The 72,089-nt window shown below is 36.4% G+C and overlaps 4 protein-coding genes, 1 long non-coding RNA gene and 1 pseudogene across 8 annotated transcripts in view; 2 read left to right on the top strand and 4 right to left on the bottom strand.

The window, feature by feature from the left end:
- Positions 1–28,308: 28,308 nt before the first annotated feature.
- Positions 28,309–30,291, bottom strand: LOC139853265 (uncharacterized). The gene is made up of 2 exons (XM_071842638.1): positions 30,231–30,291; positions 28,309–29,627 (listed from the first exon to the last, which is right to left on the bottom strand). Exons 1-2 carry the CDS (start codon positions 30,289–30,291, stop codon positions 28,309–28,311), a joined length of 1,380 nt encoding a protein of 459 aa, XP_071698739.1.
- An 8,288-nt stretch (positions 30,292–38,579) lies between these two features.
- Positions 38,580–41,240, bottom strand: LOC139853246 (transmembrane 9 superfamily member 12-like; annotated as a pseudogene).
- Positions 41,241–41,474: 234 nt separating this feature from the next.
- Positions 41,475–45,273, top strand: LOC139886135 (uncharacterized). Of its 2 annotated transcripts, XR_011772287.1 has the most exons (4): positions 41,475–41,613; positions 41,931–42,230; positions 42,605–44,404; positions 44,711–45,273. It is a non-coding gene; the product is annotated as an uncharacterized lncRNA (long non-coding RNA). The 2 variants fall into 2 exon arrangements; XR_011772286.1 differs by having other exon boundaries at positions 42,605–45,273.
- Positions 45,274–46,843: 1,570 nt separating this feature from the next.
- On the bottom strand, positions 46,844–67,470 carry LOC139886134 (replication protein A 70 kDa DNA-binding subunit A-like). Of its 3 annotated transcripts, none has more exons than XM_071869877.1 (7): positions 67,335–67,470; positions 56,960–57,122; positions 56,616–56,883; positions 56,416–56,509; positions 56,178–56,314; positions 55,908–56,072; positions 46,844–47,196 (listed from the first exon to the last, which is right to left on the bottom strand). In XM_071869877.1, exons 2-6 carry the CDS (start codon positions 57,107–57,109, stop codon positions 55,921–55,923), a joined length of 801 nt encoding a protein of 266 aa, XP_071725978.1. In that variant the 5' UTR covers positions 57,110–57,122; positions 67,335–67,470; the 3' UTR covers positions 46,844–47,196; positions 55,908–55,920. The 3 variants fall into 3 exon arrangements, with proteins under 3 accessions (XP_071725978.1, XP_071725979.1, XP_071725977.1); XM_071869878.1 differs by lacking the exon at positions 67,335–67,470 and adding an exon at positions 57,310–57,397; XM_071869876.1 differs by lacking the exon at positions 67,335–67,470 and having other exon boundaries at positions 56,960–57,244.
- Positions 48,919–53,884, top strand: LOC139853235 (uncharacterized). Its single transcript, XM_071842614.1, has 2 exons — positions 48,919–49,659; positions 53,234–53,884. Exons 1-2 carry the CDS (start codon positions 48,919–48,921, stop codon positions 53,882–53,884), a joined length of 1,392 nt encoding a protein of 463 aa, XP_071698715.1.
- A 2,571-nt stretch (positions 67,471–70,041) lies between the features above and the next one.
- Positions 70,042–72,089, bottom strand: part of LOC139886133 (transmembrane 9 superfamily member 12-like) — a 2,870-nt gene continuing 822 nt past the window's right edge. The window contains exon 2 of the mRNA XM_071869875.1: positions 70,042–72,089. This exon is cut by the window's right edge and continues 203 nt beyond it. Within this exon, the coding sequence (XP_071725976.1) occupies positions 70,231–72,089 (1,859 nt within the window). The 3' untranslated portion in view covers positions 70,042–70,230.

The following is a 72,089-nucleotide window of genomic DNA, read 5'->3' as shown; positions in this document are numbered from 1 at the left end:
CACTTCTTTTTGGAACGACCATTGGAACGGTGACAACTGTTTCAAGACGCTATTTTCGAGATTATATTGTCTAGAATCAAGGGTTGAAGCTTCTGTTAAGGATCGAATGTTTGGTATTGCTGCTGCTATCTCAGATTCTGCTGCTGCTACTATTTCAAACTTTTCATGAGAATGGTCTGGCTTCCTACAAGCCGCACACTTGCTGAATTGCAGGCTTTAAAAAATTTGTTGCAATCGAATTGTTTGGTTCAAGGGAAGGTTGATTCGTGGAGTTGGAGATCGTCTTCAAGTGGGAGGTTTACAGTCGGAAAGTTAACAAAATTAATTGAGGAAAAGGTGGTCGCAGACGACATTATTGGGAGAGAAGAAACATTGCACAACTCGCTTATCCCAAAAAAGATTCAAATATTCGTGTTGCGGGCTTTACATAAGAGACTACCGGTTTGGATCGAGTTAGATAAAAGAGGTATAGATTTACATAGAATTTGGTGCCCTCTATGGGATGATGACATCGAAACGGTGGATCATACTCTCATTTTTGGCTCTCGCGCTCAAGAATCATGGTCGCATATTGTGACGACCCGGAAATTTCCGACCAAATTTAAACTTAATCTTTATATGATTTCGACAAGATAAGCAAAGTCTGTAATATTGATTTTCAAAATTTTTCAACTAATGTTATATATTCAGTTAACCTTTGACTATTGACCGACGATTCACGAACATCTATTTGTATGTATATATATATATATATATATATATATATATATATATATATATATATATATATATATATATATATATATATATATATATATATATATATATATATATAATAAGTTGGAATATTAATTATTAAAATTAATTATAAATAACTTGCAATGTGTATTTTAAAAACTGATTTATGTATAAAGATATATACATATATATAATTTCAAGTTATTTAGTAAACGATAGTAACATTCATTTATTGATTCAATTGATATTTTGATAAGTTAACTAAAAGGTTTAAGATGAACAAGTAAAACACTAATTTGCTACATTATTTTCGAATTGCTACAGTACCCGAAAAGCTACAGTGTTTTTAAAAACCACTATTTGCTACAGTAAAAATCATTTTGCTACAGTAAAACACTATTTCAAAATGAAAATGTATGTATATTTTACAAATGTTATAAAATATAATATTAACTTCGATATAAAACGTTTTGATTTAAAATAATATTATTATATATTAAGACGTTAATTTATAGACGCAAATGACCAAAACACTCGAACGTACAAGATACACTTCGGGTAATATAGTTATTGGTAATGTAAGTCTATATTTTGACAAAGGTACACGTTGGGAAATGTAAAGTACAAGTTATTAAAGCATACGAAGTAACGTTCGAAAATCCAAAACCGGGATATAAGTCAAGTGACAACGTACAAGTAATCGGAACTAAAATTACAAGTCACCTATACACGAGAATATAATATAATATCTATATAATTAATATAAATTATATAAATTATATATATATTTATTTAAATATTATGTCGACAAACAAAAAGACAAGGCAAAATGAGCTGGATCAGCACACCATGCGATCGCATGGGATTTGGGCATCACAGCCATGTTATCGCATGGCCACCAGGAACCACAAATCTTCTATAAATTGGCCAGTTTGCTCGACACACACTGCACGCACATATATATCTCAATCTCTGCTCTCTATATTTATTATTATTATTATTATTATTATTATTATTATTATTATTATTATAAATCTTATTATTATTATTAGTATATAGTATTGTTGGTATTATTATTAGTATTATTATACATAAAATACTACGACGAGGTCTTGAGCAAGTTATTTTCAAAACAAGCTTTTCAAGCGGGATAGCGCTAAGAAAATTATGAGTTATAACTATGGAGGTTATGGGGTATTGCTTGGGGGTTATGATCATGAGTCAAAGGTCAATCCAGCGTTTATCATTTTCGTTGTGTCTACATACTTTTCCTGCAATATTGAATCACAATATTGATACGTGAGCATTCATATCTTATCTTTTATATATTGATAGTGTATCCATGTCTAGTGCTCGAGTATATATGTTTATGCATGCTTGTATGCTTTAATTTTGTCGTTAGATAGTTTATGATGAATCACGAATTTGATACATATGCTATTAATATAAGGTATATGATATGCATATCGTTGGAAAGCTGTCGAAAAATTAATAACTTTTCATTTAGGAATCGTGTGTTTTCGAGGAACGGATTAAAAGATATGGCCAACTGAATTATGTTTGATGTTAATTGAAATTGTGTTTGAAACTTTAAATTAATATTTAAACAACTTGTCTATGAGATTGATAAATTGGATTTTTAGATATTACTAATCGAGTAAATGAATTCTTATATAAGACATGTCTCGTTTTGTTAAACAATTGTCAAAGTTGACTTTTTGAGATGACTTTTGTTAACTTTTACATGTCGGTCTCGAGCATTAGGATTGTGATACAGTATGACCCGACCTCGCTTGTTAGACATGTATTAACCAACATATGTTCTCTAGGTTGAGATCTACGGTAATTATGCATTTCGAGTTTCGGTTACATTTCTGTGAATGACCTTATGTGCTGCTAAGGTGAGTTTATAGATCCCTTTTTAATTGCTTTTGAAATCTATATTTTTGGGCTGAGAATACATGCACTTTATTTTAAACGCAATGGATACAAGTACATACTAAATTCTACACTGAGTTTGAACCGAAAATCCCTTAGCTTTGGTAACTAGTAACTGTCAGTTATAAGAACTGGTGGGCGCGAGTAGTTGTATATGGATCCATAGGGCTTGACTTCCCCGTCTGTTCCAGGTATAGAAACCCTAGCCTAAACTATAAAACAGACGTATACTATTTGAGTTTAATACACGTTGGATTGCGTGTATTGTACATGTTGGTTGCATGTATGTTAAAACAGGGGTACTTATTATAACGTTAAAGTTTAGTTACCAGGGTGCTCAATCTTTTAGAATATTTTGATAAACGTTTCTGGATGAAATAACTAAAATCTTGTGATCCACCTTTATATACAGATTATGAGCAACATTAAAACTATGAACACACCAACCTTTGTGTTGACACTTTTAAGCATGTTTATTCACAGGTTCCTAGAAGTCTTCTGCTGTTTGCTTATATGTTATACAAGCTATGTGCATGGAGTCATACATGCTTTATTCGAGAAAACGTTGCATTCACAAAATTATCACCATGTATCTTATTTTGACTGCATTGTCAACGGATGTAGTATTGTAAACTATTATTTAAGGTGATTGTCTATATGTAGAAATCATCAAATGTCAAAAACCTTAGAATTTTATATTCATTAATGGTGTGCCTTTTCAAAAGAACGCAATGTTTACAAAACGTATCATGCAGATGTCAGTACCTCACTGTGAAATCGATGAATGATGTATTCGTCTAAATGGATTTGGACGGGTCATCACACATATCTATAGGTGGTGGAATCTAGGCAACTTTTCTTCGTTTAGCATTAATGAGTTACTTCGAGATATACCGCAACATATCAACTCAAATGTGGCTTCCAAAATTTTGCAAGCGGTTATTTGGGTTAGTTCATATTTGATTTGGAAGAATCAAAATAATAGGTTCTTTTGTTTAATTGTTGGAATGCGCCGCTTGCTCTCAATGAAATTCAAGTTGCATCTTTTGACTGGATATCAAGGAGAGTAAAAGGTCTTCAAATCGATTGGAACATGTGGAATTCTGAGATGTATCTTGTATAATGTCTCAAACAGATGCAATCTTATCATCTGTTTTCGCTATTATGTATATATCGAGTTTGATAATGTAATATTCGTGTAGGTTGGGCTTTTGACATTGGGCTGCATTTAGCCCATACCCTCCTTGTAATCTTTGCTAGTTTTAATAAATATGTTTGCTTTTCGAAATTTTTTTGACATAAATTAAAAAATATGGAAAAATAATATATGACTGTCTGCCCCACGAGATGATTTAAAGTACGGATCCGCAAATGCGGTTATTCTATGCCAACAACTTGTGTTTCAAACAAACATATATATAAATGCAATAAGTTATACACGGAGTATTACATATATATGTTACCGAGTATTTGATTTACATATAATTGGCAAATAAAAGTTAAAAATTGTAAAAGGTATTTTAGGATTTAGGCTATAGGGTTTAGAGTTTAGGATTTAAGGTTTAACGTTTAAGGGGCAAAACATGTAACTTTCAAGGGAAAAAAATGTAACTTCATAATGGTGTGAAGGTTAAATTGAAAGGGGCAAAGACGGTAACTTTTTTATTTAATACTCCGAAAAAAATTCACCAACCAAAACCCGCCTAAATTTTTTACGAGATTTATCTTTTTTTTTTCCTGCTCGAGTCAGGTTTCACCGCCATAACAATTAAACTTGAAATGAATTTAAGAACTAAACGCAATAAAGGAATTTCTACGAACTACCAACGGAGCTCTGTTTTTAGTACAGTAATAAACATGAAAGTAAATTACAATTACATTTTAGGTCCCTAAATTATTTATGAACATACAAATATAATTAGTATAGTATTAGATATACAAAGACACCTCCCGAAGTATCTTTATGTTTCTGAAAATACTAATAACTTTTATAAAATTTAAACTTGAAGAGTGAACTATTAAACTATCGATGGCTCATAAATTCAGCTCGTAACGAGGACCTTACACTATGTAACACCCCGTTTTTCCCCGTACATGACTTATAGGTGTATAGTGTACGTACGATAGGCGTATGAAGGGTTCGATACATGTTTGGGTGTTAAAGTCTTGTATGCGAGAAAATGTGTCAGGCCACGTTGGGTGTCGCGGCGCGACAAAGGGAGCCGCGGCGCGGCGTTTCAAATAAATCCAGATCAGAAAGCTTGTTAACAAAGTCACCAGTTCGAGGCAATCATCGCGGCACGACGAATTAGGCCGCGGCGCGGTGAATGGTGTGAACTGGCACCAGATTCTTGTAAATTTAAATGAAGTTCAAGGGCAATTTGGTCTTTTCGCGTTTGAGCCAGATTTGAGGATTTAACCTCATCCATTCATTTCATTTCTCATTTTAATTTCCCTTTTCTTTTCATTTTTCCTCTCAAACTCAAACACCCATTTGATTTCAAAAGGATTTTTGGAAAGGAAAGATCGGGAGTTGATCCTTGGCGTAGTTGACAAGTGTGTTCTCCTCGTTCTTAGCTACACGGTGATACTAGTGGTAAGCTCTAACTCCGAAATTCATTTTCGTGTTCATCATTCAAGTTTAGGGCTTTTGATTGTATGATTCATAGGTGAAACCCATTTAGTTGTTAATTGAAGGTTAACACAAAGATTCGGGTTTTTTGTTGTTAATGTCGGGTTTTGGGTTTGGTGTGCAAGTTCATGCTTGTAAGACTTGTAAATGGTGTATAATCACTAATATTAGTGATTATTGAGGTTTTGGGGACATTTAGGGTTCTTGGAGTTAACTAATTTTGACTAGAGCCAAAATTAGGGTTTGGGGATGATTTTGACCCGATTGTTGATTTATTAAGGTTTATAAACTTAAAATGGATTAAGTTGAAGTATTAAACCGAGTTAAATGTGTTTTGGTGTCAAGACTTGTAAACGGTGAGATTTTGACTTAATAGGTCAAAATTAGGGTTTTGGTGTCAAAATGGGTGAGACATGTGTTTAACACTTGTGTTTGGGTTTACTTGGCATATTAGGACCATTTTCACCCGTGTTAGTAATTATTGGTTAGTTTGGGCGCGGTTTGTACTTGGAATTACATTTGGGTCGAATTTGCACTAAGTGTCAAATTGGGTTGGTTTGTAAATCCAATCTAAGTGTGTTGTTGAATTTGTGATAATGGAATAGGTACTTTCCATTGACGAGTTGCGGATTACTTGGTTGCATTCATCAAGGCTTAAGGTGAGTGTTAATATCCTATATGCATATGTATGTGTAGGATGGGTGCGGGTCGGGTGAAGTGGTTCTCGGTTATAGAGCTCACTTCACATATAGGTGGATTGATGGACTTGTGTGTAGGTCCAATTGGCACGGTTGTGCGTTTTGGTTGACCATCTTTGACGAGGTGCACACCTTGCGTGTACTCTATCACATGGGCGTGTGATGTGGATTATATAACCCCAATGGCGAAGGGTTAATATTGTGAGTGGAATAATTATGCGTGAACGTATATAATGTATTTATTTGTGTGGTATGAATGTGGAAGTGTCGCGGTGTTCAAGACACCACATTCTAGGTAACGAGTAGTATTGTCGCGGTGTTTAAGACACTACTCCTTGTGTAATTGACTTGTAGGATTGTCGCGGTGTTTAAGACACCACAATGTCGTGAGAGTGGAAGTGTCGCGGTGTTCAAGACACCACTCATTGTATTGAATGAAGTGTGGGTTCGTCGCGGTGTTTAAGACGCCACATTGTTGTAAGGGTGAGTTAGTCGCGGTGTTTAAGACATCACCCGGGGGACTAGTGATTACGCGGTGTATAAGTAACACTAGTGGATGTTATGAACTCCAACGGACTTACATGTACCGTTCTCTTGTATACTTGGTTAACCATGGTTATTGTGTTGTAAGCGTAAGCAAATTATGTTATTCGAGAGATATATACATATATATACATATATATTGTATACATATAATGTTGTATTGTCGTGTTGTAGCTAACCCTCCGGGTGTAGCTTATTGGCATTGTTCACATCGTTGTTGGCAAACTTATATTTTGTTGATGTATCTTTAGCTCATTGCTTAGTGATCTTACGGTATGCTTAGACTAGCTTGCCTTTATGTTTGGATGCTCCGGTATGCGGTAGTTGCTATTTTGTGGCGTGTCCATTTTATGCATATATATGTATGTAGTATATTCTCACTCACTAAGCGTTAGCTTACCCTCTCGTTGTTGATATTTTTATAGGTTCGCATGCTTGGCGGCTCGGGTAAGCTTGGGAATTAGAGATCTCGGCTAGGTTGCTTTAGAAGATCTTGCTTTTGGACTCGATTAGGATTTGGGTAGCGTAGTCCCAAATCACCATGCTCGGTTTTGTGTAAACGTAACTAGTCGGGTCATAATGATTATAACCGGTTTACGATTTAATTAATGAACCATTGTATTAAGGAGTTTAAATCATTAATGTATGTTTTAAGTTCGATGAACTTACTTTGATAACAAATACGTTTTGGAACGGGACCTAAAGTATTATTTAACGCGTATTAAAAGGAAAAATTTTTATGGGCCGGTTTTAATACGGGTTGGGTTATTTCAAGTGGTATCAGAGCATGGTCTAAGGGATTTAGGTGACTTGAGATAGGTGCCTAGACTTAGACTTTTGTGTGTGCTTAATTTGTTGCGGGACTTGTAGGAGTACGGGTCGGAATAGGTTATAGTTAGTGCCTTGTTTGTAGGTGGACTAACGTTTATATTAGTAATACGGATATTATTAATATATTATTGTGTTGTGATAATAATTCTTGCGGGTGCTTATATCGCGTAGAATTTGCGTTGTGTTGGTTTATATCATCGAGCGAAGCGGTCGTTGTACTAACGAGTCGATACGGCGTGTGTGCGTAATAAGGACTTGCAAACCTTATTACGGGTGCAAATCGTGTCAAACAAGTGATGTACGACGGGTGTTGAGCAAGATGGGGCGGTGTTGTGCGTATGGTGTTATACGTTCGTGGACTAATCATTTTGCATTCTTTAGAATGGCGACGCGAAACGAGATCGAGACGAATGACGAAGAGTTTAATACTAGAGTTGCGGCCGCCGTTGCGGAGCAAATGAGTGCATTGGATGAAAGAATGGACAGGAGGTATTCCGAATTTCGGGGTAGTAGTGAAATGGAGCGTTGTCTTAAGGGCTTCATGAGGACTAAACCCCCGATGTACGATGGAAAACCGGATCCTTTGGTAAGCACAACTTGGATCTCGGATGTCGAAGGGTGTTTTCGTACTATTGAATGCCCTCCTGAGAAGAGGACAAGACTCGCTACTAGTTTGTTGCGGGATAGGGCAAAGGATTGGTTGGATGGTAAGATTGATCTTATCGGTGGTGAACCGTTTATGGCGTTATCGTAGGACGGGTTTAAGAAGGAATTCTTTGAGGAATTCCGAACTTCAGCCGATTTATCGGAAATGCGTAATGAGTTGCGAAATTTGCAACAGGGTTCTATGGATTTGAATACTCTCAAGACGACCTTTATGGCGAAGGCTCATTTTTGCCCGGAGTATTTGGGGAATGATAATTTGTTGATGCAAGATTTCTATCGAACCTTGAATGATGACTTGAAGAATAAGATTAGCCGGGGTTACGCGAAATCGTTTGCGGAATTATTCGCCGTGGCTAGAGGTTTCGAGTCGTATACGCGATCAAAGATTTGTGAACCTTCAAGTGAGAGAAGGGTTGTTTCGTATGGTGCTCCTAGTAAGAGGACTAAGGGTCCGAGTGTGAGCACGGGTGGTACGCGGACGAGTATAACGGATTCTAGTGGGTCTAGGTGTTACAATTGTGGCGTGAGGGGTCACAAGTCTTGGGAATGTTCGGTACCAAAGGGTGATGGCATGGTGTGCTTCAATTGCCAAGAAGAAGGACATCGTAAGTCGGAATGTCCCAAGTTAGTGGGGACGGGTGTGGCAAGGAGACGTTAGGGTATGTTTCGTTTTAATAAATATGCCTTTTGATTATTTATTAAGTGCCGTTTGAAGTTGAGTTTATTAAATGCATTGTGTTGTGCATGTTATTGATATGGGTGACGTTCCTAATGGAAGTACCCTATGACGACGTTTTGATTTTGGACGAAGGGCGTGAGACTTGGTGCAACCAAGCATTCCTTAGTATTTGGAAAATGTTTCTACCAAGCCATGGAAATGGGTTTTGGTGTTCGGTCGTTAAGTGCGTGTTCGCTTTTATGAGGAAGTTGATGAACCATGAGGTTCGACGGGTAGGATGAAACCCTAGAGATCGAGTGTTTAAAATCTCGATGTATGTTGGTAAAGGAGTCTACGTGACGCGACATTAGGTGCCTCTTTTATACCTACTAGCGTGGTGTTCGACTCCGATTATGTTGCGGTTACATCGTACTTAGGGTACCGAGGTGAAACCCTTAGGTACATGAGTGACTAGGGAAATTTGACAAACTAAAGCAATTGGATGATTGCGAAGGTATGGTTTGTGTAATTTGTGGTACACTTTTCGTTCGAAGTGTTTAAGGATAGGTTAAAATCCTTCGTATGCTCGAGGTTGGAGCAAGATATGGTGATGGGTCGTGTGAACCCAATTGTTGGTGGAGTCTACCTTTGGTAGCATTGTACGGTTGTACGAGTTGTGATATTGGAACGTAGTTCCAAGTGGGGGAGTTACACTTCCGCCCGAGGAAGTTTTAGTGTGAGATTTCGGATGATGCTTTTGGTAGACCCGGAAAATGTTGTCGAGACCTGGTTTTGGTCGATTTGTGGTAGATTACAATTTCGGATAAATTGTACTTATGGTTTGGATTTAAATTATCACCGAGGTGATAATGTGGTAATCTCGTTGAGAGGTAATGAACGTGTTTGGCGAGCAAGGTGGAATCCCTCGGTTAAGGGATGTGCGTGTCGGGTTCTCTTTCAGAGAATTATTGTTTTGTACCTATGTTTGATATAGGTGGTTCTTGCTCGATTGTGTGGATGGTTAGTGGTATCCGTTAGGATTCACTATGGCGTAGCAGAGCGCGATGTTACGCTACTCGTTGTTCGAGGCCAAAAGGGCGTTGATTGATGAAGCATGACCTTCGGGGTCCGCTGACTTCATCATGGTAGTGTTGTATCGGTGAAGCATGACTTTCGGGGTCCGCTGACTTCATCCGGTATTGAGATTGGTGGAGCATGACCTACGGGGTCCGCTGACTTCATCATGGGTTAGTGTTATATGGGTATGGTATAACGTTATCGGAATGGGAGTACCATTCTTGAGTTGTGTTGTGGGACGTGAATATCGGGTTGTTCGTATTCACAATATTTCGGGTAGTACGATTGTCCCTGTTGGTTGGACTCATAGTTTGAGGTAGTGAATGTCGGGTAGTTCGGATTCACTAAGGCTCGGGTTGTACAACCATCCTCGGTTATACTATGTGGTGGAAGTGAGTATCGGTTTGCGCGTACTCACAATGACTCGGGTTGTGCGGTCATTTTGTTGTGGGAAATATGGATTTGGGTTGGTGAATTTCGGGTTGTGCGAATTCATTAAGGTTCGGGTTGTTTCGACCATCCTCCATATGTGTTTTGGCTCGGGTTGTTTCGGCCATATCGAGTTGTGATCTATTGGTTGTTGATACACCAATGGTGGGGTCGTAAGGACCATGTCGTGGGAACTATCGGGTGTTTTTATACGCCGATGGTGGGGTCGTGAGGACCATGTGGTATGATTATTGATGTGATAGCCGTGTTTCGCTCATGTGTTGTTACGGGTGTGACAAAAGTCGATTTTGCACACCAAGGGATGTTAAGTGGTGAGTGTTATCCGTAAGGATTCGCTTTATTTAGGTCTTCTTCGGTTTGATGGTTGACCTTACCTTGGTTTGCGGTTGTTACTAGCGATGTACTTGGTATGGTACGCGAGGAGTTGAAATCTCGGTACGAGAATGGTTGGGTTTTCCCGATGTGAGGGTTTGAGTTGGTGCTAGTGCTCGGAATTGTGTAATGTGATAAATCGAGGATGACGAATTTGTCATTAAGGGTAACTCTTTGAGGAGAATTGTCTAAGGGATCGTTGTAGACTTCGGTTGTTGCGGGTATTGTACGTCTCGGGATGCGAGCAAGTGTGTGATATGTCATTGGATTAACCTTCGGGTTAGTGAAATTGTGGTAGAAGTCGGTTTGAAATGCATGTTCAAGGACCATTGAGTGTGGGTCCGTTTGGGTTCGTGACTAGGATCACGAGGACGTGATCGATTTTAAGTGGGGGAGAGTTGTAACACCCCGTTTTTCCCCGTACATGACTTATAGGTGTATAGTGTACGTACGATAGGCGTATGAAGGGTTCGATACATGTTTGGGTGTTAAAGTCTTGTATGCGAGAAAATGTGTCAGGCCACGTTGGGTGTCGCGGCGCGACAAAGGGAGCCGCGGCGCGGCGTTTCAAATAAATCCAGATCAGAAAGCTTGTTAACAAAGTCACCAGTTCGAGGCAATCGTCGCGGCGCGACGAATTAGGCCGCGGCGCGGCGAATGGTGTGAACTGGCACCAGATTCTTGTAAATTTAAATGAAGTTCAAGGGCAATTTGGTCTTTTCGCGTTTGAGCCAGATTTGAGGATTTAACCTCATCCATTCATTTCATTTCTCCATTTTAATTTCCATTTTCTTTTCATTTTTCCTCTCAAACTCAAACACCCATTTGATTTCAAAAGGATTTTTGGAAAGGAAGGATCGGGAGTTGATCCTTGGCGTAGTTGACAAGTGTGTTCTCCTCGTTCTTAGCTACACGGTGATACTAGTGGTAAGCTCTAACTCCGAAATTCATTTTCGTGTTCATCATTCAAGTTTAGGGCTTTTGATTGTATGATTCATAGGTGAAACCCATTTAGTTGTTAATTGAAGGTTAACACCAAGATTCGGGTTTTTTGTTGTTAATGTCGGGTTTTGGGTTTGGTGTGCAAGTTCATGCTTGTAAGACTTGTAAATGGTGTATAATCACAAGTATTAGTGATTATTGAGGTTTTTGGGACATTTAGGGTTCTTGGAGTTGACTAATTTTGACTAGAGCCAAAATTAGGGTTTGGGGATGATTTTGACCCGATTGTTGATTTATTAAGGTTTATAAACTTAAAATGGATTAAGTTGAAGTATTAAACCGAGTTAAATGTGTTTTGGTGTCAAGACTTGTAAACGGTGAGATTTTGACTTAATAGGTCAAAATTAGGGTTTTGGTGTCAAAATGGGTGAGACATGTGTTTAACACTTGTGTTTGGGTTTACTTGGCATATTAGGACCATTTTCACCCGTGTTAGTAATTATTGGTTAGTTTGGGCGCGGTTTGTACTTGGAATTACATTTGGGTCGAATTTGCACTAAGTGTCAAATTGGGTTGGTTTGTAAATCCAATCTAAGTGTGTTGTTGAATTTGTGATAATGGAATAGGTACTTTCCATTGACGAGTTGCGGATTACTTGGTTGCATTCATCAAGGCTTAAGGTGAGTGTTAATATCCTATATGCATATGTATGTGTAGGATGGGTGCGGGTCGGGTGAAGTGGTTCTCGGTTATAGAGCTCACTTCACATATAGGTGGATTGATGGACTTGTGTGTAGGTCCAATTGGCACGGTTGTGCGTTTTGGTTGACCATCTTTGACGAGGTGCACACCTTGCGTGTACTCTATCACATGGGCGTGTGATGTGGATTATATAACCCCAATGGCGAAGGGTTAATATTGTGAGTGGAATAATTATGCGTGAACGTATATAATGTATTTATTTGTGTGGTATGAATGTGGAAGTGTCGCGGTGTTCAAGACACCACATTCTAGGTAACGAGTAGTATTGTCGCGGTGTTTAAGACACTACTCCTTGTGTAATTGACTTGTGGATTGTCGCGGTGTTTAAGACACCACAATGTCGTGAGAGTGGAAGTGTCGCGGTGTTCAAGACACCACTCATTGTATTGAATGAAGTGTGGGTTCGTCGCGGTGTTTAAGACGCCACATTGTTGTAAGGGTGAGTTAGTCGCGGTGTTTAAGACATCACCCGGGGGACTAGTGATTACACGGTGTATAAGTAACACTAGTGGATGTTATGAACTCCAACGGACTTACATGTACCGTTCTCTTGTATACTTGGTTAACCATGGTTATTGTGTTGTAAGCGTAAGCAAATTATGTTATTCGAGAGATATATACATATATATACATATATATTGTATACATATAATGTTGTATTGTCGTGTTGTAGCTAACCCTCCGGGTGTAGCTTATTGGCATTGTTCACATCGTTGTTGGCAAACTTATATTTTGTTGATGTATCTTTAGCTCATTGCTTAGTGATCTTACGGTATGCTTAGACTAGCTTGCCTTTATGTTTGGATGCTCCGGTATGCGGTAGTTGCTATTTTGTGGCGTGTCCATTTTATGCATATATATGTATGTAGTATATTCTCACTCACTAAGCGTTAGCTTACCCTCTCGTTGTTGATATTTTTATAGGTTCGCATGCTTGGCGGCTCGGGTAAGCTTGGGAATTAGAGATCTCGGCTAGGTTGCTTTAGAAGATCTTGCTTTTGGACTCGATTAAGATTTGGGTAGCGTAGTCCCAAATCACCATGCTCGGTTTTGTGTAAACGTAACTAGTCGGGTCATAATGATTATAACCGGTTTACGATTTAATTAATGAACCATTGTATTAAGGAGTTTAAATCATTAATGTATGTTTTAAGTTCGATGAACTTACTTTGATAACAAATACGTTTTGGAATATGTGTAACGGGACCTAAAGTATTATTTAACGCGTATTAAAAGAAAAAATTTTTATGGGCCGGTTTTAATACGGGTTGGGTTGTTTCACACTAGTTGTAACTATTAAGTATTTGACAACTTGATATTTTCAAAAAATCAAAAACTAATTATTTGATTACTGTAACATCAAACAACATTACTAAATTTAAACATCATTCTTGTGCAATACGTTTTTACTATAACTGGCTATTTGATTTTAAATATCTAAAATACATAATCTATTTTAAAGAAGCAAATCCAAACACCGCTTAAAGGTTCTCCCAATTTCATAAATTTGCCAGTTCTATTTTGAACCTTGAATATACACACAATAAAACATTTTAAGTTTGACATATAGCGATTTGAGTATAAACTAGTGAATTGACCCGTGGAATCACGGGTTTGTTTAAACGTAACAGTTTTATGATATGTTTTAGATATTAAGTGAACGAAAATGCTAAAGTCATTTAGTTTAATGACCCGTGGAACCACAGAGTCCAACTAAGAAACTCGTCAGCTGAACATTTCATCAAACACCTAAAATGCATATTAAACAATCCACATTCAATCATATAAGATATACTGGTTGTCATTTTATTTTAAAAGTATAAATTAAAATATAAATTTAAAATTGGTTTTCGTCTGCCTAGCTTTTATACCTTCTCGTACTCAATTCAAAATAATAATTAATTAAAATAATTCAAAATAATTAATTTTAATAATTAAAATAAATTATTAATAAGATTTAATAATAATAATTAATTAATAATATTTAATTTTAATTTAAAATTATTTATATTAATGACATCACCCACCATGTTTAATTTTTTTTCTTTTATTTTATGATTTTTATTAACAAATAAATTAACCTAACGACATTATCATTTTAAGATTTTAATAGAAACTATAGATGAACTGTATGTAATAACACCCACCCCTAGAAGTTATTAAAGTATCATAGTTCCCTAATAATAATCGAGCTCTGATGTGAACATGTTGCACATGCTAAAGTTTTTGCTTTTCCAAACATATTTGAATCCGGATAAATCCAAAAATCTTATGTTAATATCCTTACGAATTCAATATTAAATCAATAACTCGTTATACCTTAAAATTAGTACATTCAATATTAAATCAATAACTCGTTATACCTTAAAATTAGTATTATTAGTATTATTAGTACTAGTACTAAATTTCATTTCCGACAACAAATCATATCAACATAAATATAAAGTAATGCTATATTTAGAGGGTCATTATCAGTGTAGCTATCATGTAACGTTTTCTAACGAAATACATAATTATGTCACATTCCCAATCCATTAAAAAGTATAGATTAGTTTAATTTTGTAAGTTCACATAGTACACTCATTTGGTCTATATTGCAAATTCAGTTGTCTATACACATATAGGGCAAATTGAGTTGTCCATGACCATGACCAGTATGAGATTTGTACGGGTTTTCTCCTGGGCACGTAGTTGGGGCGGGTATAACTGTGTAGGAGATGAACGCATAGATGGTTAAGTCCCTCCTGAATGATCCTAACAGCTGTTAAAAAAAATAGGTTGAATTTCAAAGTTTTAAACTAATCTAAAGATCAATAATTATTATTTTGGCAAAATATGACATATAATACGTTCTTTTATATGTAGAAGAGATACAGAAGACATAGTAAACACTTTTGTAATGATAACTATTATATATATCAACGAGTCGAACTTGAACTTAGTTGAAACTTGTATCGAACTTGAACTTAGATGAAACTTGTATAATATAGGATGTTTCGAGTTCAAGTTAATATATTTAGCTCAATGCGAGTCTAGGTATAATTTTCCTTAATATAAGTTCTCTTGGATCAAATTTACTTCTTTTCCTTAATATAAGTTTCAATATTCAGCTGTTTTACTGATTTGCTGTCAGAGCAAGAACTGATATTCCAATAGCAATTACAGGAAACAGACACATTTGAGGCGACGAAGGTCGCCGCAACAAGTCGTACGGCCCGCCGCAATATGTCTTTTGCGGCGATGTCTCGTCGCAAAAGGAACGACTCCTATGGTTCGCCGTAAAAAGTATTTGCGACGGTTAGTTGCGACGCATTATTGTGGGACCCACCTTGATTTAAAGAAAAGTAAAAAAGAAAATGGAAATGCAATTGGGCCATGCTTCTGCGGCGAGATGTCGGTGGGGCCCACCACGTCTTTTATGGCTGCACCAATCGCGGCGACTATTTGCGACGACCTTACGTCGCAAATAATCGATTTTGTTATGGTAAATTTACCAGCAATTGCGGCGATGGGTCGCCGCAAATACTCCAGTAGCTGAACTGGATTTTGCTGTTTTACAGTTTCCCACCCGGTAAATCGGGCGTTTCTTCGCAACCTGATTTTAACCAATTTTTCAGCATACATAACAACAATAACATCACGTTAACAACTAAAAATACGATTAAACGACAAATAAGGAAACGTTAACAATTCAAGTTATTACATAACATCCTACGAATTTAAGTTTTAGTTATTACACAAACGTTAACAAATTGTTTTGTTTACATCTCCATGTCGTCATCTGAATCCCTAGTTTGATCCTCCTCCTCCTCCTCCTCACTACTTTGCAATTCCACCGGAACCTTTTCTTTTCCCTTTCCTCCCTTTCCAAGGCCAAAAATGTTGTTCATGAAGAAATCGCGCATAGTTCGTTTAATAGTTTTTGACATCGTTTTCGAGACTTCCTTCGTCACCTCGACTTTTAAATTATTCCGGTCCGCGGCCCACCTTCGATTATACTCATCATCCGCGAACATTCGTTGACTTGTTTGGGTGGAACTACACGAATCAACCGACCATCGTCCATAACTTGGACCAACACCACGTTCCCATCCATAACGATGACCTAAGACATCTCGCATGATTTCCCGTTCACTCATTGGACTTTGTGCCCCAACTTGCTCATCACGCATCCACACCATCTCATTCTTCATAGTTAAAACACAAGAATAACCACCATTAGAAACTTGAAAATGATATGTTTTTATTATACAAATTAACGAGCTAGTGATTATAATTACTTACATATTTGCGAACGAGTTCCTCGGAAGGTTCATACCAATTTTCCTTGTCATCCGTGTTGTTCCTCTTATAGCCTTCGATTAAGCTCTCGTTCTCGTTAGTTTTCCGGTTGCGCTGTATATATATGAAATTGATAGATATGTACATATTTTTTTTTACTAACTTATTAATATATATAAGTATGTATATATATTTATATGTAAGTATGTATATATATATATATATATATATATATATATATATATATATATATATATATATATATATATATATATATATATATATATATAATCCAAAATAAAATTAAATTAACTTACATGCTCATATCGATTTTGAGCGAATGACTTTCGGCCTTGGTGAGTTTTGACGGTTTGCTTTGAACGACACTCAATATTTGCTTCGGACCTTCGTTGGTGTTGTTCACTTTTAATCATTTCTTTATAACGATTCCAATCCCCTGGGATTAATTTGCATCCGGTGGCGGGTTATCGTTTCCTCCTTTTTTGTTCCAAAAAGTATTCTTAAACTTATACTTTTTGTCCCGGTATAATTTACCGGCAGCTTTATCAATACCTGTTCGAACCATATCACCGTGGGGACCTTCAAGATGTGGCCTTAAGTTGAAGAACCACTACATAATTTTGAGAAATAGTTAAGTCAACAAATATATATATATGTGTGTGTGTGTATATATATATATATATATATATATATATATATATATATATATATATATATATATATATATATATATATGATTGTACGTATACAATTATAAATTTAAACGTATTTAACCTCAGTTTCCGGGATTATTGTAAGCTTATAATGATCGGGTACATCGCTCCAATTAGGATAATATAGTGGTATCCCATTTAAAGTAATACCCAAAGCTAAACCAAAGGTCCGAGAGTAGTCACCAACGGGCACATACTTATCTAAATCATCCTCCTCAAATTCAATATCTAACAGACCAAACTTCTTGACGTGCTTCTTTAGCTTTAGGTTGCGGGTTTTCCCGCGACCTTTTGAACCTATACATTTAGAATAAAAAATTAATTTTTAAATAAACTAAGATATAAAATAAATATATATAGAATATAAAATTTTGAATATAAAATTAATTTTAAACCTACCCAAATAATGACTCTTTGATGGCTCCCATGGGTCATCACGATCGGGTGGACCGTTTCCACCACCATAGTTGGAAGCGACATCAGCCATCTGTAAAAAAAATAATACAAGTATACATACAAAGGAATCAAGTAAAATAAATTAGCATATTATTGCATACAAAAATAAGGTGTAGAAGTTATATATATATATATATATATATATATATATATATATATATATATATATATATATTAATAACTGTTACAGATAATGTGCTTTTACATATTACAATCTAAGATCAATCACTAATATAATCCATAATTTCACAATCATTATCTTCATTGTCGCATGTGTGACCGTCTGTATCGTCATAAGCATCAACGTCATCATCGTCGTTTTCATCGTTGACTACTTGGTTGACTGCATCGTCGTCTAAATCTTCATCGGAATCGTCGTCTTCATAGTAGCTCCCCTCGACATCAACATCAACATCAACTGTGGCACGAATGTCTGCTTCAACCACCGTTGATTCGTTTCTACTCAAATTTGTTTGAACGACTTCTTCCAAGTTAGAAGACAAATGAACATCTGACGAAGTGCTACCATTGATAAGATCCAACTCGTTATCTCCAACGAAGATATCTCGATCCCAAGTGTTCCGCTGGTGTACTTCTTGAACAGCCTTCCAATACTTGCTTTGCTGACCTCTTCTTTTAGTCGGGTCATCAAGGTAAAAGACTAGATTTGCTTGTGTTGCAAGGATGTATTGATTGTCTTTACACCATTCTTGTTGAGTATTAATGGTGGTTATGTTATTCTTTGTGACACAGTTACTGCCGGCGGTTTTGAACCATTTGCAGCGAAATAAAAAAATATTATTGGACCTAAATAAATAATTAAGCTCCAAAATTTCTTCCAACACACCATAATAAAGTGTTCCCCCAGGACCACCACGAGATGAAATTCCACTGTTCTGGGTTGTTCGGCGTAAATCTCGACTTTGAACCACAAACCTCACACCGTTACATATGCAAGCGGTGTAAGATGTTACATGTATTGGTCCATGTGCCAAAGCAAGTAACTCGTCACTAACTTGAGATTCGTCATTTATTCGCAAAGACTTGATCTACGAAAAAGACGAGGTTAGAAAAGATAAGAAAATTAATACTTATAAAGGGTGATGCAGGGCAACAAGTTTAACTTGTGTTTGAACCAACCCGAAAACTCTTTTTCCATATTAGCACCCCGCATTTCACTTGTAAAGTCACTGCAAATATTCGATATATTAGTATAATCATCGAATATATAACTTACAAATAAAATATGATGGGAAACAAACACTTACTCCCTGTATTTGTCAAGCTCGTAGCTGTTGTTAAGTACGAGCCAAGAAATTTTAGCATTAGTGTCGGGATCCAAATCTACATCGTCACCTTTACTAATAGGTCTACAAACGGACTGAAAGACGTAATGCTTACATTGGGGAACTGAAGCGTCAAAATTTCTGTTTGGCCTATTAAATCTTGTTTGTACAGTGTCAAGATACTTTGAGGCTTAAGTTAAGGCTTCATCCGCAACATAGCCCTCGGCAATAGAACCTTCCGGTCTAGCTTTATTCCTGACATAATTCTTCAACTTTTTCATGTATCTTTTAAATGGATACATCCACCTCATGTAAACAGGGCCGCCTTGAATAGCCTTTTCAGGCAAATGCATAACCAAATGAATCATTATGTCAAAAAATGATGGAGGAAATATTTGCTTGAGCGAACATAAAATGTTTATCAGCTGAGTTTTGGCGTCTTCCATGTCAGAAATCTTCAAGGTTTGAGCACAAAGTTGCTTAAAGAATAAACAAAGCTCAATAAGTGGGGTTGAAATAAATGAGTCTAAGAAAGCTCGTAAACCAATCGGAAGCAATCGTTGCATCATTAAATGATTGTCGTGAGACTTGAACCCTGATATTTTGGTATCATCATCGGCGACTTTAGTTCTAAAATTTGAGCCAAAGCCATCAGGTAATTTAACACCCTTAATGAATTGACAAAATAGACTTCGATCGGCAGTTGAAAAGGAGTACTTAGGATGAGGTTTTTCTTCCTTTCCGTTATTACCTGTTGGTTTCATCCACAACTCTGAACGAATGCCCCACTCTTTTAACACCTTCCTTGTCTTAACGGTGTCTTTCGATTTTTCCTTGTGCATTAGCAAAGTATTCAACAAACTTTCGCACACATTTTTTTCTATATGCATGACATCCAATTTATGTTTCAGCTCAACATTAGACCAATAGCTAAGCTCGTAGAAGATAGATTTCTTACTCCAATTACCCTCAACTGTCTCATCACGACTCCTTTTCTTCCCCCCATGTTTCAGATGTTTCCCCGGTTCACGTTGCAAAGTTTTCCAGAAAATGGTCTAAGTTGTTCTAAGATCTCATCGTTGGTTCTTCTAAGAGGAGGAGGCCTAGTCTCTATCTCGCCATTGAATGACAAGCTTTGCCTCAATGGATGATTCTCTTCCAGGTAAATTCTATGGCCAAAATAAACAATTTTAGACAAAACGTGTACACAAGGAGTGTCAACATTACATATAGAGCATGCATAATAGCCTTGGCCACTCCAACCAGACAAACTACTACGAGCAGGAAAATCATTAATGGTCATTAAAAGCGCGGCACGCATAGTGAAAACACTGTTTGTGAAGGAGTCCTTTGTTTCGACTCCATTAGACTACAGATCTTTCAATTCATCGACCAACGGACGTAAAAAACATCTATATCCTTACCCGGCGATTTAGGACCAGGTATTAACAGTGTCAACATGAATGAAGAATCTGTCATACAAATCCAGGGGGCAAATTGTATGTTGTCAATACGACCGGCCACATACTGTAAGCATTATTCATGTTGCCAAACGGATTAAAATCATCAGAAGACAACCCTAACCTAACATTTCTAGGTTCGCTTGCAAAATCTGGATAACGTGCGTCAATTTTTTTTCCATGATGTACCATCCACCGGGTGACGCATTTTACCTTCTTCCTTACATTGACCAGTAGCATGCCAAACCATATCTTTTGCAGTTATACTTGATTTATATAGGCGTTGAAGTCTTGGAGTCAATGGAAAGCGCCAAAAACTTTTACGTCGCACTATCAGCGGCGACGCATCGCCGCAATTACATATGGTCCCACACTTCAATCTTTGACCATAATTTGCCAGCGAAGAAAAAAGGGAAAAAAATATGGTAAATTTATTAGCGGCGACGTATCGCCGCAATTGAGTGTAGGCCCAATCCAGCTGGTCAAAAGTCTGAATTTTTTGTCGTTTAGCGGCTCTTTTGCGGCGAGATGGGTGCGCCGCAAAAGGCCTTCGTCGCCTGTCCTTTTTTTCTAGTAGTAAGTTGTTTATGTTGAGATTAATTATTTAACGAGTGATGAATATTTTAACTTAAATGACCTAATGATTTATTTTTATCTTTATGTAGCCACCTCAATATGTGATACCAACGATGTTTGAAACATGAGACATCAAAACGTTGACTACTTGACCACCGTAGAACGTCAACTGCTTGACTATATTTGAGGCTGGTGAATTTTTTTAGAGATATACGTGATAAAAAGTACCAATAATACTCATTATATGAATTAGATTAGACACTTTCTAATCGATAGATTATATTCTAATAGAAATATTAGTATTTGATTTGATAAAATTTTTAAAACTAGATATCCATTAGTAACTTTAATGAAATTCCTATATAAAAACCACAACACTATTTGTTGATGCTGCTTTTGAATGAAAGTTTCCTAGTTTCAACCAGTTCACATGTTAACATTTAGTACATTTAAATTATTACAAGTCCACGTAAGAAAATGAAGCGAGATTCTTTTTGTAAAATTTATATCGACTGATTACCACTCGACAATTGTTTTACTAATCTATGTTAAGATTTATTTTATATATACATGTCAATTCTTATTTTTAGTATAAGTTAAGACTTCAGACGCCTGTTTATTCAAACAAAAACATAGGTCCAATGATGTAAGTTAAATAGGTGTTCATATTCCAGTTGAAATAGCCTACCTGAAATTGAACTGGTGAGTTGACTAGTTAGTTTAAACATTCGTTAGTTACAAATCTTGGACTATTTAAGCCATTTTCCCTTATGTATACTGCAAAGTTGCTTATTGTCGTAGCTTTTGTGTCCTTCTTCCTCGTAGTTCTGTTTGTTAAAATACAATGCAAATTTAGAATAATATGGAATTAGTAAATGTATATGGGTAAAATATCTAGATATTAATATGTATAAGAAAATATCTAAATATTAGAATATGAGAGAAAAATCTAGAAATTGAAATGTAAAAGAAAGATCTAGATATTTATAGGTTGTAGAAATATCTAGATATTTATATATCCATGGAAATATCTAGGTTCTAGAATGTTCCATGGAGTAGTATAAATATGGGAGGAGATTTCATTTGTGTTGTGTGAAGTTGTGAGAGTGAAATAAGAAGTGAGTTGTGAAGAAGAGAAGAAGAGTGTGAGTTAGCGAAAGTAGAGAAGATAAAGCTTGTAAGTAATATTGTAATTGTAATTTAATATAAGTGTTTTTGTTAAGTTTCCCGATCAAGCCTTAGTTTGTGTTTAAGTTCTTAGTGCACTTTTGTTGTTCTTATTATATGGTCGGCTCTGCCGCCTAAGTAATACATGGTCGGTTATACCGCCTAAAGATATATGGTCGACACTGTCGCCTAAGTACATTGTGCACTAAGGATTTATAAAATTAAAGGCTAACCAACGTCAAAGTGTTGGTGTAGTGAGTCTAGTATAGTCTAGATCCTCTATAGTGGTGTGTTGAGCTCGTCGAAGCTTCCAACAATTGGTATCAGAGCGGGTTGTTCGGGATCATTTCTAGTGGAGGAAATCGGTAAACGTTAGACGTTTACATCGACTTGTTTTCACCAAGGCTCTAAGGGAGATTCTGTCGGAGCACAGTTAGGAACTGTGAAAGCTCATCGGTCAGGGACCAAGCTTATTGGACGTTGGACGTCATGATGGCAGATCTTGCAAGTACGAGCAGTGGAATCAAGAGTCTCAATAACCACAACTATGGTTATTGGCGGACTTGCATAGAATCCTACCTACAAGGACAGGATTTATGGGAAATAGTTGCTGGCAGTGACACAACGCCTCCACCGAAAGAAAATGCTGAAGCCTTGAGAAAATGGAACATCAAGGCCGGGAAGGCTTTATTTATATTGAAGACTACAATCGAGGAGGATCTATTGGAGCACATCCGTGACGAGAAAACACCAAAGGCAGCTTGGGAAACTTTTGAAAAATTATTTTCAAAGAAGAATGAAGCACGCCTCCAGCTCTTGGAAAATGAGCTCGCGGGTATCTCACAAGGAAGTCTGTCTATTTCTCAGTACTTCACTAAGGTGAAATCAATTTGCCGTGAGATATCTCAACTTGCTCCTGAAGAGAAAGTGAGTGATGCAAGGATGAAGAGAATTATCATCCACTGCTTAAGATCCGAGTATAATGGATTTATAGCCGCTGTGAGAGGATGGCCTACTCAACCATCATTAATTGAGCTGGAGAATCTATTGGCAAATCAAGAGGCATTAGCCAAGCAGATGAATGAAGTAACCGTAAAAGACGGAGAAGATGCACTCTTCACCAATAAAAAGAAAGCAACATCTCGAAGACAAGAGGCGATGAAAGAAAGTAAGACATATGGGTGGAAGGGTCACCCAAAATCAAAAGGCAACGCTTCAGGGGGAGCTCAACAAGGAAGAAGAGATCATCGCCAACAATACGGGGAAAATGATAAGAGAAAGAATGGTGAATGCTTCAATTGTGGCAAGAAGGGTCATTTTGCTCGAGAATGTAGATTCCCCAGAAGGCGAACTTTCGAAGGAAATGTGGCCGCCGCAAGAGATGAGAAGAAAGAGGTCACATTCGAAGCAACCATTAATGAGGAAACATGGGATGCAGAAGCAGGACTCTCCGTTGAAGCTGACATGGATGATCAAGCTCTTGCAGCAACCTTAAAGTCAAAAATAAACTACAAAGATGATTGGATCATTGATTCTGGGTGCTCAAATCATATGACCAATGATGAGACAAAGCTGCAAGAAATGGAGGATTACAAAGGAAAGAGAGTCGTGTTGACAGCCGACAATTCAAGGTTGTCTATTTCTCACATTGGAAAGACAATAATTCCAAATGAAGGCGACTCTCATAAGCTCCAACTCGAGAAGGTGTATCTTGTCCCTGGCCTAAAGAAGAATTTACTGTCAGTGCCACAATTGACAGCAGAAGGGAACTATGTGCTCTTTGGACCAGAAGATGTGTCCGTATTCAAGAGAGTAAAGGTGGTTGGCAATCCAGTTATGCATGGAAGAAGAATAGAATCGGTATATGTATTATCTGCTGAAACAGCTTATGTGGATAAGACTCGAAAAAATGAGACGGCTGATCTTTGGCATGAACGTCTTGGGCATGTGGGCTACAACAAGTTAAAGGAGATGATGGTAAAACGCATAGTAAATGGGCTTCCTCAAATTGATATCCGAACAGATACAATATGTGCTGGATGTCAATTTGGCAAAGCTCACCAATTGCCATTCAAGGATTCAGCGCATCAGTCCAAGACACCACTAGAGCTCATACACTCAGATGTTTTCGGCCCAGTGAAACAAACATCACTTGGAGGTATGAAATATATGGTGACATTCATTGATGACTTCTCAAGATATGTGTGGGATTACTTCATAAAGGAGAAGTCGGAGACTTTTCTGAAGTTTAAAGAGTTCAAGAACAAGGTAGAAAGTGAGCTCAATACTAAGATTCGATGCTTACGCAACAGATAATGGAGGAGAATATTTATCAACCGAGTTCAATATCTATCTTAAGAAGCACAAGATCAGAAGGCAATTAACTTGCCCTAATACTCCACAACATAATGGAGTGGCAGAACGTAAGAATCGTCATCTTGCTGAAACCTGTCGAAGTATGCTTCATGGTAAGAATGTACCAGGAAAATTTTGGGCCGAATGTATGAGGACGGCTTCATACGTGATTAACAGACTCCCACAAACAAATTTGGGATATATTTCACCATATGAAAGATTATGGAAGATCAAGCCAACCGTCAACCATCTCAAGGTTTTTGGATGTGTATGCTACGTCTTCGTACCAGATCATCTACGAAGCAAATTTGATAAGAAGGCAATTCGGTGCATTTTTGTCGGTTATGATGAATCAAGAAAAGGATGGAGATGTTGTGATCCAAATACTGGGAAGTGTCATACTTCAAGAAATGTGGTATTTGATGAAGCTTCTTCATGGTGGTCACCTCAAAAGATAGAGCTTCCAGAATCTCATGGATTAAAAGAAGTTCCAGAAGAGAAAGAAGAACATAAAGAGCACATATCGGATCCAATTAAAGAAGGAGATGGATCGTACTCTAAGGAAACGAGTCCATGGAAAACTAGGGTACATCAATCTACATCCGAAGAGGTTCGTCCAAGCCAAATGGATGCCGAGGAGCATGTACAAGAATTACGGAGATCAACAAGGCCGAGGCAACCTAATCCGAGGTATGCCAATGCTGCTCATGTGGATGAATTAATACATATTGAGCCTTCCACTTATGAAGAAGCAGCACAAATTCAAGAATGGCAGAAAGCGATGGAAGAAGAAATTAATGCACTAAAAGAAAACCAGACATGGAGTTTAGTTCCAAAGCCAAAAGATGTAAAACCAATATCTTGTAAATGGGTTTACAAGGTGAAGACTCGATCAGATGGCTCCATTGAAAGGTATAAAGCTCGACTTGTTGCTAGAGGTTTTTCTCAACAATATGGGCTGGATTATGAAAAAACATTTAGTCCAGTGGCGAAGATCACAACAATTCGAGCTCTACTAGCTTTAGCCGCTAGCAAATCTTGGAAGCTGTGGCAAATGGATGTCAAGAACGCTTTCTTACATGGAGAACTTGACAAAGAAATTTATATGGAGCAACCAAGAGGCTTTGAGAACAAGTCCCATCCTGACCATGTCTGCAAATTAAAGAAAGCACTATACGGCTTGAAGCAGGCTCCAAGAGCTTGGTACGGGAAGATTGGCGAGTTTTTAGTAAAAAGTGGTTTCACAGTTGCTCCTTCAGATTCTAGTTTATTTGTGAAACAAGATCAAGGAAAACTAGCCATAGTGCTAGTATATGTGGATGACTTAATCATCACGGGAGATCACTATGAGGAGATTCAAAGAACAAGAGAGAATCTGTCTATCAGATTTCATATGAAGGAGCTTGGAGAACTCAAACATTTTCTTGGACTCGAAATAGAGCAGAAAATAGAGGGATTATTTCTGGGACAACAGAAATATGCGCGAGATCTTTTACAAAAGTACGGAATGCTTAATTGCAAACCTATCTCAACTCCGATGGATCCGAATACAAAACTACGAGCAGATGAAGGAAAAAGTCTTCAAGATGTTACCATGTATCGAAAGATGGTCGGAAGTCTTATTTATCTCACACTAAGCCGGCCAGACATATCTTATGCAGTTGGAGTGGTTAGTCGATACATGAGCAATCCGAAGAAGCCTCACCTTGATGTTGTACGACGCATCTTAAGGTATGTTAAAGGCACTATTAACTTTGGCATTTTGTACAAGAAAACAAAAGAATGTCACGTGACTGGATATTGTGACGCCGATTACGCTGGAGACTATGATACACGACGGTCAACAACGGGATACATGTTTAGTCTTGGATCAGGAGTAATATCATGGTGCAGCAAGAGACAACCAACAGTATCCTTGTCAAGCACTGAAGCAGAATATCGATCGGCATCGTCAGCAACACAAGAAATTACATGGTTGAAACAACTAATGGAAGATCTTCATCAATCAACAGACTATCAAGTAGAGCTTTTCTGCGATAACCTATCAGCTATACGTCTAGCAGAGAATCCAGTCTTTCACGCAAGAACAAAACATATAGAAGTACACTATCACTATGTTCGCGAGAAGGTCCTTGAAGGGGAGATCAAGATGGTGCCAACAAAGACAGATGAACATGTAGCAGATATATTCACCAAGAGCCTAAGTAAACCGAAGTTTACAAAATTCAGAGAAGCACTTGGAATGGTCTGCAAGACATCGTTGGAAGAAAATTTGCATTGAGGGGGAGTGTTAAAATACAATGCAAATTTAGAATAATATGGAATTAGTAAATGTATATGGGTAAAATATCTAGATATTAATATGTATAAGAAAATATCTAGATATTAGAATATGAGAGAAAAATCTAGAAATTGAAATGTAAAAGAAAGATCTAGATATTTGTAGGTTGTAGAAATATCTAGATATTTATATATCCATGGAAATATCTAGGTTCTAGAATGTTCCATGGAGTAGTATAAATATGGGAGGAGATTTCATTTGTGTTGTGTGAAGTTGTGAGAGTGAAATAAGAAGTGAGTTGTGAAGAAGAGAAGAAGAGTGTGAGTTAGCGAAAGTAGAGAAGATAAAGCTTGTAAGTAATATTGTAATTGTAATTTAATATAAGTGTTTTTGTTAAGTTTCCCGATCAAGCCTTAGTTTGTGTTTAAGTTCTTAGTGCACTTTTGTTGTTCTTATTATATGGTCGGCTCTGCCGCCTAAGTAATACATGGTCGGTTATACCGCCTAAAGATATATGGTCGACACTGTCGCCTAAGTACATTGTGCACTAAGGATTTATAAAATTAAAGGCTAACCAACGTCAAAGTGTTGGTGTAGTGAGTCTAGTATAGTCTAGATCCTCTATAGTGGTGTGTTGGGCTCGTCGAAGCTTCCAACACTGTTTACTATTCGGATGATAGCAATTATCAAGCACAAGATAGCTAATTCTAACGGTCTTGCTATCATAGGCTCTGGTGGTGGTGGTGGTCACAGTGGTGTTGGAGGAGGTGGTGTTTGGGGAGGTGGTTATGGCGGCCCTGCATTTGGTACCGGTGGTGGCGGATCTGGAGTTGGGGGAGGTGGTTATGGCGGGCCTGCATGTGGTACCGGTAGTGTTGGTGGTTTTGGCGGAGGTGGTATTGGGGGAGGTGGTTTTGGCGGCCCCGCATATGGTACCGGTAGTGGCGCTGGTCTTGGAGGAAGTGGTTATGGCGGTCCTGCATGTGGCGCCGGTGGTTGCGGCGGTAGTGCATGTGGCGGTGGTGGATGTGGTGGCGGCGGCGGTTGTGGAGGAGGTGGATGTGGTAGTTAACAACGAAGTTATCACAGAATGCATATTTCCAATCATTACAGCAAAGGGTCTTAAAATATTACGATTATTTTCAGTTTTGTCTTCTTTATAGGTTCTTCAGATTTACAGTATCATGTTGTAATTCTCCTGCAATTGATATAATAAATCTGTTAAAGTTTTTTTTTTCTTTTCAAAATGTGAGAATATATTAATTTTCTGAACAATACAAAAGGGCAGGGAATATCCTAACCCATACAAGAAAACAACAAACACCAAAACAAACCAATACACAAAACACTGAAACTGCAAAAAAGAACCTAACGCATCTGCAGCTTGTTTCCAACTATCTTCATATCACATAGATCTGCCACTTTTTTTAACATTCTTTGTGTTCTTAATGATAAGGCTTGACAATTTATCTTGAATAAACCTCTTTACCTCCTTACAGATCACATCAACAACTTTCACCTCCTTTCTAAAAATCCTTCTATTTCTTTCCATCCAAATAGAATACACAACTGCACCAATAACAATTATATTCAAAATATTTCTGATATCTTTAGCAGCTTGATACCTTGCAATATCTTGAACAATATGCACCAAGTCATTCTGCAAACCCTTACAAACCAACATGCCTTTAATATTCTCCCAAATCTGCTTTGTAACATCACATTTGAAAAAAAGATGAGCATGTGAATCTTCTTGTTTGCCACAGAAACTACACTTAAACTCTTGATCAGGATACCATCTTTTTAATCTGTCCTGTGTAGTTAACCTCTTGAGCATAGCAAGCCACATTATAAAAGCATGTTTAGGAGTATTTTGGGGAAACCATACAACATTGTACCAATCAACACATGGGCTGTTACACCCTAAATCCTTCCATGCCTGGCCTGAAGAAAAGGGTTTCTTTTTGTTATCATTAGTAAGCCACCAAGCCACACCATTCTGATCAGTAGTCATATGATTCTTCATCTCATCCCTTAAAGATAACAGTTGATTCCATCCCCAACTGTCACTATATTCATGCCCCACATCCCAAAAATTTTTACCTTTTAATTTCACAACATTAAGCCACTGCCACCATATAGAATCAGATTGAATAACAATCTTCCATACTTGTTTCATAAGAAGCACTTTATTCCAAACACTAAGCAATCTTAAACCTAAACCACCATTCTTTTTAGGTCTGCAGACAAGCTTCCATGCCACTTTGGCTTTACCCCTACTCTTTTGATCATTAGCCCATAAGAAGTTCATCAACAAACTTTCAATGTCTTTGATAATAGCCTGAGGTAAAAAATATACAGATGCCCAGTATACTTGCATAGATGATAAGACAGAATTGATAAGTTGCAACCTTCCTGCATATGATAAACTTTTATTCCTCCAGCAATTTATCTTTCCTTTGACTTTGTCCACTAGACATTTACAATCACCAATTCCAAGTCTTTTAGAAATCAATGGGACACCTAAATACTTCAAAGGTAAAGACCCAACCTTAAATGGGAGTAAATCCAATATCTCACACCTTGTCACAGGATGTACACTACCAAAGAAAATGGTACTTTTCTGCAAGTTAGGGAATAGACCAGACATAGAGCTAAATTCCTCCAACCCTTTTTCTCCAACTTTAACAGAGCTAAATCTGTTAAAGTTATCATCCACAAGATCTACAGTATATGTTTTAAAACAAAAAACTTGGTTAAGTATGACGTGGGTTTGTAATTATTGTTGGGACACAGGTCCCTAGCTAATTACTCATACACAAAAGTTAATAGAGAATAACATACGTTGCAAAAATAAATAAATGAGCAAATAACGAAAATGGACTACATCTTTGCTTCACTTTTTATGAAAATAACTTACAATGTGTTCTTATATAATACTCCGTAGAATCTAGCACTAACCATTACTGACCCACTATTTAACCATTTCAACCTATAAACTCGGTAGACACTACCCACTAACCCACGTTACAATTTTCCATGGGATTTGATAGACTAATACCAATTCCTTTTAGCTAGCAATTAATTAAATCTAAGTACTAACTAAATTATCAAATCAAATTATTAAACTAAACTTTGGTCTAAACTGATTAATCCAACAATCACCCCCTTAACCAGTTTATCCGCACCAATCGTTCACCACACTTGTAACATCTACCGCGGCTTTCCCGGACAACACCATCTCGACTCATCCGGACTTCCCGACCTCTTCCCCGGTCACGCCCACAGTCATCTCGGTTTGAACTGTTCAAAACCACCTCGGCTCACCCGAACTCCCCACCATCTCGGCTCTTCCCGGACACCCGACCTCATCCTCGGTCACGCCCATAGCTATCTCGGTTTGAATCTCTATAGCAACTATGTCTACAACGGTGTATCTTCTCCTTTTGAATCAATCTTTTGATGGTGACCAAAACTTGATCCTTCGTGTTCACCATCCTTCAAATTTTCTGCACTACCAAGGTTTGATAATCGAGTAAAACGCTGCTGAAAGTATCACCTGCAACCACCTTTCGCTACCTTTCTCCTGCTGTTTATAGACTTCGATCAAAACCTTTTCTGGTTGCTTACATCCCTCTGTTCTTGGATCAAAAATCTGGGTTAACAAGCCCACTGATTTAGGCCTTAATCATGACTTGTTTCTCTGCTACCCTTTTGATCTCCTAGAACATAAACCTACACTCCCACTTCAATCGAACCTAAGCTCTTGATACCAATTGTTAGGACACAGGTCCCTAATTACTCATACACAAAAGTTAATAGAGAATAACATACGTTGCAAAAATAAATAAATGAGCAAATAACGAAAATGGACTACATCTTTGCTTCACTTTTTATGAAAATAACTTACAATGTGTTCTTATATAATACTCCGTAGAATCTAGCACTAACCATTACTGACCCACTATTTAACCATTTCAACCTATAAACTCAGTAGACACTACCCACTAACCCACGTTACAATTTTCCATGGGATTTGATAGACTAATACCAATTCCTTTTAGCTAGCAATTAATTAAATCTAAGTACTAACTAAATTATCAAATCAAATTATTAAACTAAACTTTGGTCTAAACTGATTAATCCAACAATCACCCCCTTAATCAGTTTATCCGCACCAATCGTTTACCACACTTGTAACATCTACCGCGGCTTTCCCGGACAACACCATCTCGACTCATCCGGACTTCCCGACCTCTTCCCCGGTCACGCCCACAGTCATCTCGGTTTGAACTGTTCAAAACCACCTCGGCTCACCCGAACTCCCCACCATCTCGGCTCTTCCCGGACACCCGACCTCATCCTCGGTCACGCCCATAGCTATCTCGGTTTGAATCTCTATAGCAACTATGTCTACAACGGTGTATCTTCTCCTTTTGAATCAATCTTTTGATGGTGACCAAAACTTGATCCTTCGTGTTCACCATCCTTCAAATTTTCTGCACTACCAAGGTTTGATAATCGAGTAAAACGCTGCTGAAAGTATCACCTGCAACCACCTTTTGCTACCTTTCTCCTGCTGTTTATAGACTTCGATCAAAACCTTTTCTGGTTGCTTACATCCCTCTGTTCTTGGATCAAAAATCTGGGTTAACAAGCCCACTGATTTAGGCCTTAATCATGACTTGTTTCTCTGCTACCCTTTTGATCTCCTAGAACATAAACCTACACTCCCACTTCAATCGAACCTAAGCTCTTGATACCAATTGTTGGGACACAGGTCCCTAATTACTCATACACAAAAGTTAATAGAGAATAACATACGTTGCAAAAATAAATAAATGAGCAAATAACGAAAATGGACTACATCTTTGCTTCACTTTTTATGAAAATAACTTACAATGTGTTCTTATATAATACTCCGTAGAATCTAGCACTAACCATTACTGACCCACTATTTAACCATTTCAACCTATAAACTCGGTAGACACTACCCACTAACCCACGTTACAATTTTCCATGGGATTTGATAGACTAATACCAATTCCTTTTAGCTAGCAATTAATTAAATCTAAGTACTAACTAAATTATCAAATCAAATTATTAAACTAAACTTTGGTCTAAACTGATTAATCCAACAATTATGTTACGAATGTTTCCATAAAAAGATTGAGAAAATCATTACATCAATTTTTTTTTTTTTTTTTTTTTGAAAGGCAATTAAATTTTTATTAGGATCAAAACAACACAGATACAAAGTTATGTACAAACTCAGAAGCTTCGCAACACAAATCTATATACAGAGGGATGCAAAGATTGCATCAACATTCATACTAGACTAACTAATGTAAAAATATCGAAGGGTTATTGAACCAAGAGTGCCAATCGATATGCTTCCTTTTGTGTCTTTTCGCCACCCATTCGAAAGTCTTAACTTGAATTTCGCATAACGCCATGGGAGTGTTCCAACATTTGTTTTTGAACACCATTTGATTCCTATTTTTCCACACAAGATAACAACAAGACCATATAACCGCTTGCAATATGTCTTCATCCGTACCTTGGTTATTTTTTCCCAACAATTGTTCCTCTAAGTTCGCATACGAAAAAGCGCCTAAATCCCACCACTTGAAAACATTTGACCACACATCTATCACTTTTTTACACGAGATGAGGCAATGATCTACCGACTCAATATCGTCGTCACAAAGTGGGCAACGGGTCGAGTGTAAATCAATCCCTCTCTTATCCAATTCCATACGCACCGGGAGCCGTTTTCTCCTTGCTTTCCAAATGAATACCTCAACCTTTTTCGGTACCAAGTAATTCCTAAGCGTTTCTTTTGCGTTTGCCCCCGCATGAATTGTTTTCTCGTCAATTAAACCATTTAGCTTCTTTGAGGTAAATTTACCATTCGATGAACCATCCCATACCCAACTATCGCTGCAATCTGTGTTCATTCTCACGCCGCCTACCTTGTTGCTGACTTCCTCCAGTTGCTGTGCAGCTCTTCTCGGAACCGGCCTGGACCACTCCCACGTCACAGCCGCTCTAATGCCATCCCAGCACACTCGATCCTTTACTAACGCATCCATATTTGGGTCAAGTCTTGAGAGTCTTTGATATTTTTCAATCAACGCACCGTCCCCTAGCCAATTGTCTTTCCAAAACCGTGTAGAATTACCATCACCAATCTGCCTTTTGAATGAACTTTTGAAGTTTACACCAAGAGAATCAATAAAATTTCCTGAAGCAATTATGTTAGACCATACTGATTTATATGAAGAGAGTTTCCCAAGAGTAACCCCATCAAGCCCGCCCTTATCCCCGTAAATGCTCGAAATGACCTTAACCCATAAGGAGTCGGATTCGGTTTTGAACCTCCACCACCACTTACCGATTAAGGCCAAGTTTTTATTTTTAAGAGAGCCCAAGTTTAGACCACCCAACCCATAAGGACGTATAACATCATCCCATTTTACCCAAGAAATAAAAGATTTTTTCCCCAACCCACCCCAAAAAAAGGACCGTCTTACACTCTCAAGTTTGTTGATCACACTTTGCGGCGCGCGAAAAAGGGAGAAAAAGTATAACGGGAGACTATTTAACACCGACTTTACGAGGGTCAAGCGTCCACCAAAAGACATCGTTCGTGCTTTCCACTCCGATAAACGTTTCTCAAATTTGTTGATCACCGGTGTCCAACATTCAAGCTTATTCATTCTACCACCCACCGGTATCCCAAGATATGTGAACGGGAATTTCCCAACGTTGCACTTATATGCACTAGCTAAAGAAACAGTTTCCTCCTCGCCTACACATATACCATACAACGTGCTTTTTTGGAGGTTAACTTTAAGACCCGACATGTGTTCGAAACACTTAAGAATTTTCATGAGATTACGAAAGTTGTTTTCACCCCATTTCCCAAAAAAGATAGTATCGTCCGCGTATTGTAGGTGTGATAATGGAATTTTTTCGCGACCGACTTCCACACCCATAAACATATTGTTTCTCACCGCCATCTTTGTTAGCATATTAAGACCTTCCGCCGCAAGAATGAAGAGAAAAGGCGACAGTGGGTCGCCTTGTCTCACACCCCGTTCTAGTTTAAATTCGGAAGTAGGCGACCCGTTAACAAGGATCGAAACCGAGGCCGAATTAAGACAAGAAAAAATCCACTTCCTCCATTTTAACCCGAAACCCATCAATCCCATGATATCAATCAAATATTCCCAATTTAAACAATCGAACGCCTTCTCAAAGTCAACTTTAAAAATAAGGCTTTTTAGGCGTTTATTTTTTAAAAACGAGACCGTTTCGTTTGCAATTAACGCACCATCCATTATGTTTCTACCTTTTATAAATGCGCTTTGTTCATATTCCACGAGATCCGGGATAACTTTTTTGAGACGATTCGAAAGGAGTTTCGCAACAATCTTATAGAAACACCCGATCAAGCTAATCGGGCGGTATTCATTTAAGCCGACCGGGTTTGAATTCTTTGGAACAAGAGTAATAAAAGACGCATTACACCCATGTGAGATTTCGCCCGTTTCCCAAAAGTTATTTATGGCACCTACTATATCATCTTTGGTTATACTCCAAAACTTTTTGAAAAAGCCAAAACTGAAACCGTCCGGACCCGGGGCTTTCGATGAGCCACACTCGTTAATAGCTGACCAAATTTCTGCATCTGAAAATTCGACTTCTAACTCCTTGGAATCTGCTTCTGAAATGCATTTCACATCAGGCCCAATAGGCCCGTTTTCATTATTCAGGCTGTGAAATTTGGGCCGACTAGGATTCGATTCACAGAACAATTTGCTGAAATGATTCAGAACATGTGCTTTCACTTCCACCGGATTTTCGATCCACGCCCCGTTTATATTTAGACCCCGAATGTTACACTTTAGGTATCTCCTACGTATTGACGAGTGAAAATATCTCGTGTTCTCATCCCCTTCAAGGATCCACCTAATGCGAGCCTTTTGTTTTAGCATATTAGCCTTCGACGTCTCCCTTTCAAGCCATTTTCTACGCGTACTCAACCAAACTTCTCGATCCAAGTCACATAGACCACCAAGCTCGGCTTTAGCTTCCCATTTAGTAACTTCCTCCTTAAGGGTCTCAATCTCACCATCAATGTTTCCATATTCACCTTTACTCCACTTTCTCAAATCAACCTTAACGTTTTTAAGCCTATCTCGAAATTGGCAATCTTTTTTTCTACTAGTGACACTTTTATTCCAAGCTTCAATAATGACACGATCAACCCCCTCCTTATTAAACCATTCGTCGAAAATTTTAAAGGGTTTAGGACCAAAGTCTAACATTTTATCTCTCAAGACAAGGGGGCAGTGGTCGGATTCACCTCTATCAAGAGCCATAACCGAAAGATCATCCCAGAGCGAGCAAAATTTTTCATTAACAAGAAAGCGATCTAGCTTACTAAACTTTACCCCATCATCGCTTATTCGAGTGAACCGTCTACCATTAATTGGGATATCAATAAGACTATTCTTATTAATAAACTCATTGAAACGGGACGCTCTAGCTTTATTGAACCTGCAATTCAGACGATCCGAATGTGTACGTACCTCATTAAAGTCTCCCCCGAGAACAATAGGGACATCAAATTCATTCACCAACTTATCTAATTCGCACCATAATTCCTTTTTTTCTCTATTATTGTGCGGACCGTAGATATTTACGACAATGATCTCTTTCCCCGAACTAACCCAAATTCCACGGATTGCTAATAACCAATTATTTCCCATCGCATTTGTGACATGAAACCTAGTACTATCCCATACAGAGAGCAAACCACCCGAGCTCCCTAAGGCATCAAACTGGACATACCCAAAGTTTTCGTCACCCCATAAATTTTGTACCCAATTGTCCACCAGGCCTTTACTTTTAGTTTCTTGAAATAACGCAAAATTAGGTTTTTCAGAAAAACATAACCTTTTAACCCACCCGAATTTTCCCTCGACCCCAAAACCACGAACGTTTAGAGACAATATCTTCATAGGAAAAAAAATCAAACGACAGAGACAAAGGATCTTACTGGGGATTGAGGGGCCACCTCAATCCGATTTTTTCACCAAATTCTCTAATCTCTACATTGTTAATTGAGTTATCTTCACTTTCCATCTTGCTTTGCTCCTTCGATCTCGGCACAGATTTACTTCTACCCGATTTGGCCCCACAATTCTTGCATCTCGCTTTTTTATCTTCATCAGGTTTTGATTTGCCTTTATCCATTCTACTTAATCTCTTAATGCGTGACGATGCCCTCCAGTTACCCATGATATCCAAGTAGCAATTTTTACAGAATGATACACTGGAGGTTTGTGATTTACCAGAGTCCTTGGTTTCATCGATCGATCTCAGTGAAGAGGCAACCGTACCTTGTTTACAATTAAAAGACTTACGTTTGTCTTTTGATTCCACGTCCCCCTTTAAATCAGGCCTAAGATCCCCATTTAAATCAGGCCCACTATTCTTTCTTGGCCCTTTAAAATCATTTTTGGGACTAGATGGGCTTTTATTGATAGGCCCAAAATCATCAGAGCCCACTTGACAGTAATCCGAATATCTTCCAGCCTTACTTCCCACGCATGTATCGTTTCTCGAGTCACTATGCACCGGTTGTTTAACCCTAGACTCTTCATTCTCCTTTTTGGAACAAGAAAAATAATGATAATTTTTAAAAGTATCAGGCACGCCCACCTCGTTCTCCTCAAAAAGTTCCCTCAGCCCAAGACATACAGATTCTTGATCTTCCTCATCGTTCATGTGAACTTTTCCGGTAAAGTTTCCTTCTTCCTCGTCCGGCGAATTGAAATTATTAGCCGGAATATTAGAATCTTCATTATTCAATCCATTGTTTCCAGATTCTACCTGCTCATTATTATCAACTTCCATGTTATACATCTTGCATCTAGCTTCTGTCTTCTCGATAGGAGATTCATAATAGAACTCATCATCACTACATGAGATATCATCCGAATCGATATCATCAGAGCTATATTCTGAAGATGTGTCGCTCGAGTAATTGTCATCTCTTTCCTTTAAATCAGGGCAAATCTTTTCTTCTTCCAGGATATGGATAAAGTAGGACTTGGATTTGTGGATAAGTCTTAGATGTTCATCAACCTTAGCAGGCTCGTTAAGTTTTACGAGTGCCCTACCATATGACAATTTTTTACACTTGAGTAACGAGCAATTGTCCAGCTCATAAACAATTCCCCACCATTCGGCTATCGATAAGAAGGTATCATCGTCCCAACAATGAGGAGGAACACCATGAATACGTAACCAGGCCATACGTCCTTCTGCCCAACACGATTCGTCCCACAATGTGAATTTGCACAACCAGTGTTTTAATGGATGATTTGGGAAGTTTATGAGTTCAGTTGCAGCTTCCCTGGACTTGAAAATGACTAGGAGACTTAAACCTCCAAGTAGTTTAATTTCGACATCCTGGAGACCTTCTTCATAACAGATAACATCAATGTTCTGAAGAATTTGCACGCTTTTTGCTTCGCACATGACAGCATGTTGTAACGTTTCGCTGTTTTTCACATAAACGTCATCTTTAACCACCACCGTTTTTTCATCTTTTTTAGCTTCATCTCCTCTTCCTGCATAGCCTTTAAACCCTACCCCATCTTTCCCACCATTAGACTTCCTGTTGTTTAGGAATGATCTCAGATCTTTACTTTCTTTTTCCTTTACCACATCGTTGTACTTTCTCCCATCAGAGAATTTGTTTTCCATTGGCCTTGTATACGCTTGCTGAGGCTTAGGCCATTCGTTCTTCCTGAATGTTGCAGGTTTGGGGCCCCTATTTGTTGCCTTAAAAACTTTAATCTGAACGCCATTGAATCTAACCTTTTCGAGGCATCGCAGCAGCCTATCTTCATCCTTAACCTCCGCAAACCTAACAAATGCGAACTTGCTACCATCCTTGAGTCTCTTGGATGCAATATAGACATCGCGGACAGAACCATATGGTTTGAAACCTCTCCACAGGTCCGTCACCTTCCAATCCTCCGGGAATCTGAAAAACATAAACGACGTGAGATGATTTTTGCTTGACCACGTTTGTCGACGCTCGTAGTACCCGTTATACCCATCCTTGACCTTCGCCGCACCCGCTGTAGCCTCACCATCACTCGTGTTTACTCTCTCTCTCCTAGGGATGTTCTCTCTCCTACACTCTCTCTCACACATTTTGTAATCATTACATCAATGATATAGCTGTCATGTATAATTTACTATGACATGTGCTAACATGTCAAGCTTAACCTCATTTCCGCCCAAGATAAGATGTTAGAGTTCATTTATTAATTAGGCTTGAATTGTTAAGTGTGTGTGTTTACACATTTTCTCTCATTCTCTTGTAATTGTGACTATGAGTTGGTTAACATCAATGAACTAGTCATTTTAATTCATTCTTTGATTGCATTTTTTGTTTGTGCGATTCAAGGTGAATCTAGATTTCTTTCGATCCTTTGATCCAAAAAGATCATATCAATAGCAGAGAAGCAACTTAAGCTATTCTTTTAATTCTGCCAGCTAAATATAATAAAATACAGAGGCTAAAAACAAACGAGATAATTATAATTCGCACAAAATGGTTAACAAGAAATGGTGTTCTAATTAATCTTAATTAACTAATGAAAAAGGATAGTGAACAAAGAAGAAAGATGTGATGAACCCAATTGTGTACCACACAACATGAGAGCCACTACAATGATTAGCGAATAACCAATATAGAGTATTGCAGATACTAGAGAACACAGAGAGAAACTGCTCCAGAAGCATAAAATGCTTTCCACCAACTAAAAGGCATATAGCCTAGCGGTATTCGATAAGCCTTTCAACCGAATAGGTTGGAGGTTCAAGCCCCGGGGTCAGCATGTTGGTAGATCAATAGGTGTTAATTAAGGTCTCTTAGTTGCCAGTCTTAAAAAATTGCTTTCCAGTACCACCACTGCAAGTATTCAATGCATAGGTACGTGTAAGTTGATACTCCGTACAACAGAAACGTCAGAACAGAATATGACCAAGAGAGAAGAATGACGAGCAAAAACCCAAATACGTAATAGAATCTTCCGAGCCATATCCTCGAAAGGATGAGAAAGATTCGATATTATTAAGAGTATAAGCTGTATCCATTTTAAGACTTTCGAACTCCTTAATTGCGTTTATTAAACAAACAGTTTTATACGCATGGAACACATAGCAGTTTGACTATAATATAAGCAATTCAATTAATCACAATAATACGGTATTATTTAGAACGAATGAGCACCTTTTTCATAGAGTATTATTTTAGACTTTTCTAATCATACGTAATTTATTGCTAGTGAGGTGTGAAATTAAAATTTCTTAGAGATATAAGGACGTATGTAGATTTTACATGCATGTATATTTATTTAGTTGGACGCAGTTTAATCAAGTTTATTCCGTTGATCATAAATAGCGACCACAATTGAGGTTATCTTGTCCCAAATATAAAGATTTGGATTTGAGATCTCTACTAAAGATACAGGACTTCAAATACTTCATATTCATGCAACAGTATATTTGTGAGAGGCATGCATGGAACTTTTATAAAAACAGGTACTAAGAAGAATGATTTTTCTTTCTACCTGATTAACCTATCAATACTCCTAATCATATCAATTTTAAACATGTGACATGTAACTTATTCTTTCTCACTACATAATTTGTTTGTCAAACCAACTGTCAATATATAAAACTAGGAAGAGGACATAGGCCCACTTCCTTGGGCCATTAATTTGGGCTGGAAAAAAAAAAAAAAAAAAAAAAAAAAAAAAAAAAAAAGACAAAATTGCTCCAGGCATTACTGTAGCTACCGACCACTTGCTCGGCTATTATAAGTATTGTAATCTGAGTATGATGAATTTAGGGGTGGTTAGTATTTGGTTTGAAACCGTGGAACCCGAAAATCAAACCGAAACCAAACCAAATTTGAAAAACGGTTTTTGGATCGAGTCAAACCGAAACCGAATTTGAATTCGGTTTTCGGTTCGGTTTTCGGTTTTGAATATTATGAATTTGGTTTAACCGAAAACCGAATTCAAAATTTTTATATAATTAATTCGTATATTTATGTTTTAATGTCATTATAATTTGGGATCCAGTCAATAAAATATGTTCTCACTCATATGACGATTTGGTAGCTCACATTATAATTATGTTATTCAAATTATTATGTTCTTTTTCTTAATAACATAAGCAGTAAACGTCGTAATTAAACTGTAAATATTAATAAATCATCAAATTCTTGGTAATTTAATAGTGCTTCATTGTTTTAGAATATAAATAACTAAGACATCAGTAACGCCACAATTAAACTACCATCGTTCTCAATTTTTTCATAATATTCGGTTTTAACCGAAAACCGAACCGAATCCGAATTCTAATTCGGTTTTCAGTTCGGTTCGGTTTTAACTTTGAATTCGGTTTTCGGTTCGGTTTTCGATTTTGCCAAAAAAAATTTCAAAACCGAATACACCGAACCGAATAAACCGAAAACCGAACCGATGAACTACTTATACTATTTTCCTCTATGTATACTGTAACTTTGCTTATGGTCGTAGTTTTTGTCTGCTTCTTCTTATGATTCTGTTGACCATTCGGTTGATTGCAATTAGCAAGGGCCTGCTGGTCAGGATGGCGAATACTAATTCTAATGGCGCTGTGATGTGATGAACCCGATTGTACCAGTAGACAACATGATAGCAACTGTAATTATCAGCGAATAACCAAGATAGAGTATAGCAGATACCGGCCCACACAAACTCTGCAGTTCAAACAACAAATAATTTATCAACTACAATAATACATATAGAGAAACCGACCCAGATGCATAAAATGCTTTCCACCACCACTGCCAGTCTTCAACGCAAAAATGCATGTAAGTTAACACAACAGAAACTTCAGCACAAACTATAACCAACAATAGAAAAACAACAAGCATAAACCCAAACACGTAGTAAATTTTCCAAGCCAAATACTAGGAAGGATGAAAAAGAGTTTGATAAAACGGGTTCCAAATTGAAGGGTACCAGCACCAAGAACTAGTAGCCATGAAGGGTATTTTCTAGATGGAATCTCCCTAAATATCTGGTTGATTCGAATCGGGTATCTTACGGTTTCAGCTCGAGTCCCTAAATATCCCCCTAAGAGGGTGAGTGGGACCGAGATGCAAAACCAGAGTGATAAAAGTATGAAGTATAAAGAAATTGGAATTGCATCAGAGCTATTACTACCCCAAAGAAGGAAATTTAAAACAGTTAGATGAAACGATTAACCATTATCACTCTATACCTTAAAAGAGGATTTTTATTAGCTAATAATTCATTTGTAAAACCTCTTTAATCACCGTTAGATCAAAAAATTACTTCAAACTACCCCTTAATCCAATGATCATTATCATCCTCAAAATTAATTAGCTAATAAATCAACTAAAAATACACCTCTAAAATACCCCTAATTCTAAACACCCCGTGTCCAATCTAATCCCTTTCCATCTTCTTATTTCTAATATACTAATACTAATAGGTTCAATATCATCGTTTTATGAATCACCGATTAGCCGATTGAATCGATTCACGAAATTTGTTTGAAGATTAATTGGATCTCTTATCTGAATTAAATTAAGCTTTAGGTACGTTAACTGTTTAATTGATACGTTGATAAAATTGATTCTTACAACTTTGAATTTGATTTGCTTCAATTTGTTAGGGATCGCTTGAATTGATATCACTGTAATTAATCCCTGTTGAAGTTTTAATAATTGAGTTTTGTAAGTAACTGATTGATTAATTTTTTTAGTATATCTGACTAAATTTGTTTGTTATCAGTGTTAACTTTTGTTCACATCACTCTGAAGTTACTTTAATTGTTGATGTTTTGATACTTGAGTTTTGAAATTGTTTGATAAATGTTAAGTTTTACGTTAGCGTTGTTAATTTTTGCTTATAGCACTCTGAATTATCTGTTTGTACGAGTTCCAGAATGGAAACACGTGTCAGGTGGTCCCGGGATTATTGAAAAAGGTGGGCTTCAAAACGAGAATGAAAGACCGGGAGATAACCAGTTTGAATCGTCGATTAATAGCTTATCGTTAGATTATGGGACGTTTAGTCCGTGTACTCTTGGTATGGATGGAACGACTTCATTGAATACCGATTTTAATTATATATTTGATGAAGATTTTAATGAAGATGACCTCATTCAGTACTTTGGAGCGTAAATTTCAAGATTGTTCTTCAATGGTTAATTGTAAGTCCATCCTCTTTTTTCTTTCTTGTTGTAACCAACCAACCCCTGTTTTCAATTTTGGCTATTTTTCATGAATTTTGTTTTATTGTACTATCTTTCTGTTGTGTTTGATAACATGTAAATGATGATGTGGCATCATATATATGACAACGTTGTTAGTTAGATACATACAGTTGCAAATATGTTAGAAGTTTGATTTAGTTGGTTGTAATTTGGTATAGGATAAAATACTAATTATAGTGAATTGTTTTGGGTCAACCTGAACTGTACAAGAAATTAGCTACCCAAAACTACCCATTTTGCCACCTCCTTTTCTGTTTATTTGGATTATATTCTCATTCTTTTTAAAAGCTTAACTGTCTTTTTGGGTGCAGGTTTTATGAATGCAAAGAGAACAAGTATGGCATTATATAAGTTGATCTTTTTGATAAGGATGCTTGAGTTTTAGAATTATTCGATTGATTGGGATGGTAAGTATATTAGGTTTAAGCTTAGCATTATATTCGTAATTGTTGTATCTGTATGTAAGTTGTATGTTTAAAGTGTAAGTTATCTTGTCATTCTGAATTCTGATTTTGTTGATGTGTATATACTTAAATGATTGAATTTTTGTACGGATATGGAGTATGTTAAAGTGTCCACTTTGTTATATGTGCGTGTTCTACCTTAGATGTCGAAGGAGGTTTTTGGACCTTACTAAAATGTGTATCTAAAGCCTGACTTATCACTTCTACAATTCTACTTATGTATTTATATTTTCTACCTTTATTATCATATGTAAACTTGTTCTTAGTTATGTCATGTTTATTACTGTCACATGTGTTAGTGTTTGGGTCATTTACTGAGGATGAAATAAAATCCCTGAATGTTACCCCTAACGAGAGTGATGTACAGTTTATGTTTGGTTCTTTGGACACCGCAACTCTGAGATCTACGGGCTTCTTTAACAACAAACCAAATGAAATAGAAATTGCCAAAGATCACCAATCATCAAGGCTGGTTAATAAAAGGGATGCTGATGATATTGTTCATCCTAAACCAAAAGAATCACAAAATCTTGTCTCGGTTGCACACCTCAGATAATATCCTCATCTGAAGAAATTAATCCTAACTGTTTCGAGGGGAAGGTAATTACATCCATGTGTGTTTATGAGCTACCAGGTAGCCAATGAGGTTTATACACATTTCTCAGCTGGCATTCAGGTAACCCAATGTTTAAACCTACTTTTATTCTAAATATTACAATGGTTCATTGCCTGTATCAACTAATTGTTTGATGGTTTTATCTTCATTTTTTATATCCGTTCATCCTCAGGGTTGTTCAACTTGGTTCATCCTCAAGTTTATTTTTATAATCCATTTCTCTTCTGTTACTCTCTAATAGGACCTTGATTCTCATTTAACAGTTTCTGATTTTATACTGCGGGTAATGCGTTTACATGAACACATTGTAAAACGTATCTCGTCGTGACCACTCTTATAGTAGGGAACACCTAATAGAGGATGGGGATTGGTTCAGATGCAAGTTCATTTTTTACTATGTCGTGTGTTTAAAGTTTAGTTTTAGAAAATTGTTCACCATTATAATTCCCAATTCATTCTTAAACTCATTTGTTCTTTAGTCCTTTCTTCGTTACTTACATTATTTATTTTTTATATTAATTAATAACAAAAAGTGCATGTTTATGGAAAAATTGTTGAGGCTCTAGGTACAACTGGCAAATGCTATTGTACAAGGATTTTATGTTAGTGGATGGACATGGAAGAGAAGAATCGGTAGGTGAAGTGGGTGAGCGTTTAAATGGAACGCCAAAATCGATTTTCTGAGAATCGGAAGTAGGTAATTTGTAATGGGTGGAGTTAACTATCAGCTTCTTCTATGGTTGATAACGCCATACCATGAAATTGATGAGATGTGAGGTTTTAATAAGGTTTATGAAGCTGCAAAATCAATGGTTCAAAGGAGATACCCCTAAGGGAGTGTTGAAGCTAATGAAAGCTGAGAGCTTAACCATCTGTCATGTCAAAAGTCATATACAGGTACATTTCTGGTATGTTTTTAAGACTCAAGCTACTTACTTGAAAGTTATGTGTTTTGTTTTTATGCTTTAGATGTTTTTGATTGTTTGCAGAAATTCGAACAGCTAGATATAAACCTTAACTCTCAACAGAAGGTAAATAGTTTACATTCATTCATATATATTGTTCTTTTTAGTCATTTTCCATGCACATGGTATGTTACTCTAGACCTTTGGCTGTGATATATGTGCCTTTTAGTAATTTGAAATATTATAAAGAATAGAGAAAGATAGTAGAGCCTTATATTGCTTGCGAAACTTGATACATTGAAATTCATGTCTTTATTTTTGCTTTTTTTTCCATCTTTGCATGGACGAAACAAATCCTCCATTTGAAAACAATAACAATAAAAGAGAGTCACAGAGAAGACATAATACGGTCTCGTGTGGCTGCAAATTCAGGTTTAGTGACGTTAAAAGAAGAAGTTGGAAATAGGCTGAAGTTGGATGTGGGTTCGAAATGACGTATCTTGATGATGATCATGAATGGGTTCTGGTAGTTTGTGATGCAGATTTGCAAGAATGTGCTGAATCAGGATTTTTGTTCATGATTTGTCGGCTAATCTTGGGAGCTCTGCAGAAACAAGTCATCAACATTAGAACTTTAATATTTTGTTTTTAGAAGATAACTCGTCGAATTGCAGAAAGGAGCGATCCATTATGCGGAGAAACGTTCAAATGGTAAGTTTACTTTTTTTTGTTTTTTTTGTTTCCGTCTTTTCTTTTGATAAGTTGGTTTTCTACTAATGAATTAGTGAAGAGTGTTTGAGCAGACATGGTAGTTTTGAAATTTTAATGTTAGCATTTTGAGTTGAAATTAAGTTGTAGATTTATGGGGTCATAGACTCATACTGATATGAACAAGTTTTAGGGAGGAATGTTCCCATATTATTCATTGTAACACTGTTAAATTGTATATTATAGTAGCTTGTATCTTGTTTTGCTATTAACGTTTTTCGCGCATTCTTACATCAAAACAATCTCCGTATCCTATATTTTTGGATTTTTGGATAAGAGAAATGCATTGTATCACATTTTTTTTGGTCATGAGATTTTACAATTCATTAAGTTTATCTACGTGCATTACATTAACTTGTATTTGTATGTTGAATTTGAACGCATCATATGCATAATCTTCTTCTGGATTAACTGGTTAAACTATATTGCCTTTCTTTCTTATCTTTTTCATTACCCCTCACTTAACTTATTCTTCACAAAGTTTGGTTGTTGCCACTTGCCAGTGGCCACCCTAAGACGACAAGAAGTTGCGGGTGGTATAAGAAGTGTGGGTTACCACTTACCGCACCTGTAATCTTAAACTTAATATTTATTGTATTATATAATCATTTTACTTTGAGTAGTTTATCACATTAAATCTTGTAGCTCAACTGATATAATATCATTCAACTTTGAATATTTTTTTAAACAATATACATATTTGTAACGAAATATAATGTTCTGATTTTTACAGGTCGAGCTATGACATTATTAACAATTAATGACCACCTCGAAAGATTAGTGACATTAATAGAAACTACACCGAAGAATTGAAAAAAAAAAAATCAAAAAGTTACATTATCACCGTCTGCAACTTTATAGTTGAACCAATTTGCAGATACGAACCATTGATTAATACTACTTTTGAACTTTTAGAATGTTATATTGCTTATTTGTGTTATCATGAATGAAAGTTGTATTTCGTCCCGACTTTGTATCTCTCGTTTGTCTTTTTCATCTTTCGATGAAGAGGTTATGTTCTATGTTATCGTTATTTTTGCCAAAAAAAATAAAAATAAATAAAAATAAAAATAATGAAAGTTGTCCTAAAATATCATCATTCCATAAATATATATTTTTTAAATTTATTATGTGATAGTTAATTCAACCAAATATCAACCTCATGACATCATTGAGAAGTAGTTACCTGATATTAGAAAAAATATGATCATTAAGCACGAGTTGCGTCTGGACAACGAAAATGTATGATCTTATGTTTGTATAATCATATTCTTCTGTATCTTCTAAACAAGTTTTCGATATAAATTTGTTACAAATAGTAGTCGTATGGCAAGCTCGACTTCGGATAGTTCATATTCTGTTATTAGATTGTTTGGAGAATCTGAAACTTATAGGCAAATTAATAGCAAACAAACAAATACAATATAATATAATATAATATCGTATTAATAAATGATTTGATCCTTCAAATATCTCGCGAAATCGCGGGTCTTCAACTAGTTAAACAATTAAAAGACATATACTTAATCCACAATGTTGCGTTAGTACTCAAAATTCATATGCATGCCACGATGAATTTTTATTTCAAAAATGATATGAATTTTGTGCAAGTAGAAAACACATGATAAACACATTTTTAATGCCCATTATGTACCCTTTACTAATAATAACCACTAATCTGATTATCGTAACCGTGATTTATTCAAGTTGTAATCGCATATTTGATTATATGATTCGATAGTAAACTAATGATCGAGTAAATAACATATGAAATATGAATTGATTACCTGATTTGATTTCATACACATTAGGGTTCGTATATATCGAATAATCTTCAACGATCGCCGGATTTACTTATTTGATTTGATTAGTAGTCGGTTGTAAGATCTGCTATTTTTCCAAGATAACATTGAACTTCATAATTTCAAATCACTCATCATAATAAACCGATTTCTTGATTATTTGATTTGAATGATGTTTGATTGTTTCATAATTGATATTGATTTGAGAGAAATTGAGAAAAAATTTAGGGTTGCTCATAATTTTGAAATACGGTAACTGTATGTAATTTTTGAAACCCCTATTTTCGTTAACATCCTCTCGCGTTTGTGATTTGGTATCAACAATCTCCAATATAAACTAAAATGAACCTCCTGAGTTTTTTATAAAAATGTTTTTTCTCTCTCACTTGAAAAGGCGATTTTGGCCGGAACGATTTCGATCCCCAATTTTGCCCTAATTTCGAATCTGAGGGTCGTTTCTTCAATTGTTTCTAGTAATCTGTTCGTTTTTCAATCTAGTTTTTCATTCCCTGGTGTAATTAGGTTTTACTTCCTTTAATATCGTATAAATATGTCTCCAAATCGTCGTTCATCGCGTCGAAAAGTCAAAATTCCAATTAAATTCTCAAATTCGATTCATAACATGCGATCTAAGGAAGTATTGAGTGATCATAGCTCGGATAAGGATAGATCTGAAGATAGAGAGGTGGTTACTGCAGTTGGAGATTCGGTAAGGGAGCAGGAGATTGATCAAGCTGTGCATGATGCAACTAATGAAACACTTAATACAGAATGTGCAGATCAGTTTCCTCCATTAGGTAATAATAACAATCCTAATTCTCCTATAACTAATTCGGCTGAGCAGCATGTTGATATTAGTGAAAATGAAAAGGTTAAGGAAATTAAGATTGATCAGAAGGATATCAAAGGTGTGTATAATAACTCTTATGCTACTGTTGTGAATGATGAGATTGATAGGAAACTAAGTTTTGTGCCATTGACTGTAGATGAGGAAGGTAATGAGTTTGTAGTATTTGATGATGTTTTTGTTGAGGAAGGAGCAGGTAGGTGGAACAAAACTGCTTATGGATATGTTATAGGTGGTAGTATGACTTATGGTATGTTAAACTTCAATCTGAGGAAGATGTGGAATAAGTTTGGACTGCAGGAAGTTATTATGGATAAAAAATAGATTTGTTATTTCAAGTTTAGAACTCTAGAGGGTATGAATGAGGTGATAGAGAAAGGGCCATGGATTGTTCAGGGGAAGCCATTATTTGTTGGAAAATGGAGCCCAGATCTTAATATTGAAAAAGTGGAACCTACCAAACTGCCTGTGTGGGTTAAACTCTCTAGTGTTCCTTTAGAAGCTTGGAATGCTAAGGGCATTAGTGCTATTGCTAGTAAATTGGGTAAACCAATGGTTATGGATCAAACAACTGCTAATATGTGTAGTAAAGGTTATGGTAGAGCAGGGTATGCTAGGGTCATGGTGGAAGTAGAGGCTTCAAAAGGATATCAAGATCATGTTGATATCCACTATAGAGATAGTATGCAGAAACTTAAAGGTATTAAAAAGGTTGATGTAGAGTATGATTGGAAACCTGCTCTATGTACACATTGTGCAGTGTTTGGGCACAATCATGATGTGTGCAAATTAAGACCAAGAACAAGCAAAGAAGTAGAGAGTAGAGCTGTTAAGGAGACTAAGGATAGTGAAGGTTTTGTTTTGGTTAAGAATAAAAGGAACACTCAACAAGTGCCTGACCCAAAAGTGCAGGGTATAAAACAAGTGTATGTCCCTAAGAAGCAGAGTGATAAAGAGCTTCCTAAAAAGACATGGAAATTAGATAATCAGGTTGCTCAAGGTATGAAACAATCATTGAATAAATATGCTGTTCTCTCAGATAATGATGATGATAAAGCTGGGTCTCAAGATAATGATGATAGTGAGAATGATGTATTAGAAACAAGTTTGAATGAGAATAGTCATTTAAGGGCCAATGAGATAATTGGAATTGATCCAGCAGTGCTGGAAACTTCTCTTTGATTTTTATGGATTTTAAGATTGCAAGTTGGAATATAAGAGGTATGTGTAATAAGGATAAGCAAGATGAAATTAAAGATTTCATTAAGATTGAGAAAATTAGTGTATGTGCAATTGTGGAAACTCATCTCAAGCCTAAGAATATTGATAAGGTTTGCAACTTTGTTTTTGATAAATGGGATTGGATTTCTAATGTCTCATTTAGTCAAAATAGTTGCAGAATTGTTATAGGCTGGGATAGGAATAAGGTGAATGTGATGGTTATGCAAGTTTCAAGGCAAGTGATATTGTGCATGATAGAAACAACTGATAAGGTTTCTAAAATGTATTGTAGCTTTGTTTATGCTAGTAATTTTGGGAATCAGAGGAAATGCTTATGGAATGATCTGAGAATACATTCTAGAATTGCTGCTAATGTGTCTTGGTGCTTAATGGGAGATTTTAATATCACTAGAAAGGCTAGTGAACATAGTAGTGGTTGTTCTCATGATACTGAGGATATGATTGAGTTTAATAAATGTGTAAATGATATTGAAGTAGATGATATAGGGAGTTCAGGTTTTCATTTTACCTGGACTAAGTCACTTAAGAACCCTAATTGTAGTATCTTGAGGAAATTAGATAGAATAATGTGTAATGAAACTTTTATTTCTACTTTCCCTCAAGCATATGGTGTGTTCCTTCCATTCTTGGTTTCAGATCATAGTCCTGCTGTTTTAAATGTTCCTAATGGGATTAGTAGAAGGAAGAAATCTTTTAGATTTATGAATCATGTGGCTAATAAAGTAGGTTTTTTGGAAGTAGTTAATCAAAGATGGAATGAGGATATTAGAGGTCATAAAATGTTTGTTGTTGTGGCTAAGCTTAAAAGGCTTAAGAAGGACTTAAATAGTCTCAACTGTAGTGACCCGAACTTTTCCATGTTTATATATATTAATTGAGATTGATATTTACATGATTAAATGTTTCCAACATGTTAAGCAATCAAACTTGTTATGACTTGATTAATTGAAATATGTTTCATATAGACAATTGACCACCCAAGTTGACCGGTGATTCACGAACGTTAAAACTTGTAAAAACTATACGATGACATATATATGGTTATATATATAGTTAACATGTTTTTATTATAAGTATGTATCTCATTAGGTATTTTAACAATGAGTTATATACATAAAAATGAGACTATTAATTTAAGAAACTCGAAAACGATATATATAACGATTATCGTTATAACAACGTCTTACTAGGTACATATGAATCATATTAAGATATTGATACACTTGGTTAATTATGTTAAATTATAAGTAAATATATTATTAAGTGTATTAACAATGAAATACATATGTAAAAATAAGACTACTAACTTAATGATTTCGAAACGAGACATATATGTAACGATTATCGTTGTAACGACATTTAACTGTATATACATCATACTAAGATATATTATATATCATAATATCATGATAATATAATAATTTAACATCTCATTTGCTATAATAAACAATGGGTTAACAACATTCAACAAGATCGTTAACCTAAAGGTTTCAAAACAACATTTACATGTAACGACTAACGATGACTTAACGACTCAGTTAAAATGTATATACATGTAGTGTTTTAATATGTATTCATACACTTTTGAAAGACTTCAAGACACTTATCAAAATACTTCTACTTAACAAAAATGCTTACAATTACATCCTCGTTCAGCTTCATCAACAATTCTACTCGTATGCACCCGTATTCGTACTCGTACAATACACAGCTTTTAGATGTATGTACTATTGGTATATACACTCCAATGATCAGCTCTTAGCAGCCCATGTGAGTCACCTAACACATGTGGGAACCATCATTTGGCAACTAGCATGAAATATCTCATAAAATTACAAAAATATGAGTAATCATTCATGACTTATTTACATGAAAACAAAATTACATATCCTTTATATCTAATCCATACACCAACGACCAAAAACACCTACAAACACTTTCATTCTTCAATTTTCTTCATCTAATTGATCTCTCTCAAGTTCTATCTTCAAGTTCTAAGTGTTCTTCATATATTTTACAAGTTCTAGTTACATAAAATCAAGAATACTTTCAAGTTTGCTAGCTCACTTCCAATCTTGTAAGGTGATCATCCAACCTCAAGAAATCTTTGTTTCTTACAGTAGGTTATCATTCTAATACAAGGTAATAATCATATTCAAACTTTGGTTCAATTTCTATAACTATAACAATCTTATTTCAAGTGATGATCTTACTTGAACTTGTTTTCGTGTCATGATTCTGCTTCAAGAACTTCGAGCCATCCAAGGATCCGTTGAAGCTAGATCCATTTTTCTCTTTTCCAGTAGGTTTATCCAAGGAACTTAAGGTAGTAATGATGTTCATAACATCATTCGATTCATACATATAAAGCTATCTTATTCGAAGGTTTAAACTTGTAATCACTAGAACATAGTTTAGTTAATTCTAAACTTGTTCGCAAATAAAAGTTAATCCTTCTAACTTGACTTTTAAAATCAACTAAACACATGTTCTATATCTATATGATATGCTAACTTAATGATTTAAAACCTGGAAACACGAAAAACACCGTAAAACCGGATTTACGCCGTCGTAGTAACACCGCGGGCTGTTTTGGGTTAGTTAATTAAAAACTATGATAAAATTTGATTTAAAAGTTGTTATTCTGAGAAAATGATTTTTATTATGAACATGAAACTATATCCAAAAATTATGGTTAAACTCAAAGTGAAAGTATGTTTTCTAAAATGGTCATCTAGACGTCGTTCTTTCGACTGAAATGACTACCTTTACAAAAACAACTTGTAACTTATTTTTCCGACTATAAACCTATACTTTTTCTGTTTAGATTCATAAAATAGAGTTCAATATGAAACCATAGCAATTTTATTCACTCAAAACGGATTTAAAATGAAGAAGTTATGGGTAAAACAAGATTGGATAATTTTTCTCATTTTAGCTACGTGAAAATTGGTAACAAATCTATTCCAACCATAACTTAATCAACTTGTATTGTATATTATGTAATCTTGAGATACCATAGACACGTATACAATGTTTCGACCTATCATGTTGACACATCTATATATATCTCGGAACAACCATAGACACTCTATATGTGAATGTTGGAGTTAGCTATACAGGGTTGAGGTTGATTCCAAAATATATATAGTTTGAGTTGTGATCAATACTGAGATACGTATACACTGGGTCGTGGATTGATTCAAGATAATATTTATCGATTAATTTCTGTACATCTAACTGTGGACAACTAGTTGTAGGTTACTAACAAGGACAGCTGACTTAATAAATTTAAAACATCAAAATATATTAAAAGTGTTGTAAATATATTTTGAACATACTTTGATATATATGTATATATTGTTATAGGTTCGTGAATCAACCAGTGGCCAAGTCTTACTTCCCGACGAAGTAAAAATCTGTGAAAGTGAGTTATAGTCCCACTTTTAAAATCTATTATTTTTGGGATGAGAATACATGCAGGTTTTATAAATGATTTACAAAATAGACACAAGTACGTGAAACTACATTCTATGGTTGAATTATCGAAATCGAATATGCCCCTTTTTATTAAGTCTGGTAATCTAAGAATTAGGGAACAGACACCCTAATTGACGCGAATCCTAAAGATAGATCTATTGGGCCTAACAAACCCCATCCAAAGTACCGGATGCTTTAGTACTTCGAAATTTATATCATATCCGAAGGGTGTCCCGGAATGATGGGGATATTCTTATATATGCATCTTGTTAATGTCGGTTACCAGGTGTTCACCATATGAATGATTTTTATCTCTATGTATGGGATGTGTATTGAAATATGAAATCTTGTGGTCTATTATTATGATTTGATATATATAGGTTAAACCTATAACTCACCAACATTTTTGTTGACGTTTTAAGCATGTTTATTCTCAGGTGATTATTAAGAGCTTCCGCTGTCGCATACTTAAATAAGGACGAGATTTGGAGTCCATGCTTGTATGATATTGTGTAAAAACTGCATTCAAGAAACTTATTTTGTTGTAACATATTTGTATTGTAAACCATTATGTAATGGTCGTGTGTAAACAGGATATTTTAGATTATCATTATTTGATCATCTACGTAACGTTTTTTTAAAACCTTTATTTATGAAATAAAGGTTATGGTTTGTTTTAAAAATGAATGCAGTCTTTGAAAAAACGTCTCATATAGAGGTCAAAACCTCGCAACGAAATCAATTAATATGGAACGTTTTTAATCAATAAGAACGGGACATTTCATCAACTGGGAGAATGGGAATGTTTTTGATAAGGTTCAAGAGCTTAAAGAGAAGTTGGTTGAATGTCAAACTGCAGTTGAGAAGAGCCCACATGATCCTGTTTTAAGAAAAGATGCATCTGATATATTAGTGTTATATGAGTTGGCTAAAAAGGATGAGAGTACTGTTCTGAAACAGAAAGCTAAGATAAAGTGGTTGTCTGAAGGAGATAGGAATACAAAGTTCTTTCACAGTATCTTAAAAGGTAGAAAGCAAAAGAGCAGAATTGATAATGTGTGTGATGAACATGGTAATAATTATACAGGCACCCAAGTTGGAGAACAATTTGTTAATCATTTCAGAGATTTTTTGGGCAATAGCAGTCAATGTATGCACATTGATAAGCTTGGGGATATTTTTCATACTAGGTTAAATGATGTAGAGGCTTTAGATATGGTGTGCCCAATTTCTGATGAGGAAATCAAAAGAGCTATGTTTGATATTGATGAAGATAAGGCTGCAGGCCCTGATGGTTATACCTCATGTTTTTTTAAGAAGGCTTGGAGTATTATTGGGAGAGATATATGTTTAGCTATAAAGGAGTTTTTTGATAATGGCAAGCTGTTAAGAGAATTAAATGCAACTTTAATTGCCTTGATTCCTAAAATGGATACTCCTAATAAAGTACTGATTTTCGTCCCATAGCCTGTTGCAATGTACTTTACAAGTGCATTAGCAAAATTATCACTAATAGACTCAAAAAAGGATTGGATAAACTTGTTGGTTGCAGTCAAAGTGCCTTTATCCCAGGCAGGTCAATCCATGATAATATTTTGGTGGCCCAGGAGATCCTGAAAGGTTATAATAGGGTTAGGGGTCCAAGAAGGTGTGCTATGAAGATAGACATCCAAAAAGCCTATGATACTGTAAATTGGAGTTTTCTAAGAGAGGTATTGATTAAGTTTGGTTTTCATAGCAAAATGGTGCAATGGGTAATGGCTTGTGTAACCAGTACTTCTTTCTCTATTTATGTCAATGGGGAAATAGAAGGTTTCTTTAAAGGAGGCAGAGGTCTTAGGCAAGGTGATCCAATGTCTCCATATTTGTACACCTTGATAATGGAGGTATTTTCTTTGATTTTGCAGCATAATACAAGAGGGAATAAAGAGTTTAAATATCATTCAAAGTGTAAAGGTATGAAATTAACACATATTTGTTTTGCTGATGACCTTCTTGTGTTATGTCATGGAGATGAGAGATCAGTAGGTATTATTAAGAAAGCATTGCATGATTTTGGTTTAGTTTCTGGCTTGCTTCCTAATGCAAATAAGAGTACATTATTTTTTGGGAGTGTTCCTGCTCATATTCAGAATAGAATTAAAAGTACTCTGCCTTTTGAAGTAGGAAAGCTTCCTATGAAATATTTAGGAGTACCTTTAGTTGCCAAAAAAACTAGGTATTAAAGATTGTAAAAGCCTGGTGGATAAAGTTAGGAGTAAGGTTGGTAATTGGAGAGCCAGGAAATTATCATATGCTGGCAGGTTACAATTAGTAGCATCTGTATTGTCTTCTATGCAAGTATATTGGGCTTCTGTATATGTGTTGCCTAATGGAATTGTTTCTGAGATTGATAGTCTTTTAAAAGGGTTTCTATGGAATCAATCTGAATCTGCACAAGGTAAATCCAAAGTGGCTTGGATAGATGTTTGTACTCCTAAAGATCAAGGAGGTTTAGGTCTGAGGCCTCTTGGTAAGTGGAATGAAACTCTTATTGTTAAACAGGTATGGAGGATTATTACTCAAGAAGAATCTTTGTGGAGTAAATGGGTAAATTTGATTAAGCTTAAAGGTACTAGTTTCTGGGATATTCAGGCTAATCAGAATGATAGTTGGGGTTGGAAGTATATGCTTGAATTAAGGAATAAAATCAAGCCTCATGTGGGGTATGATTTAGTTAATGGCAGGAGAAAAGTTTCATGGATTGATAATAGTGGCAAAAAAGTCCCATTTTCTACTCAACAGGTCTGGGCTGACTTTAGGTGCAATAGAGTTCAAGTGGTATGGCATCATGTTATTTGGTTCAAAGGTTTTGATCCAAAGCATGCTTTTGTGTTATGGCTTGCAGTCCTTAACAAATTGGGTACTCAAGATAGATTGAGTAAATGGTACCCTTATAATGTATATAGATGTGTCCTGTGTGAAAACAGTGTGGATTCAGTAAGGCATCTATTTTTTCAGTGCTCTTACAGCATAAAGGTATGGTATGGTATGAAGTCCAAACTGCTATTCAAAGGTATTCCTGATAATCTTCCAGAGATTGTTCAAAGATTGTCTAATTACCCGTTTTCATGTAATATATGGAATATCATCAATAGAATGGTATTAGCTGCAAGTGTATACTTTTTGTGGCATGAAAGGAATTGCAGGCTGTTTAGATCTGAGAAGAAGAGTGAAGAAGAAGTATGCAGGTTGATCCAAGATTTTATCAAGTGTAAGATGTTGACTTTGAAAGTCAAAAAGTCAAAGGCAGTCAACAGAGCTGCTAGCATATGGGGCATTGATTGGAAAGATTAGTGTATTTTACAGTTTTTCTGTATGTTGTATGCATTTGATGGTTTGTATGCCTTTGGGCTTGTTTTGAGGGCATGGATATTCCCAGCCTTGTGTTTGTGTTGGTATTTAATAAAATTTTGTTTGCCCGAAAAAAAAAAAAAAAAAAAAAATGAACCTCCTATCAATCTTTAAAAATCCAAAACATCTGAACAAGCATCTGAATTTGAATCTGAATCATTATCATTTTCATCATAAATTCCAGTAAAATATGAAACTTCAGGAAGATCCGGATTTATTAGCATATTAGTAGCAAGTGAACAATTGGTAAAATAAGGTATACCTACATGACGAACAAAATAAATAAAATCAATAAAATATACACCATATGTATATTAGTAATAATAATTTACACAATATAACGAAGTTGGATATAATTTGTACTAACCACCGCAAAACACCACTTTAGCAAATCGAATGACTAGAACAATACATGGTCCTTCAACACCATCACCATGGCATCCTAAATATGCAGACAATTCATCGGCAAAACCTCCAAATAATAACCTGGATACTCTGTTCCCACTGCATCGAAAGAACATGAAGTTAAGAACAAGCAATACATACATATCATTAAAAGTAAAATCCAAAATACATAGCTAGTAAAACTACTATATACAACTTACGCTAAATCTTGAAGGTCCAAATATAACTTTTTTCTCTCTTTACCGCCATAAACATCATCATCTGAATGATAATAAATCATACGGCCAACCAAATCTAAAAAAGGAAAAGTAAAAAAAAAAAGAAAAAAAAAGTCAGTTATATCAAAGCATCAACTCGTATATATAACATATATATAAACATATTAGCAAACGAATCTTACCGAACGTTAATTTCAAATCAGTTTTTAAGGATAGAAAATCTTGAAAATGAGAAAATCGAAATCCATATAACGAATCTCCAATTTTATCAATCACTTTCATACGAGTTGTCCTACTAAAGGCGAGTTTATAGCGGTGATTTACGATGTTGTTACTATCCGTATTATCAACCACCTCAAAATTCGATATCAACACTAGACTTCCTTCTTCAAATATCTGCTCAAAGTTTGAGATCAGAGCTTTCCTAAGAAATCCAACAATTTGATTCCCCTGTAAAACAATAGTAGTAACAAATAAATAATGTCAAATAAATCTAAATAAATAAATGCATATACGACAAACTTACATTTTCATCCATTAAAATCATTGAAATCCGTCCCACGGCAGGAAGGTTATAGTCTCGATGAATACTCCAAAAACGAATAATTTTAACACATATTTTCCAAGACTTCCTAATAGGGGATATCTCGTGTAGAAGAACGCGTCTGTTAACCATATTAACTGCTAACCTAAAAAATCAAAAGAAAATATCAAATAATTATTAATATAAACATACATATACATATAAACCCTATATATAAAAAACACAAAAACGGATCAAAACATAAGAACCTTAATAGGACAAATTTCAAATCTGTTAACTAATAATAGTAATAATAATAACAATATAAATAGTAAAAAACTAGATATACATACCTTCGTCAGAGAAATTTTGGAGGTTGAGTTTCTGCAATCGACAACAGATGAAAACGTAGGTATAGAACTATTTTTTTATCGTGGTTGTATATTATTTACCGAAAATAACAATTAAATATATAAATATATATTTGAATTGGACTATTAAATAAGCCCAACAAAAATAAAGCCCACTTAATATTTGAAGATTTTGCATTTAACTGCTTAGTTTTATTTATATTTATATTTATATTTATAATTTATATTTATATTTATATTTATATTTATAATTTATATTTATATTTATAATAAGTATATTAGCCACCACCAATGAATAGTTCCCGGGTGATGTCATTTAGCCACCACCAATGAATAGTTCCCGGGTGATGTCATCACGACATCACCTATTTCGTCTTTTAGTGGGGTTTTTTTTTAAACGGTTTTTCATCCCGATTATCTAGCCCAACGGAGTGGGCTACTCCGGACCTCCATCTAGTTATTGAATATCAAAGGCTATTTATATTAGCCACCACCAATGAATAGTTCCCGGGTGATGTCATCACGACATCACCTATTTCGTCTTTTAGTGGGGTTTTTTTTTTAAACGGTTTTTCATCCCGATTATCTAGCCCAACGGAGTGGGCTACTCCGGACCTCCATCTAGTTATTGAATATCAAAGGCTATAAATAGCCAAACCACAACGTACAAACTGAGGAAAATATAAGCATCTTTGACTTCTCTCTGACTTGGTTTTTGTGCCAAGTCTCTTTTCCTTTTGCTTTTACGTCTGTTTACCGAACCACCGCCGGTACTCCACTTTTCAACTTCAAACCACTACCAAATCTTCACTTAATTTCTTAAACTTCCTAAATCTTCTGTAAATTTCCTAAAAACGCTGCTGTCACCTTCGATTTTTCCATTTGAACTCTTCTCTAGTCTTTTGTAGTAGTTGATGCTGCCGCCTCCGACCACCGGCATCGCGCCGGTGGTCGGATTTACCTGCTTTTTGTTTGAATAAAGTACAATCGCCACCTTCCTCTTCTAGCGATGCGAGGTCCGATCGTCTTCTCCGGTCACAGCTCAGGCAAACAGGCGACGATTCCGGGTAGTGTCAGTACGGGATCTGTTTCTTGGATGTGGTTTGGGGTGCTCAGCTTTGGTCCTTTCGTCCCGTTCGTTTGGGATAGGTATGTCGTGATGTTTCTTTGTCTTAGTGCCTCTTTGCCAGAATTTTATTTTCTGGGTGGGTGTAGGCGGCGAGCTCCGTCGGAGCTCTATACCTATTTAGGGATGGTTTCGGTTTTGGTGGTTGTAGGGCTTGGATTCGTTGGGATGGTGGTTGTAGTGTTGTTTGTGTTGAACCCCGTTCATTCCAGCTGCCTGGCGGCTGCCGGCGACTTCCTAGGATAGTTGGCGACTAATGGCGGCCTGAGATGTTTGTTAGCGGTCGTTGGTGGTCCCTGGTGGTTGTAGGCGGCTGCACTTGGTAGTTGATGGCTGCTGCTACTGTTGGTTTTAGTGGTGGCTGTTTGCCGCTAAAAGGCAGCTGGAGGTAGCAGGGTTGTAAATGTCCTGGAAAATTTGGTGAAAATGGCCTGGTTTCTTTACGGTTTGAATCTGCTTTGGATGTTGATCGGTTGCTTCGCGTTTGGTTCATTCATTCCATTTATCCCGTCGTCAAGTCTTTAGTGGGCTTGGTGTTGTTGTCGGCGTAGTTGACTTGGTTGACTTCGGAAAATAGGCCTCAGGTTAGGTGTTCTTGGGTTGCCCGTGAATGATTTGAATTTGGGGTTTCTGATAAGTGAAGTTGCAGGGTCGGATACGGAGTCGGGGTTATGTATATGTTTTAGGCTTTAGGTTTGGTGGATTGGTTGTTTGCATTTTCTATTGTAATTTCATTAGTGTTCGCTCGGTATTTCAATGTTAGCGTTCATACTGTTTAGAACGAATTGAACGAGTGTCAATGAGTTTTGGTCGTTTGTGACCAAGTATTTTCAGATCGTCATGATCTGTTCAATGTTGTTCCACCTGATCTTTTTGATCTTATATATATATATATATATATATATATATATATATATATATATATATATATATATATATATATATATATATATATATATTAATATTTTTGCCAAAAAAAAAAAAAAAAAAACTGAGGAAAATATGCCATGATCCGACTAATATGGTTCAGTGTCTTCATCGGGAAGATACATAGCCATTTTATTGGATATATCGGAGCCGGGGAAAACTAGAACCACGGTAGCAGCCAAACGAGCATGTGCGGCTTTGAGTGCGACTACCGACTCTTCTAACAAGGGGTTTTGCTCAGTGGTCGTGGTAGCGGTAGCTTTTGTTTGGATGTTTGTTTGGTTCTTGACATTGATGAGCATGTTCATTTGATCAAGGAGGGTGCCTAGTCGTTAGTTGTTGATGGCGATTAGGCGGTTTGTGGTGGCGAACGATTCCTCCATGGTGGTGGCGTGGAGGGAAGGCATGTTGAGTTTGGGCAATGAAAGCACCAAATGATACGGTCTCTTCGAGTCGACCGCTAACTCCAAGGATAGGAGCCGATTCGAGATGGCTAATTTCCAAAGAAAACAAGAGAGAAACACACTTTTGGATTAAACCAATTTTTCATTCATACATTCAAATACAAAACAAGTGCATATTTATAATGCCAACAATAACTACGGTTATTAAATTGGTTACTAAAGTGATAGCTAATAAACCTACTAATATAATGCAAATGAAAACGTGCCACTAAATCCACTACTATGATAACATTAACATGTGCAAAGAAATAGGAAACTAATATTCATGCATGATGACTAGATGTGTGAGACGTGATAGGAAACTAATCTCACGTACAAGCCATTTATTTCTTCACTAACTGCCTTTTAACTAGAACCGTATCAAACCGCCTAAGAAGCAAATCGAACCGCCTCAGCCCAATGAGGCGTGGCGTACGTATTGAACTTGACATGTGCTAATTTCGATCGATTTACAACTGGCTGACTTTTAAAAGTCTGTTGTAAATTTAGTGTAATTTTGGGTTTTAATCTACACTTGTAAATGGGTTTGGAGGTACGGAGTGTACACCCATTAAGTGATAGATTACCCGAACCCAAAAGTGGTTTTCCATTATTTACTATCATGGCTTGGTCTACCTGAAATTTGACTAAGTGTTTTCAGTACTAAGTTTTCTTAGTAAGCTGAAATTTGGCTAAGTGTTTTGTGCTGGTTGTTCTGCATTGCTGGTCCTTGTACTGGTTGTTCTGCCTTGCTGGTCCTTGTGCTGGTTGTTCTGCATTGCTGGTCCCTGTGCTGGTTGTTCTGCGCAGCTGGTCCCTGTGCTGGTTGTTCTGCGCAGCTGGTCCCTGTGCTGGTTGTTCTGCCCAGCTGGTCCTGTTTGCTGGTTCCTCTGCGCTGCTGGTCCTGTATGCTGATTTTTGCGCTGCTGGTCCTGTATGCTGACTTTTGCGCTGCTGGTCCTGTTTGCTGATTTTTGCGCTGCTGGTCCTTTTGCAGTGCTGATTCTTAAGAGACAGCAGTAAGAAAACACTTAACACAATTTTGAGTGATTACGGAAGAATTATTCTTGCACCCACTTTTGCTTTAGTGGTTGAAGGAATAATACTTGTTTATTATAAAGTGATCACTCATGCTTTGATAGTTGTAAAATATAATATTTGTTTATTGTAAAAGTAACAACTTTTACTTTAATGATGGAAGTGATAATATTTGTTTATAGAAATATTCTTCCTGTAACCACTTTTGAATATTATAGAAGATACTTTTATTAATCAATCGGCCAATTGATTTTAATAAAAGACTCTTTCATGATTAAGGGTGTATATAAATATATTAACCAATATGCATGAGAAAAATACATAAGTTACGAACACCAAAATATTCTTCTGCAAAAGGAATTCTTGTTTCTGCCAAAACAAGAATTTAATCTCTGTCTTATCCCAAAGTGATATTCGTGTAACCCAGGCTATAAGGGTCGAATAATTACTTTCGGAAAGTGATACCACGATTCAGTGATTTATCCGGCTATCGATTATTTTACCCTACACGAAAGAATTTAATAAAACCTCCAACAATCGAAAGTAATTATTTGTTATAATCGATGGCGGCTACGATGAAACACATGACGGCGAATTTCTCCAAACTTGATAAGTTTGAGGGAATTGATTTTAGGAGATGGCAAAAGAAGATGCACTTCTTTCTGAGCAGCATGAGTGTGGTGTACGTACTCAGCACACCAATTCCTGAAGATCATGGTGATGATGCCACTATTGAACAAATTCGGAAAAGGTGCAAGTGGGAGAACGATGACTACATCGCTAGAGGTTTAATCCTCAATGGTATGGCTGATTCCCTTTTTGATATTTACCTAAATGTTGAATCTTCTAAAGAACTATGGGACTGTTTAGAAACCAAGTATATGTCTGAGGATGCTTCTAGTAAAAAGTTCCTTGTGAGTAATTTTAATAATTACAAGATGGTCGATTCTAGACCGGTCTTGGAACAATACAATGAGCTCATTCGTATACTTGGTCAATTCACACAACATAAGATGAACATGGATGAGTCTATTCAAGTCTCAAGCATAATTGATAAACTACCTCCATCTTGGAAAGAATTTAAACATTCTTTGAAACATAAGAAGGAGGAGTTAACTCTTGTTGAGTTGGGTAGTCATCTGCGTATTGAGGAATCCCTCAGGTTGCAGGATAATGACAAGCCAAAGAGCAACGAAGTTGCTGGTACGTCTGTTGTCAATATGGTGGAACATAAAAAGTTCACTAGTAATAATGACAAAAAGGGCAAACGTAAACATCAAGGTTATAACAAGGCTAATCCGAACAAGAAGTCTAAATTGACTTGTTGGAAGTGTGGTAAAACTGGACACATGAAAAAGGATTGCAAGGTTATTTTTGGTAATAATAATGCCAAAGGATCTAGCACAAGCGGTTCGGGAAATGGTTTAAACAACCACAACTCGAAAGGTCAGAATATATTTAATAATTCAAATGAGAATTATTATGTTTCATATATATCTGAGGCTTATTTTGTGCAGGATGATGATGTCGCGTGGTGGGTTGACTCGGGAGCCACCACCCATGTATGCAAGGATAGATTTTGGTTCAAGACTTACGAGTCCGTGACTGATGGATCAATTCTTCATATGGGAAATGAGTCAACAGCCTCTGTTCATGGACGTGGAAGTGTGAATTTGTGTTTTAGTTCTGGAAAAACTATTTGTTTGTTTGATGTTTTGCATGTACCACAAATAAGAAAAAATTTGGTTTCCAGTAGTGTGTTAAATTGTTGTGGTTATAAACAAGTGATTGAATCTGATAAGTTTGTTTTGTCAAAACATGGTATGTTTGTTGGTTTTGGTTATTTATGCAATAGAATGTTTAGACTTAACATTAATCACTTGAATGTTAATTTTGCTTTTATATCTACTTCTAGCATAAATAATTCTACACTTTGGCATGCTAGACTAGGACATATACACTTTAAAAGAATGCAAGATATGTCTAAAGATGGATTAATACCGGCTTTTGACATGAACAATGAAAAGTGTAAAACCTGTATGTTAACAAAGATCACTAAGAAACCATTTCAAAATGTACATCGTGATACTGAAATTTTGGAATTAATACATAGTGATTTATGTGATTTGCATGCTACTCCTACTTTAGGGAACAAGAAATATTTTGTGACTTTTATTGATGATGCTTCTAGATTTTGCTATGTTTATTTGTTACATACTAAGGATGAAGCATTATATAAATTTAAAATATTTAAAACTGAAGTAGAATTACAACAAAAGGCTTTGATTAAAAGACTTAGAACAGATAGGGGAGGTGAATACATTAACCAATCGTATTTCCAATCCGTTGGTATTATCCATGAGACCACAGCTCCTTATACTCCACAACAAAATGGTATATCTGAAAGGAAGAATAGGGTTCTTAAGGAAATGGTTAATTCCATGTTATCCTATTCGGGTTTAAGTGAAGGATTTTGGGGGGAAGCTATGTTAACAGCTTTTTATTTGCTTAATAGAGTTCCTAACAAAAGAAACAAGATTACACCTTATGAACTTTGGAATAAAAGGAAACCTAACTTGAATTATCTTCGGGTATGGGGCTGTAGGGCGGTTGTAAGACTACCTGATCCCAAGAAGAAAAGTTTAGGTGAAAGAGGTATAGATTGCATATTTGTTGGATATGTTGAACATTCCAAGGCATATAGGTTCTATGTAATAGAGCCTAATGAGTTTGTCTCAATCAATTCTGTGATTGATTCAAGGGATGCAATCTTTGATGAAAATCGATTTTCATCTATACCTAGACCAAAGGATATGATACCAAGTAACAATGGAATCAATAAAGATTGTAATGATGAAGTCTCTGAAAAGGCTGTTGATCAGTCACTTGAGCTTCGGAAAAGCAAAAGAAAAAGGAAACCTAAATCATTTGGACCAGATTTTCAACTATACTTAGTTGAAGGTTCTAGGGAAGATGTGTCTACCCAATATTCGTATTGTTTCAATGTTGATGATGATCCTAAAACATATGATGAAGCAATGAGGTCTCAGGATGTTGCATTCTGGAAAGAGGCAATTAATGATGAGATGGATTCTATCATGGGCAATAACACTTGGGTGTTAGCTGATCTACCTCCTGGTTGCAAACCTTTGGGTTGCAAATGGATCTTCAAAAAGAAGATGAAGGTGGATGGAACTATTGAAAAATTCAAGGCAAGGTTAGTCATTCAAGGCTTTAGACAAAAGTCTGTAATTGACTATTTTGATACTTATGCTCCCGTGGCACGTATCACTACCATTAGACTGCTGATTGCTTTGGCTACGATTCACAATCTAGTTATTCACCAGATGGATGTGAAGACAGCATTCTTGAATGGTGAATTGGATGAGGAGGTTTATATGAACCAACCTCAGGGCTTTGTCATGCCAGGAAATGAAGGCAAGGTGTGCAAACTTGTGAAATCCTTATATGGTTTGAAACAAGCACCTAAGCAATGGCATCAAAAGTTTGATGAAGTGATTTTATCTAGTGGTTTTAAATTAAACCAAGCAGATAAATGTGTATATAGTAAATTTGATGATTCTGGTAAAGGAGTTATAATTTGTCTATATGTTGATGACATGTTAATCTTTGGGACTGACCAAAGTCAGGTTGATTTAACAAAAGAATTTTTGTCATCAAAATTCTCAATGAAAGATATGGGGGAGGCTGACGTTATCCTTGGCATTAGGATCAAACGTGAAAGCAAAGGAATTTCAATTTGTCAATCTCATTATATTGAGAAGGTGTTGAAAAAGTTCAATTGCTTTGAATGTAATCCTGTGAGTACCCCTGTTGATCCAAGTGAGAAGCTTATGCCTAATCAAGGTGAAGCTGTATCACAACTTGAGTATTCTCAGGTGATTGGCTGTTTGATGTACGCCATGACTTGTACAAGGCCGGATATTGCTTTTGCTGTGGGAAAACTGAGTAGATATACTAGTAATCCTAGTACTCATCACTGGCAAGCAATTAGGCGGGTACTGAAGTACTTGAAGAAAACTATGGACTATAGTTTATCTTATAATGGGTTTCCTTCGGTAATAGAAGGATATTCTGATGCGAGTTGGATAACCAATATTGAAGATCATTCTTCAACGAGTGGTTGGGTGTTCTTGCTTGGGGGAGGTGCTATTTCATGGGCTTCTAAGAAGCAGACATGTATTACCAACTCAACGATGGAATCTGAGTTTGTTGCTTTAGCTGCTGCTGGTAAAGAAGCAGAATGGCTTAGAAACTTGATCCATGAGATACCATTATGGCCTAAACCTATAGCACCCATGTCTATCCATTGTGATAGTGCTGCGACATTGGCAAAGGCTTATAGCCAGATGTACAATGGAAAGTCTAGACACTTAGGTGTCAGACATAGCATGATTCGTGAACTCATCATGAATGGGGTGATTTCTATAGTGTTCGTGAGGTCACAACAGAATTTAGCTGATCACTTGACGAAGGGATTGGCAAGAGACTTGGTGAACAAGTCTGCTGTGGGGATGGGTTTAAAGTCCACATAAATTTCTAATTATAAGATACCCAATTCCCTTCTGATGAAAATTAGAAGTTGAATTCAATGTGGAAGACTTATACTTAGAAATTTGGAGTACAAAAATTTTGTATCATCCCAAGGTAAGGTATGTACTCGGACATGTTGAAGGTGAGGATGAAGTTTAGCTTCTTAATGGTTTATTTGAAAAAGTGCAATAGCGGGTGCATGACTGAAATGAACTACCTATGTGAATGTGAAGTTTTGCCGCTTCAACAAAGCTTGGACTTTTGCTTTAGATACATTCATGAATGGATATGGACACATGGCTTGTAAAGTGTCAGGATAGCTTTAGAGTATTTGAAAACTTATGTGTATGTTATTTTCAGTTATTCAAATGGGTTGAAGGGTTCAATTCTTAGAACACCCCGATTCTCGAATATTTGGAATGTGTAATGTACTAAGGTGAAAATTCAATCTTCAAGATATTTTCATTTATGCATGAGTTTTGTTTTAATTTGTTTAATTCTCATGAAACGAATTGCACTAAATTGGGGAGGATTGTTGTAAATTTAGTGTAATTTTGGGTTTTAATCTACACTTGTAAATGGGTTTGGAGGTACGGAGTGTACACCCATTAAGTGATAGATTACCCGAACCCAAAAGTGGTTTTCCATTATTTACTATCATGGCTTGGTCTACCTGAAATTTGACTAAGTGTTTTCAGTACTAAGTTTTCTTAGTAAGCTGAAATTTGGCTAAGTGTTTTGTGCTGGTTGTTCTGCATTGCTGGTCCTTGTACTGGTTGTTCTGCCTTGCTGGTCCTTGTGCTGGTTGTTCTGCATTGCTGGTCCCTGTGCTGGTTGTTCTGCGCAGCTGGTCCCTGTGCTGGTTGTTCTGCGCAGCTGGTCCCTGTGCTGGTTGTTCTGCCCAGCTGGTCCTGTTTGCTGGTTCCTCTGCGCTGCTGGTCCTGTATGCTGATTTTTGCGCTGCTGGTCCTGTATGCTGACTTTTGCGCTGCTGGTCCTGTTTGCTGATTTTTGCGCTGCTGGTCCTTTTGCAGTGCTGATTCTTAAGAGACAGCAGTAAGAAAACACTTAACACAATTTTGAGTGATTACGGAAGAATTATTCTTGCACCCACTTTTGCTTTAGTGGTTGAAGGAATAATACTTGTTTATTATAAAGTGATCACTCATGCTTTGATAGTTGTAAAATATAATATTTGTTTATTGTAAAAGTAACAACTTTTACTTTAATGATGGAAGTGATAATATTTGTTTATAGAAATATTCTTCCTGTAACCACTTTTGAATATTATAGAAGATACTTTTATTAATCAATCGGCCAATTGATTTTAATAAAAGACTCTTTCATGATTAAGGGTGTATATAAATATATTAACCAATATGCATGAGAAAAATACATAAGTTACGAACACCAAAATATTCTTCTGCAAAAGGAATTCTTGTTTCTGCCAAAACAAGAATTTAATCTCTGTCTTATCCCAAAGTGATATTCGTGTAACCCAGGCTATAAGGGTCGAATAATTACTTTCGGAAAGTGATACCACGATTCAGTGATTTATCCGGCTATCGATTATTTTACCCTACACGAAAGAATTTAATAAAACCTCCAACAATGTCAACCTAATAAAATCACTAACTAATAGCAAAATCTTAGTTAGTGAACTTTTACTATAATTAAGCTTAAATTCAGCTTTAATACATTCAATCCAACCTGTTTAACCCACCAAAATCATGGATTATCATACTTTTTCCCAATTTCATATTATTTATAATCCAAATCAAAAGTTAATAGCTCCTACGTGTCCCATAACATCGTAGAAACAAAACCCCTATCCCAATTTCATTTAATTCCAACCTAATCAATTCCATAATTACCAAGATCATTCATTTCAAACAAAATAAATCAAAAACAACTGTTACCTTGTGTTACGGTTACGATTACGGGTTAACTTTAGCTTCGAACTGAGGAAAAGAGCTTAAAATCAGCTAACTGAATTATCCCAAGAAATGTTCCTTCACCCGGATAGTAAAAGAAACAAAAATATGGATCTGGTGGGGGCAATTCAATATCATTACATTAAAAAAAAATTAAGGTTATGACTTCATTAGGATGAGGTGGCTAGTTTAATGGTCATGATCTAGTCAATGTTAATAAATGGAAGGCTATGATTAGATAAAACTTTTTAAGATGACTCTTTTATTATTTTTTTAATTATGTAGAGAGATTATACTAAGGGTGTGTTTGGACGAAAGTAGCTGGAGCTGGAGCTGGAGCTTATGAGCAGGAGCTGGAGCTGGAGCTTATTTTTAGAGCTGGTAGCTGAAGCTTATTATTTTTTATAATTGTTTGGTAAACTAGCTGGAGCTTATGTTTCGGTTCATAAGCTCTACTTTTTTTTCATAAGCTACTACAAGTAGCTTATTTTTTCAGAGCTTATAATTTTCATAAGTTCTACTTTTTTTTGTCTACTAAACGAAGCTTATGACTTGGAGCTTATTAAAATCATAAGCTCAAGCTCACATAAGCTACGCGCCAAACACACCCTAAATACTACGAATTGTCATGAGTCTGCTACTTTTTACAGTGGTGAAGTTGTAACGGACACTTTTTAATTTTAAAAAACGATAAAAAGTACGTTTGAAACGGACACTTTTTAAAAAACGCTAAAAATAACGACAGCCCATATCTTCCTTCTCGCCGCGAGTTATATTTTTTCGCCATCACCTTCAGACTCGAAATAATTTTATCAACAAAACGAAACTAACTACATTCGAACCGGACAGATTTTAAAACAACACCAACAACGGCGCTTAACACATTGGCCATTTTCCCTTCTGTAAATACATAAAACTACGTTAAATATGAATACGCAGTCCGAAAGCCCCAGTCACATCGCGCGGGCCGGACCCGGACTATTTTTAATACTAAATCCCATGGAACATGTGGTCGTCCCCTCAAGGCGAAAACGACAACAGTCCCCCCTCCTTTTCACACTTCTATTTTTCATTTTCCCCTCACCTATTTCGAACTTGCAAAGATTACACCAAACTTTAGGGGGTTAAAATGTTAATTCCCTAAATTAAAATAAAAACTTCACCCAAACCCTTCGACAGCCTGTATCTTCTGCCTCGCTCCGAATTAAATTTCACCAAGCACTCCGTTAAACTCGAAATATTTTTACGAACAAAACAAAACTAACTACGTTCGAAACGGACACTTTTTAAAAAACGCTAAACACAACGACAGCCCGTATCTTCCCGCTCGCCGCGAGTTAAATTTCACCGCCAGCACCATTAGGCTCGAAATAATTTTATCAACAAAACGAAACTAACTACATTCGAAACGGACAGATTTTAAAAAACACTAAAGACGACGACACCAACAACGACGTATAACATATGGGCCGTTTTCCCTTCTGTAAATAAAACTGCGTTAAATATGAATACGCCAGGCCGAAAGCCCCGCCGAATCGCGCGGGCCGGACCCGGACTAGTAATAATAAAAATACAAGTTATAATTCGTCGTATCCTTATGTAAATTTCTATAAAATCAACGTTACTTTGTTTTTATTGAAAGTGTTCTAGCTATTTCAACCCATACAAATGTTAACTATTTGTATTGTATATTGTATATCAAAATTATTAGAAATCCACACAAGTAATTGAAGCGAGATTCCTTCAGTTAAAAGTATCAATCAACTGATCACGACTCGAAAACAATTGTAGTAATCAAAATTAACATTTATTTTTATTTATATATGTGTCAATTCATATTCTCAGTATTTATAATGCCTGTTAATACAATTATAGATCCAATGATGTAAAATAAGTGTTCATATTCCGGTTGCTTACCAGAAATTGAACTGGCGAATTGAATAGTAAGTTTATAGAGCATTTATAAGTTTCAAATCTTGGACTACTATTTTTTTTCCTTATGTATACTGTAACTTTGCTTATGTTCGTAGCTTTTGTGTGGATCTTCATCATGATTCTGTTGACTATTTGGTTAATTGCAACTAGCAAGGGCACGCCTGTCAAGATGGGGAATGCTAATTCAACGGCGAATACTAATTCTACGGCGAATACTAATTCTAATGGTGTTGTTATAATAGGCTCTGGTGGTGGCGTTGGCGGAGGTGGTGGTTGTGGCGGCCCTACATATGGCGCCGGTGGTTGCGGTGATAGTGCATGCGGCGGTGGATGTGGTGGTGGTGGAGGTGGTTGTGGCGGCGGTTGTGGCGGATGTTGCGGTGGTTAACAACCAAACTGTCACAATATGCGTATTTACAATCATTTGCAAGAAAAGGTTTATATATTTGTTAATTTTAGTTGTCTTCTTTATTGGTTATTACTTTTGCAATACCATGTTGAAATCCACCTGCAATTGATATATTAAATCTGTCCAAGTAATTATCCAATGATCTATCTATAGTACGTTTTATAACAAAATCTTGCTTAATTATGAGTTTAAGACAAAGTAATTGGGTTAATAAATGTGTTTTGAATGTTTTCAAAGAAAGAATCTAGCAATAATAAAGCAGAGGCAGCAACATAACCTTTAAGTCTGCCATATATAACATAACATTAACATATTAACATATTAACATATTAACATATATAATAATAATAAAGAAAACAAAAATAAGAATTTGTATTGTTGAAAATGTTGAATCATACAGTGGCTGAAAACAAACAAGATACATATAATGGATTCTGAAATCTCTAACCTTTAACAAGTGAAAACCACTAGGTGTGAGTCTTTGTAAGATTAATGAGGAACCATTTCGCTCCAAACGGTTAACTGAGCAATGGTGTTCTAATCAATCTTAACTGAGGAAAAAAGATAGTGAACGAAGAAGAACGATGTGATGAACCCGATTGTACCAGTAGACAACATGATAGCAACTGCAATGATGAGCGAATAACCAAGATAAAGTATAGCAGATACCGGCCCACTCAAACTCTGCAGTTCAAACACCAAATAATTTATCGAATACAAGAACACATAAAGAGAAACCGACCCAGATGCATAAAACGCTTTCCACCACCACTGCCAGTCTTCAACGCACAAATGCATGTAAGTCAACACAACAGAAACTTCAGCACAAACTATGACCAACAATAGAAACACAACAAGCAAAAAACCAAACACATAATAGAATCTTCCGAGCCAGATACTAGAAAGGATGAAAAACAGTTCGATAAAAAGGGTTCCGAATGGAAGGGTACCAGCACCAAGAACTAGTAGCCATGAAGGGTATTTTCGAGATGGAATCTCCCTTGCAATCTGGTTGGTTCGAACCGGGTACGTTACGGTTCCAGCTCGGGTCCCTAAATATCCTCCTAATAAAGTGAGTGGGACTGAGATGCAGAACCAAAGTGATAAAAGTATGAAGTATAAAGAAATTGGAATTGCACCAGAGCTATTATTCCCCCATAGAAGGAAATTTAAAGCGGTTAAAATGACAAAAACGACCCCCGGGAAGAAACATGCAATCAACCAAGAGACCGATCTCCAACCTTCAGATGTTCCTTTAATGACCCGCCATAAATATACGCCCGCGTATCCCGCCCCGGTTCCTAAAAACAGATAAAGAATTATCATCCCCGTTAAAAGCATACCACGTGAAGCGGGAGACATAAACCCTAAAGCAGCAAAAACGATTGTCACAACCGCCATTCCTGTTATCTGGACCCCGTCTCCTATCATTATACATAACAGTTTCGCGTTATTAGGTTCACGAAACACGTCACCGACGACAAGTTTCCATCCCGAAAGCTCCTCGTTCATTTGTGCTTGAGATTCTTTATCAAGTTCTTCATATCGTGTGAGATCTCTTCTTACAGTTCTCAAAAAGATAACAAAAACGATACCAGCTAAAAAGAAAATCACCATTAGCGAGTTAAGTATTGAGAACCAGTGGACACGTGCACCGTCCATTTTGAGATACGAGTCCCAACGAGACGGCCATTTAATATCACTTTTCACAAATTCAACTTCATATGTAAAAGAGATTCTTTCCTGTTCCCTAATAACTTGAGATTTTTCAAGTTCAAGCGGGCAGTTTACAGATGGTACTTCATCATATTGATGAAGTTTTTCCATTTTTTCAGGTTCATATTTAACACTACACGGGTAAACCTCGAATCCAACTATTTCATAACCCGAAGCCTTTTTCTGATCATCAGCTGATTCGATTACACCCATACCTTCTTCACCTGTACCAAGTATCTGCACACCTGTACCTTCATACTCATGTATAAACACCTTAAACTTCAAGTGATTAATAATATAATCTTCATCACTTTTGGGACGTGAGTATCCAACAGGGAACCCGGTCCATTGAACTTTCATTCCATTCTGGTTAGCATATCTCATAGCAGGCAAGTTATCTAACATCATATTAACTTGATACAAATCACGAGTTCTCTGTTTTAAAAGCTTAACCTCATGCTCACTTAACGGGCGTGTTGTGCATAAGAAAACAGACTCATTGACATTCATTCGAAACCGATAAGGAGAGTTATCGATTTGATCACCCATAAGTAATTCCCCTAGATTCTCTGCACTTTTCTTTACACCACCAGAAGGTGTGCAGTACGGTAGACTGTAATAACTAAAGGGTAGCTCGGTCTCAATAGACGTCAACGAATTAACTTTGGCGTATATTTCAT

This window comes from Rutidosis leptorrhynchoides, chromosome 1 (assembly GCF_046630445.1).
Source record: "Rutidosis leptorrhynchoides isolate AG116_Rl617_1_P2 chromosome 1, CSIRO_AGI_Rlap_v1, whole genome shotgun sequence".
NCBI lineage: Eukaryota > Viridiplantae > Streptophyta > Magnoliopsida > Asterales > Asteraceae > Rutidosis > Rutidosis leptorrhynchoides.
Note: the sequence above shows the minus strand (reverse complement) of the source record. Positions and strands in the feature narration are given on the sequence as shown.

Coding starts and splice junctions, on each gene's coding strand:
- LOC139853235 (XM_071842614.1), top strand. CDS start 48,919: ATGTGTAATAAGGATAAGCAAGATGAAATTAAAGATTTCATTAAGATT. Junction 49,660..53,233: donor TGAATCATGTGGCTAATAAA/GTAGGTTTTTTG, acceptor GTTTTTGATAAG/GTTCAAGAGCTTAAAGAGAA.
- LOC139886134 (XM_071869877.1), bottom strand. CDS start 57,109: ATGGTTAACAGACGCGTTCTTCTACACGAGATATCCCCTATTAGGAAG. Junction 56,510..56,615: donor TGATTTGAAATTAACGTTCG/GTAAGATTCGTT, acceptor TTCCTTTTTTAG/ATTTGGTTGGCCGTATGATT. Junction 56,073..56,177: donor TAAAGTGGTGTTTTGCGGTG/GTTAGTACAAAT, acceptor TTCGTCATGTAG/GTATACCTTATTTTACCAAT.
- LOC139853265 (XM_071842638.1), bottom strand. CDS start 30,291: ATGGGCGTGACCGAGGATGAGGTCGGGTGTCCGGGAAGAGCCGAGATG. Junction 29,628..30,230: donor CGAGATGGTGGGGAGTTCGG/GTGAGCCGAGGT, acceptor CATATACTGTAG/ATCTTGTGGATGATAACTTT.